Genomic DNA, 69,621 nt, shown 5'->3' on the forward strand with positions numbered 1-69,621 from the left:
TGAAATTAAACATTCGCTCTTTCCGTGTTCTAAAACTAACAGCTTCCTCCCCCACCTAAAGACGGGCATCAAAAATCAACGCGCTTGTCTACAAGGACACGGCAGCAGCCGCTGCGGAGCAGCCCTGTGCCAAGCAGCTTTCTTCGTTTCCAACTTCACAGAATCCCAGCATGGTCGGGGCTGGCAGGGCCCTCTGTGGGTCACCCAGCCCAACCCCCTGCCCAAGCAGGGTCACCCAGAGCAGGCTGCACAGCACCGCGTCCAGGCGGGTTTCTCGCGGTGACAGAGCAGAGGCCCTGAGCCACCAGCCCCGGAGAAGCCGCGCAGGCCTTCGGGCACAGCGGCCCCCTCCACCTGGTAAAGCGCAGAGCAGCCACATCCCGCTCTGCCACGCTTCGCACACCCGCACCCCCCGCAACTCCTCTCCCACCTCCCGCGGCGAGGGAAACGCCCGGGCTGAGCGGCTGCCTTTTCCCCAGCGGGCAAGCAAACCCAGCCTTCCCCCGCAACCCAGCGTGCTGAGCACCCTGCTGCGGCACGAGGAGCCTGCCCAGCGCTCAGGGCTGCCCATGGCTTCCCCGCTTCCCCGCACAACCCCCGCCTGGCACGGGGAGCAGAGGACGACACGGGCCCCTGCGGCGAGGTTCACCCACCCAGGGACCAGGCGCTTCACCACAAACCGGCCGGCGAGCCGCAGGAGGACAACGCCAGCCCGCAGCCCAGCGCACACGAACGCCGGCTTCGCGCCGTCGTCCCTGCGAGGCAGCGGGCGGGCAGGCTGACCCGGGGGGGCTCTGCGTCCCCGAGCTGCTCGCCCACCTCCCCTTCGCGGCAGCCTCCACAGAGAGCGGGAGCCAGCGGGCCCGCGACTGCCCTCTCAGCGCCTGGGACGCTCTCTGGCGCTGCACTGCCCGCCAGCAGAGAAACTGGGTTTGTTTTAAGGAAAAAAAGAGTCTTCCCGCTACGAAGGAGGAGCTTGGGTGCGCTGAGGCTGGGAAGGGAGCGCCGGCTGCCCACAGGCACGGCCCCAGGCGCTCCCCAGCGACGCGCGGCCCGGGCCGGAGGGGGCACCGGGGAGCGGCCGCCGACAGCCCCGGCCCCCCGCCACGCACCCAGCTCTTTATTCCCGAGCGCCGCACCCTCACACGCGCGGCCTGCGGGGACAGCGCTCCGCTCCCCAGCCCGCCGCTGGCTGCGCCGCGCCGCGCCGCCCGGCCGCGGGCACCGCGCCTCCCCAGCCCCCTGCCCGGCGCCGGAGCCGCCCCCTGCCCACGCTGCGGGGCCGCGGGCGCCATTTCCAGCCCCCCGGTCCGGGGCGAAGCAGAGCGGCCCCGTCCCGGCTCCCCTCAGCCCCGCCGCTCCCCTCAACCCCGCGGGCAGCGCGCGCCGCGCCTCACGTGGCGCCGGCACCGGCGCGGATTGGCGCCCGGGCAGAGCGCGGAGGTTACGGGCCGGCGCAGGCGCGCCCGCCCCCCTCGCCCCGTCCCTCAGGCGCGCGGCCCCGCCCGCCCCCCGGCTCCGCGCAGGCGCGCAGGGGAGCCGCGGCCGCCCGCCCTCCGTCCGTCCCTCCCCCGCCCGGCCGCGCCGCCGCCGCCGCGCCCCGCTCGCCCCGTCCGCGCCGCGGGACACGCTTGCCGCGCCCGGCACCGAGCAGGCTCCGGGGGGGGACGCGCCCCGGCTCCGCGCACCGAGACTCTTCCCTAGGTGAGCGGTGGGGACGGCGGTAGGCCCCGCGCCGGTGGGGGGGGGGGGATGGCGGCCGTTTAACGGTCGCGGCGCTGAGGGGAGCGGCGCGCGCCGGGGCCCGGCTCTGCCCTCCGCCACCTCGGCGCGGCCCGGCTCCCCGCCCGGTCTGCCGAGGGGGGGCCTTTTGTTCGCCGTCACCTCGGCGGCGCGTCGGCTGCCGGCCATCGCTCCTCCGCGGGAGGCCCCGGGGAAGCGCCGCCGCTCCCGGGCGCCAGGCCCCGAGCCCGGGGCCCTCGGAGGTGCCCGGGCGCCGGCGGTCCCCGCCCGCGGCTCGGCCAGCCCTGCCCGGGCTGCGAGATCCCCCCCAGCGGGGGCACGGCCGGCTGCGAGATCCCGCCCGGCGCTGCGGGCCGCGCCTCCCCGCTTCCCCCTTCCCCGGTCACCGCCCGAGCCGCCTGGCTCCCGCGCGCAGTGCGGCTCCGGGGGGTGCGGGCACCTTCCGCGCTGCGGGTCCGGGTGCCCGGAGCTGATCGGCTGCGACCGGCCCTCCTCTGCCTGGCCAGCTGGGCTGGGCGCCTTCTCCCGGCTGCTGCTCCCCTTCGCCTCGGAGGGCCGGAGCAGAGGTCACTGCGGTTCCGGCGAGGGTGCCCGGGAGCACCCCCACCACGAAGCTTCGAGATCCCGTGGTTGGCTGGGTAGCCCTGGAGCTTGGTCACCGCTGCGTGAGAGAACCAGCGCGGCAGGGATGATAGAATAGGAGACTGTTGTAAGGAAGACTTAGCCAGTCGTGTCGGCCTCGTCGCTGTGGCCTGCCGTGGGGGTTTGGCTGTTCCCGAGCCCTCTGGATGTTCTAGGCCTTTCGAGTTCCATCTGCAAGGCTCCTGCTTTGCTGCAGAAAGAAGTGTACCTGCGGCGTTTTTGATCTGTTGAGAAGTAGGGTAAGTTAATTTTGTTCCTTGCTCAGTTCTTGTGCAGGTAGGCTACTTATACACAAGCTGTATGTGTAGAGCCAGCACAGTGTTCTTTGATCTGTAGTGGGATGGAGGAGCGTGAGGGGAAAGATGCCCTCTCTTAGTAAATGTACATTTTTTGTATAAAGCACTCTCTGCTGTCTCAGATATCTCAGGGCTTTTTCCATTTCTCTTACACATGCGTCTAGTCAGGGAGCAGTGGCAGGGTAAAGATCAGTGACCCTGGTACAAGAGATGACTGCTGTGCAGCGTGGCCGGCTCCACGGGAGGTGCTGGGTGCTGGCAGCGAGCGCGGCGGATCGAATCCTACGCTGCCTTCCACTTGCCCTCTGAGCCGGAAGGTGGCCTTAGGGACAAACCGGTATTGCTGTAGTTTCTGGAGGTAATTTGTCATTAACCAGGCGTTCTGTGTTCATTGTGATTGTAAGTATGCCTACAGGGCCGTGACTGCCGGGAAAACCTTTTCTTTTCGTTCTGAAGGATTCTTTCTTGTTGTGGACTCTGGTAGCTTGGGTGTAAGAGACAGTAATCTTTGTTTACCATGTGAAATGTTCTTGTAATGTTCTGGTTGGCAGATGTGGGCTGGCTGTGTGGAATTACGATCTGTATTGTGTAATTTTTTCATTAGCAGAATGAAATCTTTTCTGCAGTAGCTAGCTTGAACGGAGAACAGAATGAGCTGACCATCCAGGCTACTCATCCGCCAGTGTCCTTATGATTAAAATGTTTTCCTTTATGGAACTGAGGTTTCAAATTATACATCTACTCTCACATTTAAATAATACTTTACAGTGCTGAAAATATGCAGAGGAAACACAGGATCTTAACGCACAGTGTTGAATGTGAGTCTTCTTTCTTCCTGTAGCAGTTGTGACACTGGATGTCATTTCTTTTGAGGGTATTTGACAAATGAGCACCTGCGTTGCAACTCAAGGAATGTGTGGAAAGATTAATATGTCAGGCTAATAGGTGTATCTGATGAGATACCAGGAGAAAGGCACGGAACCTGGCACTGGATGGTGACGGAGAGATGCAGCGGCTTCCCCGGAGCGGGTGGTGCCGTTGGCTGCAGTTAGTGTTGACATTGCTGTTCAGGTAGCTGTTAGCCCTTCTGCTTGGTGCAGCTTAACTGCCCGGAAGATGGTCCCCTAGAGTCATCATGTGCCTAAAATACAGGGTGCTATTAAGCTCCTCTCAAAGAAAACCCAAACCCAACAAAAAACCCAAACAACCCCACAGGACAGCTTGATTTGCAAGAACCGCATGCTGTGCCTTGGAGTTGAGCCAGTTCAGATTGTAGCAGATTAGGTAAAGGAGATGGTCAGGTAAAGGGATTCTGGTGGATTGTACAGGTTTCCTGGCCCTTAACGGCAGATGGAGGATGATCCGAGCGCTTACCTCGCGGAGCGTGAAAGAGAGAAGGTGGTTTCGGTACTGAACTGGGTTGCTTGGGACTTGCAATTGCTCTTTCAGGATCTTTTCAGTTTAGTCAGTGCTTATTTTACTCTACCGAGCAGTACCCGCCGGCCTTTGCAGGGCTCTGTCACAGATGCACTGGCTTGTGTCAGTTTTTCAGCTTTATTCGAGGTGTGGCTGGCTGCTCGCACGATGCGTTGCAGTGGTGGGACCTCAGAGTCATGCTTACGGATTGCGGCAGCAGGCACACTCTTGAAGGCATTACTTGCTTGTCTACAGTAGGAGACACAGTTTAAAAGTGATAATCTGGAGTTAGGAGAAACCTGTCCAAGATTGTGAACACTGCTCTCCCCTTCCTTTCTGTTTTCCCTCGGCTCCTGTGGTGTGGGAAATAGCACAATGTCCATCGTGGCTTTGCTTTGTGTGCTCATTGTGTGGGGAGCATCCTTCTGACTTGCAAGAGTGTTTTGCTAAATTTCATTTTCAGTTTAAGTGGTGTATTCAAATCTGATCAGCAACTTGGACACAAGTTGCAGACTTGTGGGTTTAAGAACAAACCGTGCTGTTGCGTATTTGTGTAAAACTATAGCTCGATGTCTGTGTGCCTTTAGTCGTGGACACATTGCTCAGAGGAGGAAATTTGCTTGTCAGTAAAACAGAGTATTTTACTTGCTTATAGTTTTTTAGTAGAACAAACAATGAGACCTGCGTGTCCCTCCCAAAGCTCAGACGTTTGTCTTGGTGGAAGTTACCTTCAAGTTTAGATGACACTTTCCTGAGCTCCTTTCAGAACTCAGCGCAGCTTTTTTTTTTTTTGTTTTAACTAGAATTGGTGAAGCATCCAGGCAGCGTCACTGTTGTTGGTCTGTCTTGAAACAGGATGGAGGTGGCTTTGAGCTACCTCCTTTGGCGCAGCCAAAGACTTTGTGCCAAAGTTTGCTCTCTGGATACCTGGATTGGAGCATGTACACCACCGTTCTGTAGCTCAGTCACCGCCTCGGGCACCTTAACACCTTGCCACAGATGACTAGTCATGCTTTTTTTTTTTTCTACAGGATAAGGGAAATAATGATGAGCAAGCTTCTGTATATTTTAGGAAAAAAGGCTGCTCTAATGTGAGAGCTGGTTATTGGGCAAGATGTGTGCTGGTGAACACTTTGGCTGCTGAACGCGTAGTGGCTCTCAGTGCTTCCTCCGGAACAAACTGCTGCTGCCCTCCTGCGCAAACTGATGGGTGGTAGCTTGTTGCTTGGCTTTTTACCTAGTTGAAGAAGTGACACACACAGTTTAATAAATAAAACTTTATGTATAAAGATGGTTACAGGCGGAATGAATTTGCACGCTGTTAATTCGGCGTGTACTTGAGGAATTACTGTAGCAGGGCCCAAGTGGTTCAGCACAATTGTCCTAACGTGAACTGTGTCTCATCCTTTTAGCCCTTCGCAGTTTCATCTCGTTGCAAAGGCTGACTTCTTGCTTTATTTGTCACGGCTGGTATTTGTTATCCCCGGGCTATGGAAAGCTGGTTTTTGCAGAGCTGAGGAAAGTCTGTAATAATCCTGTACCAGAATGTAACAGAATGTAGCTGGGATGTTGTGCAAAGATAGATGAGTGTTACTATTTATTTCAGCACTACCCTGCAGTTCCACTTGGTGTTGCTCTTCAGAGGAAAATACCCTTTCTGCTTTTGTTTATTTGCGTATCTTTGCACACAAATAACAAATCATTCCTTTCTGTGCTAACTCTCCCATTGTCTTTGTTTTCTTGAAAGCAGGGAACATGGCAATAACTCAAGATAGGAACTTGGTTGTTTGTGGTAACGGCGACAAGTTTATCCAGCGCCGCTGGCGGGCTGAAGTTAATTTGTTATGACCTTGAATCATGTGGCCTGAAGTTACAAGAAGTACTGCACTGGTGCATGTGTGTGTTCCCTCAGTTTTGGAGTCTGGTCCCTCGGGTGGGTGCTGCTGGGTCCCTTACCTCCAAGCCTTGTCTGGAGAAGAAAGGGATTCCACGTTCTGTTGTATCCTCCAGCTTGCGAGTCTATTGGGACATCCATCGGGTGGCTGCCGGTTCTCCTTGGTTCAGGAATGCGCTGCAAATCCAGCGTGCCTTCCTGGTACCACGGGAATCAGAAGTACTGAATAGGGAGGAAATTGAATCGGGTTGATTCATCGTTGTGTCAGCTTGATGTAGGCAGGTTTATCCGTGGACCAGCAACGGCTGCGTGGATGTTTGTCTTACTCCGTGTAGCTTACGGCTTTTGTCAGTGTGTGTGATGGAGGGGGTGCTTTAACAGTACAGTTGCACCGTAGAGAAGCTAGCAGATAAATCTGTTTGATTTCTGGTGTTTGCCGTCTCTGTTTCAGTATTTCGTTTCCGGGTAGTATGTACGCGAGTGCCTTGAGCAATAAGTTCTTATTAAGACACTTTCCCGATGGCTGCTCAGGGTGATCTAAGAATGTGGCTCATTTTATTGAAGTGAGAAGAGTGCTCAGGTTCTTCTTTCTTTGCTGTTATTCCTCGACTCTGGAGTATGTACTGATGAAAATGGGAAAACCAGCTTTTATAGAGTATGTGTATCTACGGGACTTCCATTAGTGCCTGGTAAGACATGGAGATAACACTCTTTGTGAGTTTGAACTGTTTAAATTGTTGATGCCAGTGCCTTGGGTTTTGGCTTAAATTTCGCTGATGCCTTGACCTCCAAACCCCTCGGGCCTGCTAAGACTCGGGTCCTTGACTTTAAAGAGGTGCTGGACTAATTGGGACACATGGAGATTTTAATCTTTTTAAAACCTGGTTTAATGGCACCCATGTTGATAGCAAGGTGTACCTGCATTTTTATTTTACTGCCTTTTAATGACTTGGAGACCTGAACAGATCATTAAGCCTCTGCTACCCCTACTGAGATCTCTGAAGAGATAATGAAAGGAAGCAATATTGAGACAGGTGAAGAACTGTACTGAGACATCCTGTAAAATACTGTGATTCTGTGGTGGAAATCAATAGTGCTGTCGCTGAAATACGGGCAGAGGTGGACGGTACTCATCTCTTTGAGCATGTAAACCAACTTCTGTTTCAAGTCGTTAGGGAAGTATTGGCTGTGTGTGATCGCTGCGTACTTGCCTTTTTCAGATTTTCTGGAAGGTTTTGGCCGCCCTTCCTGAAATAGCACAGTTCCAATGAAGAAGAGATCTAGTGTGATACAGATCCGATGTAATGTAGTGACTTGTCACAGATTACTATGGTTTGTACCCAGAGGCATTTTCAGTGTTCCTTGTGGTATGCCAGCAATTTGTTAACATATGTACTTTGCTTATTGCTGTATTCATAAGAAAGTGTGCTGGCTATAATCTGCTTTTTAAAAGGTTCTTAAAAAAATTTTTTTGTGGTGAAGCTCTGTCCTTGTGTATTCTCACAAGTGCGTGTGGTGAAGATGGTATCGCCAATGTAGTGTTCATCCTGCTTGTGGGGCAGGGGAGGAAAAAAAAGAGCAGTCTCACCTGTAGAAACCGAGGTCCTTGTTCTTTTAAGGTTGGTTTCTAAGTAAAATTTCCACATGCATGCCATTGCTGTGTGGGTATGAGTCATGTTAGGACGATCCCCAAGTTGCTCAGGTTTTGTTTCCTTGGGGGTTCAGACTTTGAACATGCGCAGGGCTCAAGCCTTTGGTGTCCCTTAGTATTCCTGATGTTTGGTTTTGGGTCTGGTTACCAAAATGCCTTCCCCTGGGGCTTCCCGTGAGACACAACTAATACTGTGTCTCAGAGTCTTGGGAGGTTATACTAAAAATTTTGGATGATCCTAAAATAAGTTTTCTGATTTCTTATCTCTAAGTTCAAAACTTGTATTTTGGGCTTTGCCTGCTGCCTTGCCCTACGCATTTGTGTTTTGAGAGAGAAAGTAGATTGAGCTTTCTTCAGAGGACAGGAGGGAATCTCGTGATTGCAGGTGCTGGTGTTCGTGAGTGAGTTCAGCTTCCTGACATGAGCTGGGAGAAGCAATGTCGGATGCTGGCAAGGCATCAGAAAGACTTCCAGAGTGCTGAAGATCGTTATGTGACATGGATGATCTGTGAGACAGTATGGCTGGGTAGGAGCATAGTGAGTAGAACTAAGAACCGTGTGAGGCAGGGAGAGTGTGGGGAATTACAGCTTGGCTGTCTTCTGCTTCGTCCCTGGGAAGGCTTGTAAAGCAAGTCCTCCTGGGAGTTGTGTTCAGGTCCGTGAAGGGCGAGAAGGTGTTTGGAACAGCCAACATGGATGTACCAAGGGCAAGTTGTAACTGCCCAACTTGCTTGCCTTCTGCGACGACACGAGTGGCTCGGTGGGTGAGGAGAGTGCCATGGAGGTGGCTTGCCTTGATTTCAGTAAGGCCTTGGTTTTCTGCAGTACCCTTGGAGCCCAACTGGACAGATAGCCTATGTGGTGGGTGGGAAACTGTCTGGACAGCCAGCATCAAAAGGCTGTGGGGAGTGATCCGGACTCCACCTGGTAGCTGGCTGCTTGCAGGATTTCTCCTGGAGCGATGTGGGGGCTGATGCTGGTGAGCGCCGTTTAACACCTTTCTCGCAACCTGGACAATGGGCTAAAGGGATCGGCAGCAAGTTGCTGGAGGGATGGGCTGGAGAGGTGGCTGACGGGAACATCTCAAAGCTCAGTAAAGGCAAATTGCCAAGCCTGCATGTGCATGGGAGAATGCAAAATTAAAGGCTGGGAAATGACTGGATGGGAAGCAGCTTTGCACAAATGGTCCTTGGTGTCCTGGCAAAGAAGCTGGACTTGAGTCAGCAGCAAAGCTTTGCAGTGATGAAGGGCAGTTGCGTTTAGGCTGTGTCAGCAGGAGCGTAGTGAGCAGCAGTGATTCTTCCCTTCCGCTTGGACGCTTGTTACACCCAGAGCATTGCTCCCAGTTTTATCTCCTCAGCACAGGAAAGAAGCCACCATGCTGGGATGGGTCTGGTGTAGGATCACCAGGGTTGCTAGAGGATTAGAGCACCCGAAGAGAGGAGACTTTGAGAGGGCTGGGGTTGTTCAGCTTGAAGGGCGGAGGACCGGAGTTGGGGGATGATGTGTTACTGCTGCCTTCAACTGCCTGGTGGAAGGGTGTGGATCCATGCTTCTCCAAGGTGCGCCATGTTAAAACGACAGCCAGCAGGCACAAATGGCAAATGCAAGTTCTGCTTACGTGTTAGCAAATCACCTGATTCAGAACTTGTTTTGATGAGCCACGTGTTAGAAATTGGTCGTGCTTTGCGCCCGGGGTTGGACCAAGTGGTCCGCAGAAGTTCTTTCCGACCTGAATTATTCTATGACAAATGTGAAATGCAGATAGCTTGGACAAGTAGTACCGAAGGCTTTGGTCGTCTCTGACACATAAAGGTCTCCCTTCCCAGTCTTCAGGGAACGCAAATTCAGCCCACATAATTACTTCAGAATATTGGTGCTACTGTCTTCGTGTTCCAGGTGTGACAGTAGCCTTTCGAAGCAGACGTGCTTGGAGATAAAAGGAACGTTCCTGGCTGACTTAAGAAAGTGCATTCTTATTTTGCAGCACTGTTGAACTCGGATTTTTAATTATTCATCAGTTTATTGCCAAAGGGTTAAATACATGGTGCTAGAGGTTTTTAACAGGGTTTTGTTTGTTTGTTTAAGTTTTTGTTTGTTTAAGTTTTTTAGGCACCTATTCTGTAAGGGACTTTGTTTCCACTGTTCCCTGGTTGTCAAAGTAACACATGAATTGACTGCAATCTTTTTATTTACTCAGAGGAGGTGGGAGAGGGCGTCCTGAATTAGTGGAGTAGTTCTGTGTGAATTAAGTTCCTGTTCACGTGATTGTTTCAATTACTCATCCTTTTATGGGGAAGCTGTGATATGTAGGGCTGTGTTCAAACTAACACGAATGTTTTTCATTGCAGCGTTTGACACTGTGTACCAAAGAAATGGTGATGGAGAAGCCAAGTCCCCTGCTGGTAGGGCGGGAGTTCGTGAGACAGTACTACACTCTGCTAAATAAAGCTCCTGACTTCTTGCACAGGTAACGCTTTCACACACACAGTGACGAGTGCTTTTGAACAAAAGTGTGTCCTGTTCATTATAAATCAAGCAAACATTAATATCTGAGTGTGGGAGGAAATGAACCTGGCGAACTTTTGGGCTATTGGAAACTCCTTAGGCTCTAGAACCAAGCCTGATCGTATGGGTGTATGGCATGTTACCAAGGTATTTCCTGTGTGGAAAAGTGAGCTGCTTCTCGGCTGATAAAATGGCAATGTGGACGGAGTCCAGAAATACTTTTCTAAAAAAATGGAAAAGAAAAGGAGAGGAAATGGCAGAGGAAGCTCTGGCTTTTGGTACCCAAGACAAGCACGCTGTATTTTAAGATGCCGTATTCTGTATTGCCTCTGAGAAGTTTTTATGCGGATTATGATTGGAGATTTAAGTATAAATATTATGGCCTGCACAAGGTAAGTGTTTTTCAGTAGGTTTTTTTCACCTGTGTGCAGTATTTATGTGCTAGTCTGAAGGTGTTTCTTCCTTCTTTCCCCCCCCTTGTTTTTTTCTTCCTGCTTTTTCTGGTTTTGATTGGTTACGTGCAGCTTGTCACTTCAGATTTTTGCATTTCCGCATTTGGAGCAGCATGGACTCGTAATAAATAAAGGTGAAAGTAGCTCTGCCAGTGTATGAAAAGAAAAAACAATCACTGCTTAGGTTGGTCTTGTCTCAGAACTTGACATAAGGTTGATGGTGGAAAATTGGACTGTTTGAGCACAAGTTAGAGCTCTCGGATGGATTACTTAAGAATTCAGTCTTTTGAATAATACCTCTTTTCATCTAGAGCTTTGATGTAGGGATAATGAATGGTGCCATTTTTACTTAAATCACCAGACCGCTGTGGAACCATGTTGTTATCTGTGTTTAAATCTTTTTTTGAGGTGTCTCAGCAGTGCATTCCAGGCTTTCGGAGGCGCTTCTTACAGCAGGTAGCATCTGGTCCATGTCCCTAACTGTCCAGTGCCTGCAAAGGTCAGACAGTTCAAATTCTTTTAAGAGACCTGGAAAGGATAACAAGTTTTCAAGGCAACAGTTACGTTGTGAGCAAATGATGCGATGGAAATCCTGACAGCAGAAGAGCGGGGTCATTTGTGAACGACAGAAAAGCCCAAGTTAGTAAGACAAGCTTCTTGTGAAGTGTGCTGTCGTTTTGCCTTGAAACCCAGACATTGTTTGCATAAACAGAGACAGAGAAGAGCTTGTAAGGGATGATTAGGCCGTGCTGCACCACTTAATGCCAAAGGCAGAGGGAGGATTGTATCGATTCTACAGTGAGATTGCCTTTTGTGACATTTCTTTTCAATGGCAGTTAAATTGTATATTGGGGTCAGTCACCCGTACCACAAACACGGTGTTGAAAATAGTCTTTGGTGTTGCTCAGAAGAGCGTTTGCCTGTAATGATAGTGACTGTAACCTTGGCAGAATTTGGAGGGGGGCGTGTGTGTTTTGATTTAAGAAGCAAGATACGGTTGGTGTGTTTTTCCTCCCTAACTGCTTTGGTCAAAGGAAAGCAGGCAGTATTCTAGGTTTGCCCTCCCTCCTGCTTTCCCTTAGTATGGCAACATTACTTCCATTGCATCAATATGAACACATTATGGAGCTGGTGCTCCTGCTACATTGGGGATGTAGACTGATGTTTCCAGATTCAGGTGACATGAAATCGGCAGAAGTGTATATGTGAGGAAAAATGGTGCCTGCAGAGACATTTAGCCCGTTGAAGACAGCTTTGGTGCTTTATAGGAGGTACTAGATATTACTCCCACCCCTCTAAATCTCAGGCTTTACTCAAACAACTCTGAAAAGCAGCTTTCCAGATGATGCTGCGTGCCTGCTACGTTTAGTGGGAACAGGGAGTTGTCCATAGAGTATACCTTCTTGAGGGAATTGTGTGTTCATCAAGGGCGCTAGTCCAGAAACGTTACAGAATTTTTCTTCCTTTATAAAGTGGAGAGGGGCTGTTGGTGACTGGTCGGTTAACTGTCTCCTGGAGTGGCCCTGCTGAGGTCGGGGGAGCTGGGTATGCACTCATGAAGCAAGCTGCCCTGGTGCAGGTGATATTCTGTGCTCACAAATATTCTCTGTTCACTTGAAGGTTGGCACAAGTCTCACGAACAGCAGCATCTGTGAAATTTCTCTTAAATCCCTCTGCATGTAAGTGTTCCAGAGGTTTTGGTCTGGTTTGGTTGAAGCATAGCTGACTCTTGAGCTGCTTGTGTGAAATGTCCTCTAGCCAGTTTTCGTCTCTGCCGCTGCTGTCCTTTGTTTGGGCTGCGGAGGCGGCTACTTTTTTCTGGTGTTCTTCTGAGAGGGCATCTTATCTTCCCTCTTTGTCTTGCTGTTAGTCTAAACAACAACTTGCTCACTGCCACAGAAGGATTTTGGTTTTTGTGGCTTTCTGGTGCTTGATGTGCTCCTTCTTACAGCGGTAGGGGAGTTTGGACAGCACGTGTCAAAGTTACTGGTTTATCCTAGTAAAAGCTTGAGAAGAGCACCAAGTATCTGGTCGCTAGTCATTATCTAAAGCTTATCCAGGGGTCACAGGTAAGCAGAGATCAGTTTGCCCTCTAAATCGGTGTTACTCAGTGTAGTTTTCGTGCCTGTTGCATTTTAGGTGCGTTTATGTGGCTTTACTGGCCCTTAACTGTATATCTGTCATTCCGTATAAGTGGGGACTTACCGTTTACTCCTTTGCTGATCTGCAGTTCCCAGTTGTTAGGTTTTCTGCCTACCAGAGAGTTTGAACAGTTCCTGAAAAGCAGGTTAGAACTCTTCATCCCCCTGTGAAAGTGCTCAGTAAGGCGTGCTGACTGTCAGAAGGCTTGCTTTGGAATTTAGAGTGTGAAACGTTTTCTGTCTGCTTGCGCACTGCTTCAGCTAAGCTTCTGGTTTTCCTTGCTGTTAGGAAATGCTGGGCCATGCTCAAAAACATGGTTATGCAGTTGGTACCAAAGAAAACAATGTAATGTTTCCTGGACTTCTTTCTGGATGTAGTCATGGGAGTTAAAATCCTGGGTTGGTGTGCTGAGGACAGTAGAACTGGAAGGAGTTTCTAGGTTTAGTGGGATAAACCAAGTAATGGCGAATGCAGAAGTTCTGGTGTTTAATTCTGTGTCTAAACACTGACCCTCTGCATTGGCTTGTTTCACTAGAGAGAAATGTTCTGCATCCTTGCTAATCTGTGTGACAGTGAGTTTATAGAAGGACTTAAGGACTCTTTAATGAAAATTTTATTTCATATAAACAGTACAGGGGTGGATAATCTTGTAGAAGTGAGGTGAGTGTTAGCATTCAGACCTCACAGCAATCTCTCCCAAGGCAAAGCATGCTTCTAAATTAAAAAAAAAGGCGTGATGTGATGTTATTGTCTGATCTATTGATTTAAATGTACAGAAAATATTAAGCATTTGTCAAATGCTTTTATAAGCTGTGAGTAAAAATCTAAAACAAAACCTAGACTGTTCTAGGCTCAACATTGAAAGTGGGATGAAGGTGCAAGAAGATCTCTGAAATACAAGAAAAATATTGGAAGCAAGTGTACCTATATTACATATAAAAAATAATGAGCTTTTGAAATCCAATCCAGAAGCTGGATCAAGGAAGGGTTTGGTTTTTTTGGAGTGTTTGAGAGGTTTGTCCTGTTTACAAGATCAAAACCACAACTGCTACTTGTTGGGTGGCATAAATATGGCATATTAGTTTTCTGTCAAAAGTTATACAGTGGAGGCTGCTGTAAGTGGTGATTCAATTATTGTACACAATGATGCAATTAAAGCAAATGAAATACTGTTCACAGCCTAACTGTATGAAACAGAGCGAGAACGCTGCTTTGGGGCTGCACCTGGTACTGAGTTTATCCCATGGTGTGGCAGCAGTAGGACGCAGTGTTGTTGGGCCTCCTTTCTGCTGCTGGTTTTTCACACTGGATTTCAGACATCATTTCTTCTGGAGGCTTTGTGTTCAGCTGTGAGCCTGAGCAGGGTCTGGGCTTTTCTAATACTTTGGAGGTTTGTAACGAGCTCTTTGGCCATTGCTTCCGAGAAAGCCGAAGTGTGCAATGACGGCCATGTACAGCAGAGAGATGGGACCGAAGGGAGGTGGGTTGGCTGGTCAGCCGAGTTGTCTGTGCAGCCTGAATCCAAGGCAGAAGCCCTCACGCTGCCCGAAGTTTTGGAGAGAACAGGGGTTCAGAGGAGAGGCAGGCGGGTTGTTCCTCCCCAGGTAACGCCTTGGCTGCGTAGCACGGCTTTAACACAGGCAGTTGGTTTTGACGTTGGGGAACCTTCAAGCCGAAGTGGCCACCATGCCTAAAGGAAGCAAGTGAAAGGTTGCGGTTGACTTAGAAGCATGCTACGTATCTTGGGCTAACTGGAATGCTGAATATCAAGCTTGGTTTTTTTCCTGTGTTCTTGGAACCTCTGAGGTGGAAAATATATCTTAAATTTCTGTTTGTGGTGACATTCCTGATGCATTGAGCTGTGCAACCTCTTGGCTAAAATACTTGTTGGATTTGGTTCTGTTTTCTCATGGCTATGACCTTTACGTCTCTTCACTTGCAGGTTTTACGGCAGGAATTCTTCCTATGTCCACGGAGGACTGGATGCCAGTGGGAAACCGCAAGAAGCAGTGTATGGTCAAGCTGTGCGTATCGAAATCGGTCCTGTGGTCCTCATTGATGTTCAGAAGTTACTGTATAAATCAGTCTTGTCCTTTACCAATTACTTTGACTTTCTTATCTGGTAGATAATGTGTTGTGATATTGCCTCCTGTCCAGAGGCAGACAGGAGTTTGTGGGCTTGAATTTTTTTATTGGATTGTTGCTGCTTTTATTGCAAGTTGCGTTTGATACATCAGCTTTGCACCCGGACTGCAGAAAATGTATTTAGGATGGGAAACAAAACCAAGAGGACCTGTTAGACTTGCCCTGTTGGCGTATCTTATTTCAGTTAGAAGTGGTTCCTTGGGAAGGGGACTTTGATCTTTGCAAGTTACATAGAATTCTGTATGTTACCAAATTCTCCTGTGAATGGAGTTTACTTAAGGTGGAAGATAACTTTCAGAGAAGTGAAGTAAGTCCAGGAAACACAAGTTTTCACTTTGGTTGTAGCTCTTCATTAGAATGATGTCTATCACGCAGGGGCATCTGTTCGTGTGGTAGCCACATCTTTGACCAGTGTGGCTTTTAGCTCAGGGCAGGTTTAGTTGCTTCTTCCACCAGCAGATCGTGATTTGGCAACACAGAACTCCTGGCAGTGCAGATGTTACCCACTCCTGTGATGTCTGCGTACTGCATGGATGTGTAGACCATTGGGGGTTTTTGTTTGGGGGCGTGGTGTGGGGTGTTTTTAAGCACAAGGTAAATCCTGTCCCTTTCACAGGCCCTTAAAAGAAGAAAGGCTTAAAATAGGTCATATGTTGTATTACAGCTGGAAAAATGGGATGGCAAGCTGTGCGCTATTTGACTACTCTGAGAAGTACTTGAATCCTGGTGGAAAACTTCAGAATAAAAGCTAGATGAGCTCAAGTAGACTGTTCTCAGTGAAAGACACTTCTTGGTTCCTGTATTTAGCTTCTGAGCTTCAGTGGGGTGCTTTTCTTTTGTGTTAGTTCAGACTCGGGTATTGAGAGGTGTAAAGCTCTGTACACAGCTCAGTGTAGCTAAGATGTAACCCTTTGTTTCCAGGAGATACACAAGAAGGTGATGTCATTACAGTTCAGCGAATGCCACACCAAGATTCGTCACGTGGACGCTCACGCTACTCTGAGCGATGGGGTGGTTGTGCAAGTCATGGGAGAGCTGTCCAACAACGGGCAGCCCATGAGGAAGTTCATGCAGACTTTTGTGCTCGCTCCAGAAGTAAGTATGTGTAAGACTGTGTTTAACTTCCAACAGCAGTGATGGAAACCTGACCTGTAGCTACAATTTGTCATGCTGGGGCAAAAGATACCATCGGGCTTTTAGAGCTTGGCCTGGAGGCTGTCATTAAATGTATCAGTGTGTGAGCGCAGAGAAACAAGTGTATTGGACCTGGCCTGAGCTGGTTTGTGTTCTTAGACTTCAAATACTGGAGCAGCAACACAAAGCAAATTGGAGCTTACGTCTGGGAGCTGCCATTGGCACAAATAAATAAAAAAAAAAAAAAACCCCAGTGCTGAGCTCTGCAGATCGAGTCTCTAGTGTAGCTCTGTACTTTCTTCAGGTCTGCTGGCCAATGTGAGTATGGGTTGATGCTGCACAAGTTACTGCTCAGATTCAGCTTTTAGCGAGAGCAGAGCTGTGTAAGGGTAAAGGGTGTCTTGTGTTCTTTCTGCTTTCCTCCTACTTCATCACAAACTGTTGTGTGGTTGATGATTAATATTTTAGAGCCTTGCTGAACTTCTTTGTTGTTTCCCTATGCAATGCTGTAAGCATACAGTCACCCTGTGAAAGTTCATTCTGGTTTTTTATTGTAAAGTTTTCGTAACAGGGAAAATTCAAATTCCGTGATGAAACTGAGGGACTTTATGTTTAGTTAGAACCTAGGACTGCCATGACTGAGCAAAATTTTTTTTTTTTTTTTCTGCTTGAAACTTCCTTTCTCAGTTGGGTGGCAGTTACCAGTCAATTGTTTGCTTAGGGAAGCGGTACCACTTGGAAAATGGCTTTAATGAAATAGTCCTATTGCAGAACGTTGGTGTGCACCGCAAAGCTTGTCTCGCTAGTCTGTCCTAGTTGTTGACTGCTACTGTGTTGTATATGCCAAAAAACACACGTTGCTCTTTTACAGGGTTCTGTTCCAAACAAGTTCTATGTCCATAATGATATCTTCAGATACGAAGATGAAGTATTCGGGGATTCGGAAGGAGAACTTGATGAAGGTGAGAAGAACTGGACGTGTAGAGTTTGTCGTGTTGTTGTTCCTCTAGCATGTATGCAGAGCTTTCGGAAATGTCTAGAGGAGACAGACAGACACAAACTGTATTGCATTCTCATGGAGCATCGTAGTTTGGGACGGGGCTGAGGCAGGGAGGATAGGTTGTGTTGCTGGAACTGTCTGCTGGTCGCAAACATGCTGCAAAATGACGGTGGTATGGTAGTACCTTATTCCTTGAAGGGCTGGACTGGCTCAGGGCAGGGGGGGCTGGGCAGAGAGTGGAAGTAATGGGCAATAGTACTTTTGCTGCCACCGGTTTCATCAGGTAGACTTGATTTCTCTGAGCAGTGGCATTTTTAGGTAAAGTGATTTCATGAAAAAATGTAACTGGCTTCTCAAATACGGCATGTAGTTCACTTTCATATCATCATCATATGTTCAGTAATTCATTTCTATGAATGGCGGCTGAACCTGACGTGGGTGGTTTTCTTCTGCTCTGATCACTGAGGCAAAGAAAAGCAGAGTACAGCCAGAATGTATGTACATGTGTTCGACGGATAATTCTGGAATTTTTCATCTCCGTTCTGTGGAACAAAACATCTTAGGCAATCGTACTACTTGTATTTGAGCTTAATCTTCTTAGTTTTAGGTACTGCGATTTATGAGCTAATAGTGCAATCTTTCTCTTCTACTGCCACCATATGAAAAGCATCTGCTGCTTTGAAGACCCTCGAACCCTCCTCCCAGAACTTTCTAGCAGCGATATGTCTCTGGTTTCTCCATTTCGTGAAAACAGGGAGAAGGCTTCTTGAGCAAGTGGAAGGGTCTTCTGGCTTTTCTTGCATCTAGTTTTGCCTTATTTTTTTGAGGAAGCTTTATTTTGATTACTAGTATTTTAAATGCTTTTGTTTTAAGCGTGGCTTGTGTATGCTTGCGAGATGTTTAAGGAAGTTTTTCTTTTTGTGTCAGAGTCTGAGGAAGAGGTGGAAGAGGAGCAGGAGGAAAGACAACCATCACCTGAACCTGTGCAGGAGAATGCGAGCAGTACTTACTATGAAAACCACCCAGTCACGTAAGAAGTCCGTTTCATTATATCAAGTTGCTTTTTTAATGAAAACAACAGAATTCCTTTGATTTTGGATTCTGGACGTGATTTAACAGGTAGTGCAGGAAACTACACTTAACTTGATATGGATCGTGCGATATTAATATTATATTATTTTGAAACATTGCTTCTTGAATGAAGAGAGGGACTGGGGGGGATGTTCTTATATTTGTTAGTTATTTTCACTTCTGGTTTCAGATATGAGGTGAAGAGGTAGCAACCATGTTTATGTGCACGCTTAATGGAGTCTTTGTTGTGTAAACTTACAACAGTGAGTTGACATGATGTAACTTATGTAAACAGGTGGGTTAACGAAGGGGTGGTTAATGTTACTCCTCAAGTTTGGGTAGCACCTAAACCTGAGAGGAAGGTCTGCTTTTTGAGAAGTGGCTGTACAGCTGTGTTGGAAGAATAGGTCTCTGTCCCGAGTGTCTTAAAATCTTAACAGGATTAAAAAAAAATGTTTCTTTATGTTTTTATAAGAAAAATGCATTTTATTTTAAGAAAAGAACAAACCAACCCACACAAACACCACCGAACTCCTGTGTTTTTTTGAAACGTAGGGGTGCCTTTTAAAGGGCCAGAACTGACTTCCTGGTTTCCTAGTTGAAAAAAAAGCATTAACAACATCACTAGACGGTGTCTGTTAAGCGCATCAGGGAAAACACTAAGCGATGGTCACATAATGCTTTTCGTGAGTAATCTTACAGAAGAGGGGAGGCTGCTGGAGTTCTGGCAGTGACTTGCTCAAGATAATGCAGGAAGGTTTTCTGGCCTAAAAGCATGAAGTTGGGTCCTGGTTTTGGGTTACTGTGCTAGTTGGAAAGAAGTTACAAAGGCAACATTCGTCAGATAGTCACGTAGGCGTATGCTAACCTGTGGCAGGAGCTGCATAGGCTGAAGTATTTGGAATTTAGTGAGCTTTTGGAGTGGCTGAAGAGAGATGTGAAGAACTTCAGAGCCCTTACATTTCGAACGCACAGAGTAGAGAAGAGGTTGCATGTGATTTTCAATAAACAAGACTCACAGCTCCTTTGGTAAGGAACTTGTATGGCGTTTTTGTACATGAGCTGCGGGTTTCATTCCAAAATGGCTTTGTTTATGTGTGTAGCTTAACCTTCCGTTCTCTGCAGAGAATTGTAAAACATGTCTTTGCTTCAGCAGGAGTAAAATCTGGCTTTGCACCTAAGGGGCATAGCTTAACTTCTCACAGTATTCTATATGCAGGTACCATATGGTAGCAACTGGAAACAGCATGATCTTTTCAAAACTAGCCATTAGCATAGCATAGCATAGCTTATAGAAAGTCATAAAATACAAAGCAGTCAATAAGCTGCGTAAAATGTGTTTGGTTATTGTAGCAATGGGATAGAGGAGGCGCTAGAAGAATCGTCTCATGAACCTGAGCCAGAACTGGAATCTGAAACGAAAACTGAGGAGCTGAAAGCTGAAGTAGAAGAAAAGACCCTTGAGGAGCTAGAAGAGAAGTCTCCATCTCCACCTCCTGTAGAACCTGTTTCACTACCACAAGAACCACCAAAGGTTAGTTAAAAGTCACATCTGTGCTTCTAGGTGCAGATGGTAAACCAGAAGATTTGGGTTTGAACTTAGCCTCTTTGAGTGACCAAACGGGTACCTCTTTACAGTGTCATGCTGTGTGACAGCTAGACTTGAACCTTGAACTGTAAAAATGTGGAGTTTCGCTAAAAAAGGAACGAGTGTTATTTTTAAGTGCTTCTGAAGTCACCTATCGTATATTTAATTCTTGGCTTGTAAAGTGTGTGTGTGTGGTGTTATGCGTGTGTAAACCTTTTTAAATGTGATGTTAATATGTGTTAAGAAAACACCTCAAGCTACCACCACCAAAAATCTCATACAATGGGAACCACTGCTCTTCCTTGAAAAAAACCGTGATGTATTGACACTTGCAACATTGCTGGCAGTATAGGTTCAAAATCAGTATGGGGGCATTGACTGTCTCCCTTAGAGGCAGGATGCCTAATCTGAAAACCCACCGTGCACACCGTGCGTCATCTGCTATGGTTACACTTAGGTAGTTTGAAAGAGATGGGAGGAACTGGTGAAAGCTGGAGAGAGGTCATTGTCTAGCTCCAGCGTGTCTCCCATGTTTTTTAAATCCTTTTTCTCTTTTCCATTTTTATTTCTAACTTCTGGCATCCGCTTTCTTTCTTTGTGCAGAAGACACTTAACACTACAGGATTTTTGGTCCTAGGTTTGGTTACATCATGGAAAGCAGTGATCTGGGGGTGCTGCGGGGACTGGGCTCACTCAGGTAGCAGTAGTGGGCACGGTACACACTTGCTCCACGCCGCTGGAGTGCACAGACGGCTAGAACTGCAAATCCTTCTGTATCTGCGTTGTAATGCTTGCACAACAATTATTGAGTAGTCAGATGTGAACCGCAAGTGTATTTTCAGCAGACGAGTTTCCCTGTAGGAATGTCAGTGGTGTGCCATGATGAGTAGCCTAGGTTTGTTGCATTTCCTGCAGGCTTTCTCTTGGGCTTCAGTGACCAGTAAAAACCTGCCTCCTAGTGGTACTGTATCTTCCTCTGGAATTCCGCCCCATGTTAAAGCACCCGTCTCACAGGTAACCCATCTGTGAACACCTTGGATTGTCTCATTACTTCTGCAAACTGCTTCCGTTTTTTAAATTAACAGATCGATTTGTTTGACTTAAATTGCACAAATTAATGGTGTCTTAAATGTTAATGCGCTCACCTTCTTGTCGCAAGCCAAGGCACGTACACGTAACAGGTGTAACTCTGGGTGATGGTGACGTTAAAATCTGTTCGCATGGAAACAGGAGATCACTACTGAATTTTTTTGACCTATCTTAATGGGATATGGATTGGTTTACAAGGGGAAAACAGAACAAAACAAAACAAAAAAAACAGCTCCCCACAAAATGGTAGTTTTCTAAAATGTGTTTGAAAGGAGAATTTCACTGGCGGAAGGGCCCCAGCAGTGAAAAGAGGCAGCACCATTTCTGAGAAGGTGCAAGATTGCCTCATAAGGCTAACGTCTACAGAAATATGCTGGATTCCGTTACCCATTTATAATTAACTTGTCACAGAACCCTGTACCAACTTATGACTGTGTGAGGAATGGAAGGATTCACATTTCCTTGCCAGGACAATGCTGTCTTCCCATTCCTAGGTTGACTGGGTGAGGAGGGGAAAGAGGAAAGAAAGTTTGACCGGGTGGTAGCTCATGTCCTGCATATGCCAAGCTGGTGTGAGAGGATCTGAGACTCTCAGTTCAGCTGCCTCCACGTATATAAAAATCCTCAAAACAGAAAATGTGCTTAACCTCTTCTGCTGACGCTGTGTACCAGAGCACCGTATGTCGTGGTAGCTCATATCCAGCCTTTTCAGAAGACTGCAATTTTCAGCAGAGCGGCTGGGTTATCGCAGCTGTGGGTTTTGCACTGGTTTCTTCCCTGTTTTTTGCTGACAGAGAGGTACCTGTCTCGGATTGCCCTTCAGCCAAACGCGTGTTAAAGAAGAAAACGGAAAAGAAAAAAGCGACAAAAAACCACCACCTTGTGTGGTGTTGCTTCTGGTCTGACAGGGCTGTCGCAGAAACCAAATAATGGCTATGGAATGACTTGGGGAGCCTGCCTGTCTTCCACAGGCCTTTGAGCATTTAGGAGATATGTGAGCCGTAAAAAATGTGGTTTTTCTAGTACAGAATAGATTTTCCTTATGCAAAACCAAAATTGGTTTTGAGTTATTTGCAGCAGAGAGGGTGGATTTTTTTGTAATATGACTGAAAAAAATAATTTAAAATTATCTGTATGAGAGAGCAGAATGTAGCTTACAGATGTCCCCTTAAACTCTTTTGGGTTGCCTCTGCAGCTTGCCGTGCTTTCTGCCATTTAGATTACTGCTGCTGTGACTTCATGTTGAAGTAATTGTGTGTAGAAGTTTGTGAACAATACCAAAGTGGCAATTTCAGCTCTCAGCTCTTCTGGAGACAGAATTAGTCAGTTCTTAGCTCTTTTTTTTGCATACTTTTCAGACATATTATACAGAAAGCTGGTAGAAAAGGCACCTGAACAATTTCTACAAGGGGTTACAGCTCAGTAGCAGCTTTTTCCTGTTGTCTTGGATCCATTAATGACAGGTAGTGTGCATGTAAAGGAGGACGGTAGATTGCACTAGTGGGTGGGTGGCTCCTTTGGGGTGCTGTTGTAGCCAGCATCGGTGGTGCTACAAAGCAGCTGTTAACTGCCCTGCTCATTCCTTTCTCTGCATCGCTCCAGTTTCCCCCCCATCTTTTACCAAGTTAAAAATACAGCCTCTGTAGGATTGACTCAGAACCCCTCAAAGGACTGCACGTACACTGTTTTGGATAGAAACCAGTGCAGTTCCTTTTTATTTGCAGCTGTGCAGTTAAACAGGTCAGCATTTCTTGCTCTTTTTCTTCTTATGGGTGATTAGAAACCAACCTGCCTACGCTGATGCATCGGGCCTTCTCTTTATAGGGTTATCAGATATTCTGACCTCCCATTTGCATTAGCACATCAGCTGTCGCAGGGGTGCCAGAGGGGCGGAGGCAGGCAGGGTGCTCCCGGACTCTTGTCTGCTGGCTTGGAAGCGGTGAGTTTGGGGAAAGATCTGTTTGTAGACGCTGTGTTCTCACACCGCCTGAAATCTGTTGGGACTCTGGACAGACTTTTCTACATCTGTAGCGCCTTTGTGGAAGGGGCTGATGAGCGCCTTGAGGAGGTTGTGTGCTCCACGTTCACCTCGGAGACAGCGGGGTAGCTGTCTGAGGTATGCGTCTAACAGCTACTGGGAGTCAGGCGAGATGGTGTGGACTTTTTTGTTTCATGTGAAGTGTGGTTTCTTGTTTGTTTGCGTGGCTAGTTGGTTCTTTGCATGCACGCGTTTTGATTTTGGCAGGCATCTCACTTGGAGAAGCTTTTAAGCCTTGTAAGGTTCAAAAAGTAGAATTGTACCAGCTTTTGGAGCCACCTCTTCTGTCCCATCCTCCTCTGTGTCAGGGGGGTGTTCAGTTCCGAAGTTGGTGAGTAAAGGCTGACTTGTGGCCAGTTTTCCTGTCACTGCCAGTAGCTTTGCTGTAGCAGAAAGAGGTCCCTTTCCCTCCCCACCTGAGCTCCTGAAGAGAAGAGACAATGTCACCTTTTCCTTAATTGTTCTCGGAGCTCCCTTAGGCTGAGGTTTGGGGCATGTTTGGCTCCTGGGCTGAGTGCTCCTCTAGGCGTTGTCTGTTGAAATCCTTACTCTCTGCCTTTCAGTCCACTTTGTGCGCTCTCTGTGAAATGAGAGCTGCAATTAGCTGCTGCTTGGGCTGTAAATGGCAGCCCGTAGTCGGCGTCTTGTGATGCTGCTAGTAACTGTGGAGTTTTGGGGGAGCAGAGTTTGCGCAAGCGCTTTCCTCTTCAGGCAGCGGCAGAGAGCACCAAGGCAGGCTTCCCCTGCGCAAAGGGATGGTGGTGATTAGAAAGCAGCTAATGAGATGAGCTGTTTGTTGTTTGGGTGGACAGAGAGTATTTGTGAGATAGAGGAGAAGTTCAGTGAAAGGCAAAGCAAGCGGGTAGAAGTTAACTGTTACCCGGGGTTTAAGAGAAGGACATGGGTGACTTAGCATGTCTTTGCTGTGGTTGACGGAAGGACTGAGGGTTTAAGCCTGACAGCTCGAAGTGTCTGAGAAATGGGGGTCTGAATGTATGGAGTTTCGCTTTTGAGGTTTAGTTTATAATGCAGTAAAGTTGTGTGAGTAAAAGGTGGCGGGGTGGCCCCAGTGGCCCGTGAGGAGGCATAATAAAAAGAGATTTAACAGGAAGGCTGATTTTCCTAGCTTATTCTTGGAACGGAAAAGACAAGCTAGTGCCTAGCTGGGTAGAGCACGAGTAATAGGAGCTTTCAGGGGTTATTTGGTGCATAATACCTGCATGTTTCATGTAAAATGCAGCCTTTTCACCCCTGCGAGGTACTCTCTGGCTGGAACCGTGAGTTGTCTTGAGTCCTCACAGGAAAATAAGAGAGATGTTTGACATAAACCATTTCTCTGCAGCAGTCTGGGCCTGCAGCCGTTGTCCTTGTGTTTAATCTTCCTCAGAAGCTAGTGTTCTTCTTTATGCTCCTAAGGACAATTTTGTTTTTTCCTAAGATAAGAACCCAGCGCAGCAGCAGCTGCTGGACTGTGTACAGAAAATGGAATTTTAAAAATGTTGGAAATCATTTCAGTAATCAACAGGCTGCATAGAAATATTTTTTATTGTTCTGTCTCTTTTTCTTAAATTATCTTTAAAAGCATTTTTTGCTTGCAAAGAAAGGAATAGGTGTTCTAGTTCCTGAGAATATGAAGGGTGTACTTTGAACATCATAGTCTTGACATCAGGAAAGTCGAAGAATATCCTCAGCAGGTAGTCTATGGAAATTGCCATTTCAGGTGGCTTTATTGTATCAGAAATACTTATTACACTTCTAAGGGCTTTTATTTTCTCCTCTTTCTTTTTGGTAGTTTCGTTATAGTCGTTGTGCACTCGAGGAAAAGAATCCCTCAGGGACTCAGACAGAAAATGTGATTTGCCCATCTCTTTGTGCTCATCTCGGACTACCTCCTCATCTGTGAAGTTTGAACTTGGCATCAGGAAGCTTTATTTCATCTATGCGGGGTTTTTAGTCAGGTTGAGGGATTCTTGAATAACAGAGCGTTGGGGTCTCAATGCCTGGTCAAACATGGAAAATTCACCTTAGCCATGTTTTGGGGAGACAGTCTGATTGAGAGATGTTTGCTTTGCACCGTTTAGCAGTGATAACTGAACACGGCAGTCCTGGATTGGTACAGAGGAATTCATAGAGGTGAAAAAAATGTATTCCCAAACACGTTGGCAGGGATGTACATCTGCTGGAGATTGTTTTGTGCATGCCACTTACTGTGTCTTGTGTTGTGGGGTTTTTTTGGTTTGGCAAGTTTTGGGTTTTGGTTTTGTTTTTTTTCACTTGGCCAGTGTTTAATAATGTGTGTTCTCCTCCTGTTTTAGCCAAGAGTTGAAACTAAGCCTGAAGCTCAGTCTCAACCTCCTCGTGTGCGTGAACAGCGTCCCAGGGAAAGACCGGGTTTTCCACCCCGAGGACCTCGACCAGGTAACGTGGGTCAGCTTGTGTGTCTGCTTGGGACTAGTTGGAGAGGTGTCTCCTTGACAAGTCTTGTCTGTACCTGTGTTGTATTTGGCTGATAATGACCTGTCTGTTTCTGCTGCCTTCAACTAGAAACGGGGGAATGTGATTTGGAGTGCAAGCTGGTGATGAGTTATTGCAAAGATCAGGCATTATTTCCAAGCTTCTGTTTTTTTGAAATGTTTTTTAACAGTCAGGCCACTCGCTTATACTCTGGAGTGCTTCTCATGTGGCTTGATGCAGTTCTGAAAAGCTGACATGGAAATCTGATGTTTTTTTCCGTGTCCCCTAGTTCTGCTGAACCTTGGAAGTGCGAGCTCTTAAATACCTGTTGGTGCTCTTTGTTTTGGAAGAAAACCTTCCCACCATGTCAGCCTCAGTCAGTTAATAATTTTACACGTATTTTTCCATCTCGTGTAATTGTCTAAAATACCGTTCTTAATTTGTCTGCCGCATGTTTCTCTTAGTTTATGAGCAGCCGACTCTCTGCATTTTCTTACTCACCCGGAGTATCCAGATCTGTAGGATGGTTTGGCTGGAAAATGTGCGCGTTACTTGACAGTTGCCAGAAGCGGTGTGGAGATGTGACAGCCTTCTGGAGTTGCACTCGTTAGTCGCTTGGCAAACCTCTGCGCAGCGCTGGGCAGAAGTTGTCTGGTCGAAGGCCTCGAGTTAGGCACAGGGTGCTGATCGGTTCCTCGCCTTCCCTCAGCCAGGAGCTCTAACCAGGGGGTGGTGCTGGCCGGTACCCTGGCGTGGCAGTGCAGGGCTGGCAGGAGCCGGCGGAGCGCTGCCTGCAGCAGCGGTGAAGTCTCAGTGACTGTAAGCATCTCCGCCAGCTCTGGGCTGAAAAGTGCTGGTGGCTTTGATCAATGCAAGTGTATCTTCACTCGGGGACAGCACTGAAACGGAAAGCATCGAAGGCACCGAGAAAGAACGAGGGTATCCGTCATAGGTTAACATTTCTTGGTTTTTGAACAGGTCATCTTCAGGAGGGAGCAAAAGCTGCGACTTGTGCCACAATCAAGTTGCAAATCTGCATATCTACTACTCTTGGATGTAATACAAGTCGTACAGAAAGTGTGTAACAGAGTCCGAGTGTTTTAACTCTGATCTTACACTGAGGGGTAGCAGAGGCAGGGGAGAAAAAGCGGAAGCCTCAGTTGACCAAATGGTAGAGCTTCAGCCCTGCAGTCTTGTTTGCAAAGGAAGTCAGCGACCCATTTTATCTGCTGAAGGAAATTTTTCAGACGAGCTAGCGAGCGTGCTGTAAATGGGCTTGTAGGGGAAGCTGAGGAGCGAAGGGGGTACGCACCTACGCTGTAAGACTTCAGGGTCAACAGGGGTAACGGTGTGCTGCTGTCACCCTGCAAGGCAGGTAATGATTTAGTAGGGAGGTACCGGGAAAGATTTTATCTTGCGTGCTGCTGAGCGTGCTAATACTTCAGTTGGGCTGGAGAGAACATGAGGAGCTCTCACTTGTATGTGGGACAAAATGGTGAAAGGTGAAAGCCAGAAGAAGTGACTGCCAAACATTGTTTTTAATATGAGTGCCCAAGTAAGCATCCTGTTGTCGTGCTAAGGAACTGATGAAGAGGTGGCTTAAATCCAAATCTTTTAAAAAGCATGTTTTGGTAGGTAGTGAGATCCTTTTCAGTATAATGATTTAAGATATGACAAGAACCTCTAAAACAAACTTGCCCGGTATGCCAGGTGTTTTAGTTAACCTGGATTTATTTAACCTAGCCAGGGAAACCAGACAAAAAGAAAACAAATACTTTGTGGTATTATTACAAAATTGTCAGGGCTATGTGAAGAAGAAGATGGTACCATCTCTGCCATGTCACCCGTGGTAAACGTAAGCTCGAGAGCTGAAGGTACAGAATTGTCTGAGTGAACGTGCTTGGTGCTGTTGGTCGATGTGTTCAGCCAAATCTACACGCGTCTTCTCACCTCAGTGGCTCTACCTTCTTCTTTGTGTTGGTGACAGGGAGAGGGGACATGGAACAGAATGAGTCGGATAATCGTCGGATAATTCGCTATCCAGACAGCCACCAGCTCTTTGTTGGGAATTTGCCGCATGATATCGATGAGAGTGAACTGAAAGAGTTCTTCATGAGTAAGTAGCAATTTCAGCTGCGGAGACTAAGAAGAAAAACTGTGTTGAAAAGCCGTGTGACGTTCTCTGAGGGCCACACGGGAACTTCTCCCTGGTGCAACACTACAGGTGTTGTCTGGAACAAGCGGAGGGGTGGCAGAGCTGGCACTGTGGTTTTTGATAACGTGGCTTTTCCCTGCTGTTTTCCCAGGCTTTGGAAACGTGGTAGAACTTCGCATAAATACGAAAGGAGTGGGAGGAAAACTGCCGAATTTTGGGTTCGTGGTGTTTGACGATTCTGAGCCAGTCCAGCGAATTTTAGTTGCAAAAGTAAGTATTGGCATTGGATAGCCTTCAAAGGATGGATCGAACGCCGTTAGCCCCAAGCAGTGTGGGCCATGCCAGTTTGCGTTGCTGTTGGTTCTAGCATTCATTCACAAACAACAGTTGGAAGAAAAGCCTGGTTTCGGCACACTCGTTCTGTCAGGAGTGTTCTGTAGCTCACGGAAGCTGTGCCAGCACGCCCCAAACCTCCTCGTACCAAATTCAGGGTTTTTACCTCTGCACATAGACACCACATGGAGCTCAGTGCTTACTTTTAGAGATCCTTTTAAGCTGAAAGTCGAGTGCGTAACCTTTTGAAGGGCATCACGTGGATCTCTGAATTCTGCGTCCTGGGGCTGAGAAAAAGGAGCGAGGTAATTTGTGGTTGTGACTTCAGGAATTTGAGAGGAGAAAGTAACAGTTTTCATCTCTAGATGTGGGAGTGAGATCTGGTAGAGCAATTCTTCGGGAACTTTAGCCCTGAAGTGAAAAGCCTAAAGCCAGCAGCAAAGAGGCTAAAGACAGCCCTGCCCTTACTTGAGAAAGACATTTTAATTCCTTGCATGCCAAATGAGTTTAAAGATGCTGTTCCGCTTACCGGAGACCTCTAGGGCTAAGGTGGTGAGCTGCAGGGAGCTGTTAACAGTTAATTTTTGTCTTTCACATGTAAGTGAAGGTAGGCTGAGACATGCAGCAAATGCAGTGTTTTCATATGCCTTGTGTAAACGGACTTTGTGAAACGGTGACTAACGTGTGCCTTGAAAACTTTTCCCTATAAGCCCATTATGTTCCGGGGTGAGGTGCGCTTGAACGTAGAAGAGAAAAAAACAAGAGCCGCTCGTGAGCGAGAGACCCGAGGCGGAGGCGATGATCGTAGGGATATTCGTCGCAATGATAGAGGCCCCGGGGGTCCCCGCGGAATAGTGGGTGGTGGCATGATGCGAGACCGTGACGGAAGAGGACCCCCTCCGAGAGGTGGCATGGCACAGAAACTTGGCTCTGGACGAGGAACCGGGCAGATGGAAGGCCGCTTCACCGGACAGCGTCGCTGAGATCTCTGCTGCGGGCAGACAGTCTTGGCAGTGGTACATTATCCATCGTGTTTGCATTCTTGTTAATTTTTTTTGGCTTTGGAATGTGACACAGCCCTTCTGATCATTTCTTTGATGTGAAAGCATCCTTTGGTTTCCAGTTTAAATTGAGGTGGATGTTCTTTCCCCAGTTTCACAACAGGAGTCACGCTGTTAATTTATAAATGTAGACTTGGAGAATTGAGGACTGGCAAAGAAAAAAAAAAAAAAAAGAAAAAAAAGACCGGTTAACTATCTGCAACAAAAGTGAACTAAAGGACGTGCCCAGTAGAATTCAGGTTCTTTCGGTCAGAAACGCTCTGCTGCACATTTTGTGTCAGTGTTACTGTTTCTGCCTGTTACTCTTGGAAACACAAATAGTGCAATTTGTGCAATTGGAGAAGCTTGCCGTGGTTTTTTTTTCCTTCTTAGAACACTCGGCTCCAGACAAACTCGTGTTTACGCACTCATCAAAATGCACTAATGGGTACTCTGAACTCATTTATATCGACATCTGCAGGAGGCATCGGAGGAAAAAAAACCCTTCATCCTCTTACTCAGACAGAATAGCTTGTGAAACGATGCGGGCATCTGGTCTGCTTGCTGTGACCAACCTGTGTACACACACAAACCTTAATGAGACTACAAGTTTATTCCAGAAGGAATCCATTTAGCTGAAAACTAAACAGAACCCAGAGTTTCAAAGTCGCAGACCTGGGCACGCAACCAGTTTGATAGCTCACGTCAGATTTTTCTATCTGCCCCTCTCCAGTACAGGGATGGCTGCTCAACACACTCCCCCTTCCCCTTTCCCCTTCGATAAGCGTTGTACAGTGAAACGTGTCTTGACTGTATTTGAGTTCTCTGGTAATGTAACAAGCATGATGGTGCCTTCTATGAACACATCATTCCAGTCTTGCTGGTGATTTTGTACAGTGTATGAATTGCTGTGCTGCAAAGCCAATCGGCCGTGAAGCGTTTAAAGGAAATCGTTGAACAATTGTATTAAAAAAAATTGCAGTATCTTTCAATCAGTAAACGTTGCTGAAATGATCACCCACCTTGCTCTTCGGTAAACAAGTTCGCCTGGCGTTTTGCAGAGGGGGGGAAGGGAGGCATCCAGGTAGTCTCCAGGTTGTCTCTCCTCTTTGATCGATGTCAGAGAAAACAGAGGTGAAATCTCTCTCGGGTGTGAGTTTCAGGAGTCGGTCAAGAACGGAGAGCGCTTTTGGCCAGCTCGTGATCGGCAGAGCTGAGCCTCCTTGGTGAGGGTGAGCTGATCAGACGAGGATACTGCAATTTTCAGAGGACAGATCCGCAGCTCTTGGGTATTTGCATTTTCCAGTTGCGCTTTTTAAAAAACTCATTTGGCACACGACTCTCGGCTGAAGTTGGCACGTGCGTGGCTCCGGACTGAAGGCCAGGAGGGAGACGCGCTCTTCGTCCGTCTGACCGGTGGGTTTCCCCCGCGGAGAGCCCCGTTGCGGGGGGGCGTTTGGGGCGCGTTCCCCCGAGCTGCGGCTGCAGCAGGCAGTGCCGGCCGGCTCGCAGGCGGCGGGCGCGGAAGAGGGGGGGCGTTGGCGCGTGCGGAACTGCGACCACTTAAAGCTGCTGCTCAGCACGGAAGACCTCGGCTAAAATAATTGCAGTTTGAAGCGGAAGCAGGTGGGGCATCATAGCGGTCTGTCTCTGGGTTGGGCGATCGCTCGCTGTCTGCGAGCAAGTTGGAAGATGTTGCACGTACTTTGCTGATACGTGAGGCGCTGTGAAGTGGCGTCTGCGGGTTTTCGCCCAGACTCGAGGTCTCCTGTGTTCGATGGTAAGTCTTGCACTATTTTCGTACGGTTTTTTTCTGGGGCACATTTCTGCCAGTTTCCATTTTCATATTTCAGTTTTTTGTTGAAGGTCTTGGCATTTTCAGCTGTTACCTGGAAATCCGTAGTACTTGAACTGCTCGCCGCGCAGCACCGCTGCGCAGGTCTGAAGCCTCCGGACGACGGCTGTCGCCAGCGAGCAGTTGGCCACCAGTGTGTTTGGTGTAGCCTTTTTTTTATTTGTTTTCCTTCCCCTTTGGTAGTGCTGTGGTGTTTTGCTGCCACCTAATTCATTTGTATGGCAAATGGCACTGGGAACGATCTCAACAGCAAAAACCGGAGTATTAAAAAGAGCTACTGAGCCATTCTGCTTTCTGGCTTGCTTCTTGTTGAAGTGGCGTGAACAACCATTGGAAGGTCATCCGGAGAAGTTTACATGGTGATCGCTCACCTCTGTACTGTGGACTCTTACGTGTTGGCGACCCTCTCGACAGTAAACGTACCTCGTGGAGCAAAGGAAGGGAGTCACTGACCATTTCTGTTAGTTGCTGGTTCGTGGGTGGTGGGAGTGTTTTGTCATTACGGTTCTGTTTCAACCAACTTGGCTGACCATCTTGGCTTTAGTAGGTATACGAGACAGTGGATTACCATCTTTATTGCTGTAACGTGTCCAGCATTATATGCTAGTAGATTCTAGTTTAATTGTTGCAGGTGGAAAGTATTTTTACTTTTAAGTTTCCATTCTGAATGTGTTTTGACTAAACATACCAATAAACTACTGATGTCTGCAGCATTTACCCATGTCCCTAGTTCTCTTGAGTGCGGGTCGCTGTAGAGCACCGTCTCGTCCCTTGCGTGCAGAGAACGCTGTTCTAGGAGGGCTGGCGCTGGTCGTCGGTGGGAGGCCGTAGCAGCGCAGCGTCCCGTGCGTTGGCTGAAGTGTTGGACCGGAGTCGAGGAGCTTGGCTTTGCCGTGGCTGTGTGAGCTCCTCTGCTGGGACACGGAGAAGGCGCAGGGGTGGGGAACCCTGCCGGTGCCACCGAGGAGCGGGAGAAGCGGCCCGGGAGGTCAGCGTCCCTTGGCTGGCGTTCCGGCTGGTGTCCTGGGGCGTCAGCTGGAAGGAGACGTCTCGGTCGTGGGGCCGCTGGCGCTGCAGCACGTGCTGTTCCCGCTGCAGGTGAGAACAGCGGGACGCATAGAGCCTCTGTCTGTCTGTCCGTCTGTCTCTGCGGGAACGGCAGCGCCGGGGGGAGCGCTGCCCCGGCCCAGGCGGGCGGCCCGCGGGGGGCCAAGGGCGGTGCCGCGCCGTCGCCGCCAGGGGGCGCCGGCCCCCGCAGTGTCGCTCCGTGACCGCCAGGGGCCGCCGCGGGGGGGGAGGGGGGGGGCGGGCCGCTCCCTGCAGTCCGGCGTGCGGCCCGCCGATTCCGAGATCAACCGCCAGGGGGCGCTGCGGTGGGAGAGGCGGGACGAGGCGAAGGGGCGGGGCGGGGCGGGGCGGGTGGTCCCGGGGCAGAGCGGGGCTTCCGGTCCGCCTCCCCGCCTGGCGACGTGCGCGCGCACAGGCCCGTCCGCCATCCGCTCTCCCCGGCCGCGGCGGGAGCCCCGCTGGAGTCCGGGCTGCGCGGCCCGGCCCCGCCGTCCCTTCCGGGGCGGTTCCCACCGCTCGGAGCCGGTCCGTCGGGCGGGGAAGCCGGGGGCTGCCCGGCAGCGCTGCGGGAAAGCGGGCAGCTCCCCCGGGACCGCCGGCGCCGGGCAGCGGGGAGAACCGGGGCGCCGAGGGGCTGGCTGCGGCCTGGGGGCTCCAGCGGGAGCTGCTCCCGCACGGGGGCTCCACGCCGGGGAAGGCTCGGCGGAGCCGCCCCGCAGCGCCGGGCCGGGAGCGTGGCCCCGCACGGGAGGCCGTGTCCGGGGAGCCTGCCCAGGCAGGCGGGCGGCCGTGCCGGGCCGCGGGGCGTCGGGCAGGGCCGGGGGAGCCGCGCGGGCTGTTGCTTGGGAGCGGAGTGTTTTGTGGCTTCTGCCTGCACTGCGCGTCCGGCCGCGGGCAGCAGGGCCCGGGCTGCAGCGGGGCCGGACCCCACCGCCCCGCGGGTCTGGGACCGGTCGTGGGTGGGTTTGGGGGGGGCTGAGCCCCGAGCTCTCCCGTTGCTGGTTTTTTTCCCCTCCGTCCCGCCTCGCCCGTGTGCGGTGCTCGGCAGCCTCGGCCGAAAACGCGGGGCAGCAGGAGGGGAGGTTGCCCTTCACGGGACAGGGATCCCCCGCGGGTTTTGTGATCCAGCCGGCTGCGCTGCCCTTTTGCGGGTGCAAAGGGGATGCCGACACCACCTCGCCGCACCCCTCGCAGCAGGGCTGCCCCAGGAGAGCTGGGGGATCCCCACCTCGCTTCTGCCCTTGTGAACAGGACCAGGAGAGACCCTCCATGCAGAGAGAGGTACGTGATGTGGAGTTAATCCCGGGGGGAAGGGGCTGGGCTCCCCGCTGGCAGAAGGCTGCCTTCCCGCTGCTCGGAGCGCCTTGCTGGGGACAGCCCTGCCTGCGCCTGCCCCCGAGTACAGATCTGGCTGATGGACAGCCCGGTTTGTTACAGCTCCAGGTAATTTCAGCTCCAGCCACGAGATGTTCCTGTTAATTGTCGCTCCTTCCCGGTACAGCTGCAGGTAAGCTCGGCTCTCCCTAACAGAGGCTCCAGGGAGCAGACCCTCCCCATTCAGCCGTGCTGGGAGCGCAGCCCTGGCTGACAGACATCACGGCTTGTTACAGCCCCAGCTAACAACAGACAGTCTTGCTGTACGGCAGCTCCAGCAGCTGGACACTCTGGATAAGAGACGTTCCCGCTGACAGACTCTCCAGCACGCTATGGTGCAGGGTATTTGAAGGCCCAAGTAACAAATTTCTGCCAATTGTTTCATTTTCAGGTAATTTAGGTTGCACAGGACACTCCAGCTGCTTGTAGCTCAGGCTCGTTGCAGTCTGAGGTAATGTCAGGTCCAGCTTGTTGAAGCTCAAGCTTCGGGACTCCTGCTGATGGCCACACCAGTTTCAGCTCCAGCTACGAGATGCTCCTGCTTCATACAGCTCTGCATGACGGATGCTCCAGCTGGGGAAGCGAGGCTGCTTCGTGTTAGCAGCTCTGGCTTAATAAATGTTCCTTCGTGTTACAAGCCAATTACAGCAATCTTGGGTTTTGGCAAGGTCGTAAATCAATCACTGTCATAACTTGCATATGGATATGAACTGTCATACCTGTACGTTGCCTCAATATTGAATAACAGTTCTGGTGCTTGTACACACCTTGAATAAAGCGTTGGATGGGCGAGAGGTGCCTTTTCCCCCAGAGACTATCTCAGACGTTTAATTCGGCCTGGTGCATGCCGGCCTCCCTAACTTTGGGGACCAACGCGGCCGGACCCCACCTCCGGTGGGGCCCACGCACCCTGCCCACCCCCTACCCTCCCCCCCGGACCCCAGCACCCTCCCCCACCCCCAGTCTCCCACCACCCCCCAGGTCCCCCCAACCCTCCATTTTGGGGGCTGAAAACAGCCGACTGAGCCTCTGTTTCCAAGTCCCCAAAATGCAGCACTTCGGCATTTTTCTGAGTCCCAGAAACACAGGACTGAGCCTGCATTTTCCCGCACTGAAAACGCATGACTTAGTATTTTTTCTGAGCTTCAGAAACCCAGGTCTCTGCTTCTGGACCCGCCCCCCCCCCGAGCTTGTTTTCAGGGCCCAGAAATGGCCCAGAAATGCAGCACTCAGTCTCCATGTTCGAAAGATGAAAACCGAAGACTTTCTTAGTCCCCAGACCCACAGGGCTGGGTGTCCCAGTTACTGAAAAACGCGTGGCTGGGTCCTTCCCGCAGCCCTTGACACCAGCCTGCTGCGCCAGCTCAGAATCCCAGCACGGCTGGGGTTGGCAGGGCCCTCTGTGGGTCACCCAGCCCAGCCCCCTGCCCAAGCAGGGTCACCCAGAGCAGGCTGCACAGCACCGCGTCCAGGCGGGGCTGGAATATCTCCAGAGAAGGAGACTCCACAGCCTCCCTGGGCAGCCTGGGCCAGGGCTCCGTCACCCTCAGAGGGAAGAAGTTCTTCCTCGGGTTCAGCTGGAGCTTCCTCTGCTTCAGTTTGTGCCCATTGCCCCTTGTCCTGTCGCTGGGCACCACTGAACAGAGTCTGGCCCCGTCCTCCTGACACCCAGCACCGCGTTCACCCTCGCTTCTCGGGGTGAGACCCAGCCCTGACATTCTGTGTTCTGACCCCGCTGTGGTGTGATGGGGGGGGGGGGGGCAGGCGTAGTTTCGGGGAGTGCTTGGGAACTTGGGGGGGGGGGGGGCGCCCACCCCCGTGAGGCGCCAGCAGACGCGGGGAACCGCTTTATTCAGCTTTATTCCGGCAGCAACGCGGAGCGCAGCCCGGCGGGGCAAGGCGGGGGGGCCGCGGCCCCTTCCAGGGCAGCACCTCCCCCCCCATCGCCGCCAGGCATCCCCGGCCCCCGGCGAGCAGCAGCCGCTGCCCGACCCCGGCGAGCAGCAGCCGCGGGCGGGCTGGGGCGGCCCCGGAGCTCCCCGGGGCAGCGCTCGGCCCGGGGCCGCTTCTGTGTCCCCCCCCACCCCGGCACGGGGAGGCTCCCCCAGCCCCGCCGCCCCTCACCTGCTCCGGCGCGGCTCCCCCCGCCGCCGCTGACCCCCGGAGCATGGCATGGCCCGGCCCGGCGACGTGCGGCCGCTGCTCCAAGGTCCGTCCCGCAGCACCGCACCGCACCGCACCGCACAGACACGTCCGCCCGCTGCCGCCGCCGCTCTTATTGCACTGCGCAGGCGCCCCCGCCCCGCCCCGCCCCGCCCCGATCCCGGCCCCGCCCCGGCCCGGCCCCGGCCCCGCCCCGGCCCGGCCCCGGCCCCGCCCCTCTCCCGACTCCGCCCCACCCCAGTCCCGGCCCCGCCCGCCCGCCACTGCTCCCCGGTCCGTCCCCGGGGTGGGTGTCCCGGCGGCTGCCCCGGGCCCCCTTCTCTGGGGCAGAGCGGGGGGGGATCGGGGGGGGGTGCAGCCGGCCTGGCGCTGGGCCCCGCGGGGAGAAGGTCTCCCGGGGCTGCGGCTCCCCGAGTTGGCCGCCGCCCCTCTGGGGACGCCGGGCTGCTCCCCCGGAGACCCCCCCCCGAGACGCGGCCACAGGAACCAGGGCGACCAGCACGCTGACACCAACAGAGCCAGAAACACAACCAGCCCAAACGAAAACAAAGGCTAGAGGAAAAAACACATCTCCTTGGGGCGGCAGGCACAGACCGGACAGAGGAGTTGGGTTCTGGCCCCCTTCCCCAGCCACACCAGTTACCCCCGCCCCGCAGCACCCCCTCCGTGCCCGGGGCAGCGGCAGGGCCTCCCGCGGCGGGCACCGGGGGGGGGGGGAAGGCAGGGCACCAGGGCACGAGGGAGGCAAGGCCCCAGCAGGCAGCGGCTGGGAGCGGGGCAACACCTCGCTGCCGGAGGATCAAAGTTTCCCGGTGGAAAAAAATGGAAGTAAACCCACCCGGAGCGGTCAGCATCTGGGTATAAATAACGCCGAGGATTTCTGGCACCTGATCCAACAGGACAGAAAGAGCTCTGCTGTTCAGCCCTCCCCCAGCGCCCAGACGCGACCGCGCAGCCGGTGAGCAGCGCCGGTTCCCCAGCCGCTGCTCCGGACACGGCACTGAGCGTCCCCCGCAGCCTCCCGCACACGGAGAGCACACCCACCCCGCCACCGCCTCCGCCGCACCTCCCTGATCCCCGCCCTTCGGGGACGCTTTTCCTTCCTCCAGCCTGCTCCTTTCCCCCATGCCCAGCCTGTCCCGCACGGCAGGAGTGGTCAGCCTGGCCTGCGCTGGGGGGACACATCTCCATCTCCACAGCCTGGAGAGAAACCAGGAGCAGGAGGGACCAGGCCACAGTTCTGGCCCTTCAGGAACAGTCTCAGGAGTGTGCGTAGTGGGGCAGCCGGGGGGTGCAGCCGCTGTGACGTCCACCCCTGCAGACAGGGCTTTTGGTGCTGTGTGTGACCGAGAGGTCTGGACGCGACTCCCCGGCTCAGCCCCAGACCCCAGCTGGACGCAGGGCCATGGCAGCCAGGACCTGCTGCATCCCTGCCACGGGCCCAGTTAGGGTAACGAGGGCTGTGCCATGGCGTGGGCTGAGCCTTGTCGCTGCTCACCACGGGGCAAGACGAAGATGAAACCCACCCTGTTGCTGACAGCTGCAGCTGTGGGGGCTCGGGCTGGTGGACGTGGTGCTTAAGGATGTTACGAGCTTGCTGACAAGAAGCTGCTGCTGGTGTGACAAAACTTAGGTAGGAAATTGGACATGGTGACCTGAAACCAGGGTGATTTTATTGTCTTGCCAGTGTGGTGTGTTGCACCCAGTCACAGGAAATCTCTGACCATCCTCCGAGGCAGGAGGCCCCTGAAACCTCTGACCCTGCTACTGCCTAGCTTGAAGCTTTCCCTGGCACCCGTTTACCACCAGCCACCCTCTAGCTCATCCGCAGCGTTGTGCGGCGGCCCGAAGCGGAGGAACAGCTCTAAATGGTTCCCGCAGCTTCCCGCTCCTCTCATGGATCTCGGTGGACGAGCTTCCGCTGAGGACAGTTCACAAAACGCGGGCCCGTAGGACACCCGTCGGGAAAGCAAAGACTGCTAGCGGGACGCTAGCGCAGCGTGGCAGCGGGAGGTCTCTGGTCCTCAGCTGCGGGATCAGACTGGGCTGCTCAGGAACGTGTGCGGTCGCCTTCTGAGAACCGCCAAGGACGGGGATGCCGCAGCCTCCTCGGGCCACCCGTCCCAGGCGCTGCCTGTCCTCCCGACGGACCGCTTTCCCCTTGCCCGCGGCCGGATGCAAGGCAGGAGCAGAAACTCGCTGTCGTGTGGCACGCGAGCAGCCCGCGGGCGCTCTGCCGACGGCTGTGCTGTGCCCCAGCCGGGCAGCGGTGCCGGGGCAGCTCTTGGGATCGTGCTTTCCAGGAGTGTCTTCCACTGCTCCTTCAGTTCCCCGGGGTCAGACCCGTGCAGAGGACCACAGACGTGGGAGAACGCTATTTGCTGGGTTGTTAGATGGAGCAAACAAGTCAGCATTCCCGGCAGCCAGAGCTCATGCCCTGCCCGGGGTTTGGTTCCCCACCCCTGGGCATCGCTCTGGTGTTCTGATTCAGTTGTCTGAACGCTAGCAGGAGAGAATGAGGTAAGATGACACACACGGACTTCTCTCTCTGTTTTTCCCCAAGTAGAGTGGTCAGCAAGTGTCTGGCTTTCCTCCCGATGGTTCACCCACATTGCTTTACAGCAGAGCAGCCATGAGAAGAACTGCAGTCCTCTTCCGGTGTATGGGGCAGAGAGGTGGGCGAGAGGAGGAGGAAGGAAGGCCCTTCTTTCCTGCAGGCCAGTGATTAATTCGGAGTAAGTGAAAAGTAACTCCGGTACCAACTCCACCTCCTACTTCTTGTCACAGGTTCTGAGAGACTTGTCAGGTAAATATCTGCTATTTTTACGAGCATCAAAATTGTGTTCAGTATCCTCCTTCTACCCCGTTAATCCCTGCATGGTTCTTCCCCCCTCCCAGGGTGCTGAGGAGCTGCAAAGCATCGTCTGGCAGGGCACGATGTGACTCGTCAGCCAGCTCTGTGCGAGCTCCTCCAAGCCTTGGAAATACGGTGCCTGCCGCACAACGGGAGAACCAGACAGACAGAGGGACGGCTCCTTGGCTCGGGACACAGCTCCCGGGCAGACGGACGGGCAGACTCAGTGTCTCCTCTGGCGTCCTCCAGCCCAAACGGCCTTCCACCGCCAGACCACAGCCGACCGTGCCTTCCTGACAGAATCACAGAATCACAGAATAGTAGGGGTTGGAAGGGACCTCTGTGGGTCATCTAGTCCAACCCTCCTGCTGAAGCAGGGTCACCCACAGCAGGCTACACAGGACCTTGTCCAGGCGGGTCTTGAATATCTCCAGAGAAGGAGACTCCACAACCTCCCTGGGCAGCCTGTTCCAGGGCTCCGTCACCCTCAGAGGGAAGAAGTTCTTCCTCATGTTCAGACGGAACTTCCTGTGCCTCAGTTTGTGCCCATTGCCCCTTGTCCTGTCACTGGGCACCACTGAAAAGAGCTTGGCCCCATCCTCCTGACACCCACCCTTCAGATATTTATAAGCATTTATTAGGTCCCCTCTCAGCCTTCTCTTCTCCAGGCTGAACAAGCCCAGCTCCTTCAGCCTCTCCTCGTAGGGGAGAAGTTCCCGGCAATCCCACAGGCGGGCATCGCGCCTGGGACATGGCCCGGCTTCTGCTCAGGGCGCGGGTGGAAGAGCGGGCCAGGAGCACCAGCCCTTCGTGCACAAGCCAGAGTTTGGGGCACTCTTCTCTCCTTTTCCCCCATACCGTGCGCATTCACCCTGCCTTGGTTGGGCTTCCCTGTTATTAAAGCAAGCTCTGTTGCCACTGCACCGCTGCGATGTGAAGTTCTGTCGATTAAGGTCAGGTTGTCACTTCTTATTAGACAGCAACAACCTCCCCCCCTCCAAATTCTTCCCAGCCTTTGCAACGCCGGCAGGGAGAGACCTCGAAGAAAACCGGCGTGAAGACGGCTGTGCCTTTACGCGAAGAAACGCTCTCTGCATCGGGACCGCCGTTCCAACGCAGGCGGGAAAGGCCGTGCTGCTGGCTGCACCTCCTCTGTGGCCAAGCTGAGTGTTTAGATACCCAGAGCTGTCAAACAGTAATGAAACTCTCACTGCATGTGCTAGCAGCCTTTCAGTGCCACATGCGTATTAAATCAGCCTACTTGTCATGATTCTTCTAATGAAGAATTAGCATTAGTGTGAAAGCTTGTTAATGCGATATAAAAATTACCCTGTGAACACATAGGTTACAAGCTCAGTTTCGGTATGCTGCTGTACTGAGCAATGCAGGAGGGAACCACAGTGACTTTCAGTTGCCCTTATGCTACTGTTAAACACAGTCCCTGCAGTGTCTTGGTTGGCCTGCACACCTGGGAGAACTCTGGAGGGAAAGACAGAGAATATTTAAAGTAATGAAATCCTGGCTTGTAATTATTACCTCTGAGCATGTACTTCTTGCTGGTATCTTTTGTTGAGGCAGTTACTCTGGATAGTATTTTTGACTTCAGGCAGTAACTCACAGCATCAGCTTCCCCGTGAGCACCTATCAGTGCGTTCAGAAAAGGAGTACATCAGCGTTGCTAAGCACGCCACGGAGGGCGAGCAGCCACGGTGCTTACGCAGCAACGTTATGGCACGACTGCCAAACCGCGCTCGTGACGAGCCAAGCAGACACGGAAACCTGTGCCTTCAGCTTTCAGCCACCTTCGGATCCGACTCCAAACTAAGGCTGACTCCTCTCGTCTTTAAATCTGTGCCCATACCCAGCAGCAACAGCAGCGCTCGATCACTCAGCCAGCCAGCCAGAGGGACAGACCTTTCGGAACGGGCTGGCGGCTCGGTGCCCAGTGCCCCACAGACCCGTGGCACCCGCCAGCGACCGGGCGGCTGCAGGGCCAGCTCGCAGCGCGGGCAGGGCTGGCGGATGCACCTTGCTGCTGGTGCCTCCCCTCCGCCAGCCCTCCTGCCAGGGGTCCCGGTCAGGCAGGGCCCCAGTGGATCCCGGCAGGAGTGGGTGCTTGCAGAGCGAAGATCAGCCGCGGTCCCCGCTGAGGCGGTCTGGACCTACAGCTGCTCACCGCCACTTTAAAACATCCAGCCTGGGACACCCTACGCGGGCTGCCCGAAGCTCGGACACAGCCACAGAAAGATGTCACGCCTGTTTCCGTAGCCGATCCTGGTGCTACCCCTATCGGCTCAAACCCTTTTAGCCACAAGCCCTCCCGCTGATCACCACCCGGGCGATTTTTGTCTAGCCAGGCAACTCGCTCTGCTTCCCTCTCTCTATGGGAAGTGTTCGGACTTGACTCAGCGGTCTAGAAACTTTTTTCCTATAACCTTGGCGTTCGGCGTTAGATCCACACGGCCCCGGACTGTGTTGGCTAACCCCTGCTGTATGAAACTGCGATTTCTTTTTACCCCCCGCACCCAGCTGTGCTTGCTTTTGGACAGCCATTCACCCGGCCCTGCAGATCTCTGACCCGTGGGGAGATCAGTCAGGCTACAGCCAGGATGAAACCATTCTCCATTACTACCAATTGATCTCTTTTAGTTCTTTGACATTTCGTACGCCAGCTACACGCAGAGTCTTCATTTAGGCTAAAGAAGGCTCAAGCAGGTTTATTTCAGTTTTGACAGCACCAGCCTTCTGCAGTGATCATTCCCCCTATGTCAGGGCCAACCCAAAATAGCTTTCCTTCACTCTAAAACAGAAAATAGGAGCTGAGACAAACCTTGAAAAAGAGAAGTGGAATACCATTTTCTCATATTTAGAACAGGAGGAGGATTTAAAAAAAATCCAAAGCCTGTAAACACCAAATACCCCCTGGCCCCCAGGGGGGTAGGTTGGTACCACCCCTGCTGGCGCGTGTGACAATACAAATATTTTCTTGCAAAAGCGCATGATAAGAACGATTATGTCACCGTACTTCAATCAGAAAGGCCCAAGGGTGGGTGAAGTGGTTTGGGAGATGATTAACTTTGCTGTGTTGATTGAGGCTGGTTTGGTTATTCATTTTTGCCTCAGTTTCCACAAAAATAAAAAAGCCTTTCCCATAGCCAGGCAGAAGTTTAAAGCCGGGGAACTGGGGACATCCAGTCTTCTACGCTTGTACCCAGCCGTCCGTGCTCACCTGTCCAGTCTTCTTTGTGTGTGTGTGTGGGAAATGCTGGCTAAAGGTGCTGCCTGTATCTGTAAAAGAAACCACCCTTTTTTTTTTAGTGGCTGTTTTACTCATTTTCAGCACCTCTGTTACTCACACTGCATGGCAGAATAGGTGAAAGTCTGCAAGTGCATGAACATCTCGCAAAGGAAGCTGCACAAGTACAGTTACATGAAACCGTGCCTGAGCAGGAAGAACTTCTGCTGTGAGAGATGGAGACTCATCTTATGAAACAGGCCTTATGTGATAAAATTTGATATTTCAACAGATTCAAGATAGAGCAAGAGTATAGAACCAGAGGATTATTTTCTTATTGCTAGAAGATAGTCAATTAAATGCTAAAAAAAATAAACTATAAGCTCATATTCTCAAAATTAATGCAGCAGTACTTTTACTCCATGGGTTCCATGACCTATTAAGACTCATGTGCTTTCCCAAGTCTAAAAGCTGAGTAGTGCAAATTAACATTTTGAAATGCCTGGGAGGAAAGCTGTAATTACACTGCACCTTCTCAGAGCAAAAAACCGCAGTGATGCTGTTCACATAGGCAAATTCAAATTTGGGTTTGGGGAGTTCGAGCTGACAAGGATCATCAGTGTGATGCATCTTAGGACCTTCCAGCATCGAATCGTGAGGCCACTTCTTCAGTAGCGTTGGCAGTTCCCACCAGACGCTGCAATCTGCCTCCCTTAGCTTTGTCGGCAGGAGGAGTCTCCCTTCGAAATCTTTCCCTTTGGAAGATTCTCTACAATGCTGATGAGAAATGGGTTATAGATGAGAGGACACTCACCATAGCTCTGTGCTTTAGGAGCAAACCTCGACTGAAGTGAAGCGTGCAATTTGATTGAGACCGGTTTGTGAGATTTTCATTGAGATGATTGTTTCTGCAGACCATCTTGCAACATTTTGAATTTAGAGGTGAGCTGGTAAGGCAGTAACACTACTCTGTCATCACTGTGTTAGTTAGATTTTGAGGATTTCAAAACCCTTAGAATTAAGTCCTTAAAATTTCTAACACTACTTATGAAGATGGGCCCCACCGCACCAGTTTAAGGAAGCCTTTAATCAGACTGCAAACTGAAGCAATTGCTCTAGAGCATGGCTTGCCCTAGCTGAGTACTGCTGAATTCAGAATCAGTACGCCTCCCTCCCCCCCAAACCGAATAAGTCTGCTCCACCTTCACTGAGAAAAGACAGGATGCCTGGTCTTCAGCCCTGCAGCAAACGTTGCTCTCCCTGTCCTCGCAAAGACAGCCGGGATCAGGGCACAGCTCTAACACAACAGTGTCAGCGTAAATACAGACCAGGCACGGACCGAGCCGCTGGCTCGACGACTGCATTTGTGCTGGGCACCACCACGGCTCGTGGGGCAGACTGCTCGAAACATGCTCTCTGTCCAAAAGATGCCTGTAATGACAAAACCTTCCCTGGATAAAGCTCTTCCCTTCCGCAGGACTCCAGTGCTGTCGCTGGCTGTCATGGTTACAGCTGACTCGCTGCCTGCCGGCTCTCAAGGGGTGCCAACCTGCAGCATTCAAGAAACAGCAAGGGAGCTTCCATGGTCAGTCACTCCAAAACAGCTTTTGATGGGGGTCCCACGGCAATTCTTCGCTGTGTCCTACACCTCACTCCTTTTCGTGTTCACATCAGATGTTAACTGTGCAGGACGGTGCAGGTTTCTAGTCTTGGGTCACTGACTGGTGTAATCAGTGACAGAGTGACTCGGTCCTTGAGGAACACCAGGTATGCATGGACGCTGCAGGCCCACTTCAGAGACTGATGAAGTACCCTTTGGGATCTTCCAAGTCCTCTTCCCCCTTCAAGAGTTTGGCATCACTGCATTTAATCCATCTGCTGTACTGTCACACCAGGATTTATTGGGAAATTCTACACATATATGTATCGATACCTATACACAGCTTTTGTGTTACCTAAGGATATTCTCCAACAGAACTCTCCATCATAACCTCAGATTTTCTTACGGAAGTTGGCTCTGCTAAAATAATGAAGCTAAATTCAGCTAACCTAGGACAAACCCTTCTGCACATACTTGTTTTAATTTCTGCAGTTTATATGAGAATCTTTTCAAGGTAATATAAAATATCCCTGGACTTGAATTCCTTAGAAAAGCCACTGCAGTTGGATATCTTAATGAACTTGGGAACAAAGCCTTAATTTAAACTTTAAAGCATCAGCTGCAATTAAAGCATCACTTTGTTTTGATAGGATCTGTTTAAACCACTGGCAGCCGAGCCAAATCATAACAGGGGCCACCAACCTTCCATTTCTAACAAGCAATTAACTGTAGCAAGCTTTCTAAAAAAATGTAGTCCTTTACTAAATTAGGAAAAAAGAAAACTTTCCACAGGTGAGTCCGACCAGTTTTATTACTTCTGAGCACCATTTTCCACTGTCAAGTTGTGAATTCCATTGAAATAATCACAACCATCTTCTACCCAACCCCTGTCCCCCCAAACCAAGACCTCAGCAGCTTATTTTTAAAGAAGAATCATATATCAATACCTCCACACATCAGCACTGAGGTAAAAAACCCAAGCAGCAGGTGAGCACAGGCTAAGAATAGCAGAGCCTAATTTTCAGAAAAACAGCTGGTTTTCCACCACCAGACAGAATTTCTCCACAAGCGTTACTGTCCTGTGGTTCAGCTTGCTTTTTCTCTCAGGCAGTCTCACACTTCCAAGGTCTACATGGCCCCACTGCTGACAACTGCAGGAAAACTGTAAATGAACACAATACTACCACATTTCTCCTGTTTATTGTCATTTACTTCACAAAGATCTTAAATGTTTAAGGAAGTGTAAAATTGCAACACACTAGCTGCTTTCTTATCAAGCATCGGAATAAACAGATGCTTTTTTAACACGTTTCTTCAAGGAGCCTCCGATAGTTATCTCGCCACGTGCTGTGGTCTGGGTGAACTGTGCTTAAAAATGCTCAGAGGCCAATTCTGCCAGATACAGAGACTGTGGCTGCCTCAAGGCAAAGCCATGTTTGAACGTACCAACAGCCCTTCGGCAGCTGTACAGCCGCAGGAAAATGCGATGAAACTTTGCAGCAGTGGAAACAGTGAAACTTCCCCCAGTCCCAATCTCCTAGCTGTGTTCTCTCAGCTAACCACCTGAACCCCGGATTATTTTCCAGCAAGTCCACTAAAATTTGAGTATGACTTTCTCTGTTTGATACCACCTTCATGCTGCTAAGTGCCAGTCACGGATCTCACCAGTCCTGGAAGAAGCTGTCAGAAGATTTAAAGGCAAGTTTCAGGACTGTCCCAATATCTATTTTCATGGCAAAAAGAGATGGCGATCCTTACAAAGAGATTTTGACCGCAATTCTGAAAGTGAAGGTGGAAGTGACGACAAACCGGCAAGCATATGGCAGTGTATCACTCTGGCCAGCATAAATCAAGGAATATGGAGATTAAGTAAAAACAGGCTGCGATTCTGCCGCTGCAGCCCAGAGCAGCTTCTCAGCAGTGAGCTGATGACACGGGTGGGTTTTTGCTTCTCACACGTGGGACAGGTTACAAGGCCAGTTTTCTCCTGGCTGCGGTTTCTGCATGGTCACTGCCGCTTCAGCTTGAGTATTCCTGCTCACGGAAATTCTCCAGAAATAATAATCCTTTCTGGGAGCTTCTTTGTTGTCTGTTTGTTTTTATTGCAGAGTGTCTGTTTCTGATCTTATGCCTCGCTGTTATTTCAGTTGCCGCTAAGCTGATCGTTATCTTGGGCAGTTAAGGACACAGGCTGTAAAGGAGCTGTTTTCAACAGTCTGTTCTAGAAATCCCCTAAATCTAACAGGCTATTACAGAAGGAAATACCCATTACTGTGGTGGCAAAAGTCATGATGGTCTTTTTTTTGTTGTTTGTTTGGGTTTTTTTGTTTGTTTTTTGTTTTTTGTTTTTTATTATCATAGCTGTAATAAAAAATTGTGAAGGTTTGAACACCTTCACACTTTCTTCCTAGGTTGGCATTATTTTGTATCTCTGCAGGAGGGTTTGGAGACAGTCATCTCCTATCCTGCTGGTGGTTTTATGACCTTCTACAAAATCCTAAGGCCAGGAGCTGACAAGAAGAGTACTTGCTTTTTCATCTTTCAGTTGTCAAATCCGGTCAGGATTTCAGGAAGGCATTCAGCACATCTATTTAAATCTGTACCCTGTGTGCAACCTTGCCACCAAGATGTGGGAATACAGTTACGAGAAAAATAAGTCCATGATGCCCTGTCTGAATTTCCCTGCCCGAGCTTCAGTGCGTGATCAGGACCCTTGGCAGGCGGCTGTGGCGGCCAGGCAGAGGAAGAACAGCTTTGCAGGCTGGCGGCAAGCAGTGTCACCTCATGAGAAGGGACCTGCTGGACATGGAACACACAGGGCAATGCATCCAACTGGGAGAAACAGCCATCTGGCAAGCTCCACAACACTCCTAGACCCAGGCTGCAGTTTCTTCCCTAAGAGAGCTGCTGCCAAGAACATGTGCCCATCCTTGATCATAGCAAGCCAGTTACAGAGCTCCTGCATGTCACGCTTCGGATAAGTAAAGGGGTCAGCACTGTTGTGACTCCTAAACTGTTAGAAAGCAACCACTCAGAAATTACTTGGAAACCAGGGCAGAAGCAGCTTATCTGGCCATTATCTCCACAAAAGACTGCTTAATGAACTTCTGTCATCTCAAGCAAAACTTAATTTTAAAATGAGAGCTACTGTAACTGTTAAACTTCTTTCCTTAACAAGAGGAACCAAACCCACGGCAGTCCAGCTCACCTCTGCCTTTGCCTCTTCCTTAACCCCGACTTGGAAGAACAGCTGGTTGCCCCAAGAAACTTTGCCAGGAAGCCAGGGAGTGATATTCCTCCTCTCCAGCTAGCGCACAGTGACCCGCGGAAGGCATTGCACTGCTCTGCCCAAGTTTGTACCCAGTAACGTGCTTCGCTAGCACTGTGCTGCCGAGCTGCCAGTCTGCAGCAAGCCACCCTGGGCTTTTCTGTCCCCTCACTCAGCAGCTATACCGGGGCAGAGCCCTGGCACAGCCTGCCCGGCCTCCTGCGGGCAGCCAGGCATCTCCCCGGCTCCCCTTGGGCAGCGCAGTTTTTTGGGGTGCCCGCAGTTCAGCAGCAGAGCCGGGTTACTCGGTCCAGCATCGCACGCAGCGTGCCGCAACGCACACCCCGGGCGTGCCCCCAGGTACCGCTGTCAGCTCCCGTAGGCACCTCTTGGACGGAGCAGGAGAGCTCACCAAGGCACTGCCAGCCACAGTCTCTGCCGGCTGCAGACGCACAGGAGCACCGGGCAGGCTTGCCTGCAGGCACGCAGCCTGGAAGCCCCTCACAGCCTTCAAGAAAATATTCTCAGCAGGAGCACAGAAGGACTTGTTGGTGCAGGTACCCGTTGTGAAATACTTAACTGCTTTGGTGCCAGAGAATTGCATTAGAGGGAAGACATGTTCATGGCCATACCTGAAGGAGGAGGGCTTAATCCACACCCTCCTGTTTCGGCATGTGCCTTGCTCAGTGAGGTGGCCTTTGGATTAAATAATGGAATAATTGCAGGTGCTTTTTAAAAAAAAAAAAGCCATCTCCACTAAATTCCCTATAGACCAGCTTTGTAAAACCATTACCTTCCCTCGTGCCAAGGGCTGCTGTATTTAACTCAGCACAAGATTTAATAAAACAAAACAAACCACTTGAAAAATCCATGACAGGTTTCTCTTCACGGGTCTGGCTTTCACCTTGACAAAAATCCTTCCATGCAGGGAACAGATTAAAAAAACAACTGACCAGGAATTGGCTGAAATCTCCAGACAGCAGGTGGGGAAGATAGGTTAACACTCTCTGCCTGCATTTTCCTGCTGCAGTTTAAGGGTTGTACTTCAACAGCAATATCCTCCCTCTGACTGGAGTTGGGTGTGATTTGCATTTCTTGCTATAGGCACTCCCTGTTGGGGCAACAGCTTTGGCTATCGGTATTGTCAATTAACTTCAACTTGCAGAACCGAAGACAAGATAATCACGCTCAGAAAAGAGCCAGGGAGGGGAGATTTGCACTAAGCTGCACAGAAAATGAGGTCATTTAAAAAAGACTCTACAGCAAGTTTCAGACTACTTTGAATATCTTCCACTCCTTGGTTCTTTATCTCTGACCCCTCCCACATATTCATCAACAGCTTCAGCAGTGTTTTTCCAGCAACATGGGTAGCTATACTTGCCTGTTTTCTACAGTAAACTCCACTTCCAACCAGCTGCAAAGCAATGCCAAGGAAGCAGCTACCTTAATTATCAGGGCAACAGGATACAGCTCCCACTTTCATTCCTGATTTCAATTAGGAAGTGTTACAGAATTTCACAACTGCGTCAACATCACCAGAGTGCACCCAGAGAACTACTTAGAGCAAAAGCCAATTTCTGTAGGGAGCTTACAGGTGCAAAATCACACTAGCTAGCAAACTTCTGGGAGAAAGGAGTTTTCCTTAAAAATTAGATTTTATACTCTCCAAGTAAATAAAACCCAAACCTTCCCCCCACCACTTCAGCACTTAACTGCTCACTGACTGCATGACCTTTCACAGCCAATCGCCCCAACTTGCATCCTGCTTAGCGAATACACCAGATTGCAGGAAACTTTTGTCTGCAAGGTAAAATGAGTCCCAATTCCCCCTTTCCCACACCATGAATACTTGGCAAAAACAAAGCTTGATGTCATTATTGGGTGGGTGTCAGCAACTTGCTGAAGCGAGCCGTTTGATAAGATGTAGAGCTTCCTGCAAAGTTGCTACTGTTCAGAATGGTGCATTCCTTTCTCACAAGACAGGGATCTGGTGAATTTATCACTGAGAAAAGCAGGGAATTATTCTGCCTAGTAAATACTTCTGCCCCTTGTAGGCCAACATCTGGACTGAGTTATCACTTAAGCCAAACCACAGGTTCTGCCTAGAAAAACATCACAGATCTAACAGACTGATGTGTTTTACAATCCTCAACTATTGTGAATTTGTGCAAAACATTTTTTCTAAGTAACATAGACAACCTCTACATAGATAATATCAGTCATCTTTCACAAATTTTCTTTCAATAAGTCATCTGTTGTTTATACTTCCTGCTAAGGAAAATATAGCCTACCAATAAACAGAACCACCCATCAGCAGATACCTCATTTCTCTGATTCTCACCAAGTTTCTCAACCAGATGACTCACAGAGCTCATCTATACAGCTCTAAAATGAAATAACCCAAGGAACTAACTGAAAAAAACTTTTATTGCACAAAACAAACCTGTAAATTAAAAAGCTTTCAACATATAAACAGTAATGGGATAGCAAAGTGCTCTAAAGTGATTATAGACTCCTGTTGGATATACCAGCCAACAAAATGTGATGACAATTCACAGAGCAATGAAATCCTCACTTGCAGCTGCACTTTAGCTCAAAGTATGTTTATAAGTACAGTGATACCTTACACTTCGTAGCAAGCAGGGATCTGGCTCTCAGGTGTTTTATTGAAGCCCTTTTGTTGTTGCTCACTGCCAGTGACGGGTGACAGGCTGAAGCTTAGCATGCCTACACAAAGCAGCAACCAAAGCAGGCAAGCCAGAATCTCTGGCTAACCGTCAGCAGGCAGGGCTATGCCCTCGGCAACACGGGTCACAGTGCCATGCTGCTGAAATACAGCACACACCACAGGTCTAACGCAGGCAACCACAGCAAGCCACAAGTTAAGAGACCACCCCACGGCAATAAGACAACCCTGAAACACATTTAAAGCAGCATGACAACAATACACAGACTAAAAAAACAAACCAAAGAAACAACATAGCACCCAAAAGGAAGCCAGCCCCTGAGCCCCAGCTTAAATAAGGCTGCCAGGCCAATGGGCAGCATGTGTGTGGTGGAGGCAGCAGGTGTAGCTGGTCAGGGCAGCTGGGGCCAGCTGGGGCCCCCAGCGCTCTGGCAGCTTCCGTGTCACTTCTCCAGTGCAAATTCTTCTTACACGTATGTATGGGAATGGAAATACGGAGGTGTGAGCTTGAACCAAGCCACCTGAGCTGTACGAAGACCTCCTGCATCTGCAGTGGCCGTGATCCAATCCGCATGTTGCAGACTGCTGATGTGCCATTCTCCATGTCACCTGTGGAAAGGCAGCCCCAAAATGCAGCGGACGCGCTGCCCTAGACGTGTAATTTAGCCATACTTCAGGAAAGAAACAGGGCTACTAAATTCATTGTAGTCCAAAAGAATGGAACAAGATTTGCCTCTGTGGCAATTAGTGATATTCTTTAATGCCTGCCGAGTTTCCACTGTGGGGAATTAACCCTTGATTTTTCAGAAAAAAAAATATTAAAATGTCTTTATGTATCTTTAGATCTTCATTAAGCTACTACATTTGGTGAGAGATTTTTGCAGACCCCCTCAGAGGATTGGGACACTCAATTTCTCTTGGTTTAATTAAGTAGTCAAATCCCCAGCCGCCTTTGAAAACTGTGTCTTAAAAGCTTTGTTCATGCGTAAGTGACTCTCAGCTACAAAAATGGTAACATCTTCTCAATTTATGAAAAGCAGAGACTCTATTCAAAACTCACAGGCAACCCCCTGGGGTGGGAGAAGAAGGACAACCTTGTGCAAGTACGGAAAGAGAAAAGGTCTATGTACAGACCAGCAAAAGCTGCAAGTGCCAGCGCACAGCGACTATGGATTTCTGTTTAAAGTCTGCAAGTATAACGCATTTCCGTAAACTCCGATCTCGTTCACAGACGTCCTCTTCTGGCACACAGATGCCGTAACAAAAACACAGCAAAACCATTTACGGAGCTTCTCTTTCATCTCCTTGCTCTAGCCATGCAGAGGGTGGTTTTGCTCTTTCATCAGAGAAAGAAAGGTTTGCCTAATATCCCAAAGCAAGAACAGGCTAATAACATTGACAATAAAAATAAATAGAACAGACACACAAAGTTCTGTTCCAAGATTTACAGGTGCCTTGAAAGGAACATGTGTCCTTTCCTTTGCTGTCCTAAAACCAGAGTGAAGGTGATGGGGCATGAGATTCCTCTGCAGATGGGACAAAGCGCCAGAAAGTTTGTCTAGCCGAAAGGCGAGTGAATGCAGGTTGGAACCATTTGACTTTTCATGCTATGAGATCTGTGCCCTCAGAAGCAGCTGGCATAGCACGGAAGAGTGCCCTTTTAACTCCCAGGCTTATCTGCCTGTAACACACCTCCAGCTTAACACATTCTGACTGATTAGTAAGGAACATGCATGTCCCCTCGCGCATGGGAAAGCCTTCCAGGGAGCTCCCGAACCTGCCTGCGGGGCCGCCCCGAGGCGGAGCGGGGTGTTGTGCTCCGGGGCATCGTGCCGGCTGCGGACACCTCTCTTTTTGGATCAGCAGCTCATAGCGTGCTGACAAGCAGCAGCTGCAACCAAGGTCGCTCTTGCTGTGGAAAGTCGTCTCTTTTAAACACAGGCTGGGCACACTCAGGTAATTCTAGTCCTTGGTGAAAATTAGTACTTACAGACTTCCTCAAGGCCTTGCTGAGATGCAGCCCCCCTGCAGAAGCTAACAGCAACCCGAAGTGCCCTGTACCAGCGCCGATGGATGGATCAGCATGCCAGTTCTGTACTCGCTGGTCTCACTGGCTGCCAGAAATCCCCCTTCAGCTCTGTTTTCGCGTGGGGGAAGTTTTCTGTGACTCATACAATTGTCTTTCATTTCCTTTTTTTAAAAAGAAAATTCTTATTGTCAGTATTTAGGCAGTTTGATAGTGCCCTGCTTCGCTCAGGCGGGCTGACAGCTTCACAACAAAGCATTTTATTCATTGGAAGATGCAGCTAAATGGAACGATAACTTTCTGCGGGAGGCTCTCAGTGATGGGGGGAAGAAGAATTTGCTCTTCACTGAAAGAGAATGTTTTGGTCTTGTATTTGGGAACAGTTCTGCACTTTGTTTCATCACAAATGAGAGGGTGTTAGCAAAGTAGAACCTGGACAGGACATTTCAGTGTTAGTGAAACACGGTGTTTTAGTAGTCCCCAAAGTGCTTTTTGCCTCCTGCCCTAAGCCAGCCCCTAAAGAGGCCGGTTGTGTACTAACTGGTCTGCTGACTTGACTGCTTCTCCTTGCACAGCGTGAAGATCCTTTGCTCATCACCTCTGAGCTCTCTTCCAAGCGACAGACAAAAGCAAGGGCGTGCATGCAGTCACCTGGCTGCGTGCTTAATATCTCTAAACGAAGAGACCAGTCTCTGGATCTGTTCGTGTCCCCTCCTCTTCCCCAAAACCGGTATTTACGTGGAAACAAGCAAACAACAGACCGCAGGGAGCACAAGTGCAATACAGCCTCCTGCACCGATTTACTGTGCCTTGCTCGGCTCTGTGGAGTCTGCCTAGGTCTCTTCTGGTGGCATGTCGTGCCCCTTTGTGGCTTATTTCTCCTGGACAGTGTTTCTTTCTTCCAACGCCAAATCGCTGCCCCCGAGCTTTGTAAAACAGCTGTTTTCTGAGGAATGTGAATTTTCCAGCACTGGCAGATATTTTAGCCTTCCTAAAGGCTCAGAAGATGCTAGCAATGTAGCACATGGGAAGAAATTTTTTTGCGGTGGATCCTGTTCTGCCGGCGCAGAGTCACTTCTCAAGGACAATAGCTGTTGGCAGAGCATTAATATGACAGAATTTGGCGTGCTGCCCAGGAAAGCAAACTCTTTTGTGGTTTATGCAATGGTTTGCTGGCCCGTCAGTTTGAGCTCGCCATTGATGGCGAACTGAAAACTGCCTTTCAACATCGGTAGAAAAAAAAAAGATTACTCAGCAAAATGGATAACAGACTTTGCTGAACTCCCACAGCAACAAAAGCAGGTTGGGTTACATGCACGTGTGCGTGTGCGTGTGTTTGGGTCTGTGTGTGTCTTACAACAACTACGCTCTGTGTTGGAGGAGCCCTGCACATTAGGTTTACGCTCTACAAAATGGAGGTTGGAGTGAGGTCCCCTTTACATTGGCTTCTGAGAAAACTTGGAGATGATGCTGACTGCGTGGAACAAAGAGTCTTTCAACTTCAGAGATCTTGACTACAGGGCCATCTTTGTACTTGGGAATTCTGCCTGTTTGTTGTTCCAGGGATCATGAGATTATCTAAATTGGCTTTAAGAAGCTGACTTGCTTTTGCACAAGAGATCTCCTGGCATTTAACAAACAAACGGACAGTTGCAACTGAGGTCCACGAAGTTTCAATTATTTCTTAAGTTGCCTGAGTTAGGAAGAACAGTGCTCATTGATTCTCATCCTGTCCTTCATTCACGGGAAGTACTCATGAATGCGTGGAGAAGGGCTGTGTCTGACAGGCTGAATGTCTGTCATGCTTTTAATTCACAGAAGGCAATCTGCTGGTCAAGCGTCAGCTGAGGCTTTGGAGGCTGCCGCCGCACAGCATCCCCCTGCAGAGTACCCTGACAGCCAAACAGAGACTGGAAGTGGTGCTGCCTGGTGTAGCCAATCTCATCACCGGAGAAGCTGCTTCCAAGTAAGCAGCAGAGCACATGACACCAAAGGATTATGATCGTGCCCCGTCTACTTCTAGAAACCACCTGAAATGACACACGCAGAGTGCGCACGTGAAATGAGAAGTGTGTGTGCTTGGGGCTTGCTGTCAGGAGGCCGGTTCCTCGCTCCAGCACAAGCTGCTGTAGGCTGCTGCCCTCTCTTCGGGGAAAGGCGCGATGGTCTGCATGCTGCAGAACCCGAGCTTTAGGCTGCTGAATCAGCAGAAAGCTGCTTGTCTTTCACCTCTCTCTAGCTGCCTGGAGTTTCACAGAAAAATGTTTTTAAGACAGCACTGAAGCATTTCCTCTTCGGCCGGAGCTTCCTGTTTTGCCTACGTGGTCCGTCTCCACGCTTCGCACTGCCCCCTCCTTTCCCTCCCCTGTCTGGAATGGCTCTTGCTTTTTGCACCTCTAGTGTCAATGCGTGAAGAGCATTGCAACTCCCCCCTCTGTCACCCCAAAAATAACCCTCTCAAACACTGAATTCTCTTCATGGCTGAATATCACGGTGGATTCAAAGGATGAAAATACAAATTTTCTGTAGCTTCCACTAGATTTTATAATTTCATTGCCAAGCCATTTTTTCCCAGATATTTGATTCAATAAGGGAAATGTATCATTATAAAGAGGACTCGTCGGGACTAGCAGGTGTTTGTGTCTCTTGGGTGCAGAGACTTTGAGTTCAGAAAGCATGAAACATCCCTCGCCCTTGCTTAAGGCATTGCTCTTAATTGGGTGACTTTGCTTCTAGAATAACACAGTTCACACACCACTGGATGGCACAGAACATGCTAGCCTGTGCGACCAGCAGAGTGCCTCCAGCTCTGCCATCTGCGGTTGTGCAGATCGCTTTGTTTAGCCAGGTCCTGCCCAGAAAGCATATCAAGACCTTAGAAGGTAAGAGTATGTTACAGTCACAAAGTGAGTCTGCTGCTCTGATTGACTGTAGGGCTCAAGAGTGGTGGCTGCCTGTGGGATGGAACCCCTTAACTCTGGCTGCAGCTGCCTGTGCTTTAGCCCAGGCACCCTGCCAAAGACTTTGCTACCTGTGTAAAATAGCACGTGGGACATCTGACAAGCTGCTATGAAGGGATGAAAGACAGTGATTTTGTGCTAAGAGCAAAGAGCTTCAGAAACAAGAGAAGTTGGGACAACCAGTTATAGGTGTGCTGCACTAGGGGAGCTCAGCACTGTTCAGTTCAGGTCTGGTTTACATTATTAAAAAAATGCGTTTCACCAGAGTTGAGTCTGTGAGGAAGAGATTATGGAAATGGCACTATTTGGTTTTAGCATCCAAATGGGATGTGTAAGGCTTTCTGCTCCTTTTCAGCTGGCATGCCAATGAAGCAGCCAGTGTCACCGTAGACCCCAGCATAACTGCGTGAGTGCCGCGTTAACTGCCTGTCTTGCTCCAGAGCAAGGGTCAGTCGGGACCCTGGATCTGCCCTGTGAACAATACAAAGGGGCGAAGGGGAAAGCCAGCAGCTTTCTTGCTCTTTACTGTGTTCTAGGTTCAACAAGGGCAAGTGCAGGGTCCTGCACCTGGGGAGGAACAACCTCATGCACCAGTACAGGCTTGGGGTGGACCTGCTGGAGAGCAGCTCTGCGGAGAGGGACCTGGGTGTCCTGGTGGACAACAGGTTAACTATGAGCCAGCAGTGTGCCCTGGCTGCCAAGAAGGCCAATGGGATCCTGGGGTGCATCAAGAAGAGTGTGGCCAGCAGGACGAGGGAGGTTCTCCTTCCCCTCTACACTGCCCTGGGGAGGCCTCATCTGGAGTACTGTGTCCAGTTCTGGGCTCCCCAGTTCAAGAAGGATGAAGAGCTACTGGAGAGAGTCCAGCGGAGGGCTACAAGGATGGTGAGGGGACTGGAGCATCTCTCCTACGAGGAGAGGTTGAGGGAACTGGGCTTGTTCAGCCTGAAGAAGAGAAGGCTGCGAGGGGACCTTATAAATGCCTACAAATATCTGAAGGGTGGGTGTCAGGAGGATGGGGCCAAGCTCTTTTCAGCAGTGCCCAGTGACAGGACAAGGGGCAATGGGCACAAACTGAGGCACAGGAAGTTCCGTCTGAACATGAGGAGGAACTTCTTCCCTCTGAGGGTGGTGGAGCACTGGAACAGGCTGCCCAGGGAGGTTGTGGAGTCTCCTTCTCTGGAGATATTCAAGACCCGCCTGGACAAGGTCCTGTGCAGCCTGCTGTAGGTGACCCTGCTTCGGCGGGGGGGTTGGACTAGATGACCCACAGAGGTCCCTTCCAACCCCTACTATTCTGTGATTCTGTGATTCTGTGATTCTGTGTGTTTGTGGTGAGTCTGCTGATGGGAGGTAATGTCTATTCGTGACTTTATTCTCTGCTCCTGTAAGGTATTTGTGTAACTCCTTGTTGTCTATAGATGTAAGCTTGTCCAATGTCTTCCGACTGCGCACCGCAGCACTGATGCCTACTGCAGCTGGTCCTGAACCAGTATGTTTGCCGGCCTGGATTTTGGCTATATTTGCAACTGAAAATTGCTCCATTGAAATTTAAATTGTGTGAGCAAGAGTACTGTAGAACCATAATCCTAAATGTCCTGTCTTCATTTTAGGGGCAAATCCAGTTAGGGCTACTGGTTTCATCACTGCTGGTAGCTGGTGCCTGCTATCCCTTCAGCTGAACCTGCAGGAGGCATCGGTGCTTACTCCTGAACAGCAGAGATTTTGCTGAACTGAGCTGTACCGAGTGCTTGGGAGCTGCTGGACTTGGCACTGCAGGAGCTGAAGGTTGTTTGTGTATAGTGCTCTGTTTTTCATGAAGAGATGAGGAAGGTGGCCTTCAGCAGAGATAATAAACTAATGAACAGAAAACCTTAAAGAACATTCATACTAACACAGATTTTGGCTCGGGCTTTGCTGTGGCCCTGAATTAGACAGTTACTCTGTTGGGGGGAGCATTGCCCCAAGAGACTAGTGAGGTGACCCCCAAGACATGGGGTGACTTGTGCCTCAGAGCAGGGTGGCTGTTAAGGCTGATAAGCGGTTACGGCATGCTGTTCCCTCCACCGCTGCAGCTACTGCTTGTGCCGTAACTTATCTCTGGCAGGGGGACAGCTAGACTGCACTTAACACAAGGTAGAGATTTCCCTGAAGGATTTATGTAAGCAGGGAGTGAATGACTTGTACTTCAAAGTAACAGTGCTGCAGGGACAAGGCTAAAGGAGCTCAGAGAGGCAATCAAGGAGTTAGTCACACCTTTGATGTATGCTTATCTTATCAAGATATGCAGATATGAGGCCTCAATAGAGGCTGGCCAAGTGGCAGGTTGTTGGCTGTGTAAAGACTGAGTCGATGGGCCTTGATTTCTTACGGCCAGCAAGTCCTGGAGGACTTTAATCCCAGAGCATTACAAAAACAAAGTGACGTTGCAAACTCTCAACTGTAACTCTCCCCCAGAAAGCAGCAGATGTAAGTAGATGGGGCGAAGGCCCGGGCTGTGATACACACAGCCTGTTGCACCCCTGGGGATATTCCCAGTCCTCCCAGCTTCTGAGGTTCGAGGTCACCATCTCCAAATTCAGGTGGCTGCTCTTTGTACACGAGATCCTGATCCACTTGCTTCAGTTATTACAGCAGAGCCAGCTCTGTGGCTGCCTACCAGCCAAAAGCCAGGATTATACTATGCTGGAACAGAGCAAACCGCTCTTTAATCCTCAGCACAGGAAGGCTTGTCTTTAGGCTTCGTGAGGCGCTCACCCTTGAATCTGTTGGCTTGTTTCAGCCCCCCTGAGGCTGAATGGGAGGGATAACCACTGGAAGGCTTGAAGGCTTTACTCTTTTTTTAATGTTATCTGCTTAGCAACCGAACCAAGGAGGTTCTGTCTACCTTTGTGGCTCTGCGACGTTGCCACCCTGAATCTGTTACAGGCTGTACCCGTGCCACCCCTGGGGATGGCTGTTCTTCTGGGAGACAAAACGAGCCTTGGAGCAGCATCACTTGCAGACGTGTTACAGTGCTCTTCTTTAAGTATCCTAAGATTGTGGTGGTTTCTTTCCACGATGTCAGGGAGAGCATACTTCCTCTGAGAAAACAGGTCTCCTGTTCTTCGGCCTGTTAAATCCTCGGCAGTGCTTCTGACACGGAAGTGCCACTGGGCATGCTGTGCACCAGCGGCTGGTGTCTGCTTGGGTGCACCCGGCGTGTGCAGAGAAGGTCTGTTGCCAGGCTGAGCCTCTGTGTACCTACAGCGGGTCGCAGAGGTCCAGCAGCCTGTCCAGCACTAACGCTCTGGCCAGAGCCTGGATATCCTGTGTGAAGGGTAGTGGGAAGTGACAGGCACCACCGGCTCTTGCCCTCCTCTGCCCCAGGGTCTCTTTTCAGCCGCAATTTTCTGTCTGTCTTCTCAGTTTGCTTGCCATAGGCTCTGGGTGAGCAGACTCTTCAGTAGCTCAGGGGACACTGCTTTCTACCAGAAAGGAAATTACAGTTTTTCAGAGACAGTTGTCTCATTATGTTTGTTATAGGTCTGTTGCTTCTTCATCTACAGATGATCAGTTTCTAATGTCAAACTTGTACTGCAATGTCAACAGCAACTTTGGGACTCACCGTCCGCCAAGAAACGGAGATATCTTACTATCACTTGCCATCAGACCTCCTACTTGAGTGAAAAAGGATGACTGAGAAGAGCACTCCTGAAAAGAGAACGTCCTGGTTATCCGTGTTCTTTCAGATCAGCTTAGTTTTTCAAGTGCCCTCCAGAGATAGCCCAAGTGACTCTTGAAACAATTGTGTGACATTGTGTGACTGACTCTTGAGCACACAGTGCTTTTTCCAGCTGCCTTGACCTTTGACAGCTGAACTGGACCGGCAGCTAACACTTCTCCTGGGCATTGTGTTCTTGGCTAATCACTAAGCCCAAGCACCCAAGGTTATGCGGGGAGTCGAGAGTGGAGGGAAAGGCTTGGTACCTGCTGCAGTGCAAGGTACAGAATACCTGCCTCAGGGCCTCTAATTTTAAGGCTTCTAATTGTAAAGGAAAAGGCCCTCTCTTCCAGTTGTTGAAGTGGTGAGCCCCATACAGGCTGAATTAGTGGCGTGGCACCCCAGTGGTTAACAGTTTTGTTTTTCCATCTGCATAGGAAAATGACTGTTCCTCTAAAGCCATTGCTCTGTGCAATAGGCTGCTGTCCTTCCTAACTCCCTGCATCCGGCAGTAACTTCCTCCCTTCAGATAAAGTGAAGTTTATAGAATTCTTGGTAACTGGAGGAACAAGCAAGAGGGGCGGTAATGAGATCTGCTAGCCTCACAAAACTGAAGCTGAGCACGCCTTCCCTCACCAGTGCCCGCAAGAACAAATAGAGGCTCCTTCTAAAGGGGAAACTGATGTCTGGGCCAAACAGCTGTAAGTTCCTGCACACAAAGTTGTCATGCAAAAAAGCTTAAAGAAGCACACTAAATGCAATGCAGTATAATATATATTAATATAATATATAATAACTGCTGTCTCGGACTTGGTTTGTACACTGATGGAATGAAGAACTTTCGGGCTCATGTTCTGCTTGTTACATTTTGATTTTGTGATACATTTTATAGTCCTTAAAATTCATTCTTTGAACAACATATATAAGCACAAAGTCTATGTACATGAACCGTGCACTTAGCTGCTAGTCCTACTGTTTGGTCAGAAGTCAAAGGTCAGGGTTCTGGATCATGGTACAAGTCCAGCTTTAAATTATGCTCTGAAAGACTTCCCTGTGTGTTTGTGGCTATTTGGAGGCATTTCGGCACTAGGTGAAGAACATTGGCTTTTAATTACAGAAGGGAAAAACTGAAAAGGACAACAGTTTCAAAATGCTACATAACATAAGATTATTTGGAGAATGGATTTTAGGGTTGCTTTGTTCTGGTTAGTGGTATGGGCTGTCTGAATGCTCAGGACTCTGGATCTGCCCTTGGTGACCCGGATAGCTGGAACACGTCGCCAGTCCTCTGCGCTTAGGTCTCCACTTCCCATGCAGAAAGAAATTATTGTCTCTAGTGATGTTCCCTGTCCTTACCTTTTCCCTAGTACTTCTGTTTTGCTGCAATTGCAGGGCCCAAGCCTCATGGTGGGCAATGGGAAGAGGTGTGTTGCTTAGAGCACTTCGGATCACAGCTGTGGTTTATCTGGATTAACTCCTCCTCGCTGCAGTCCCATTCTCTGCAAACACTAGTGGGAACTAATGGTTGAATTCAGAGTCCTCAAAGGAGAACACACTGTGGTTCATAGGAAAGGTGCCCAAGATGGGGAAGAGATTCTGAAACCACCCTCTTGACAGAACAGTGAAGCTAACAAGCACCTGTTTGAATGGACTCCATATGATACTGATGGCTTTAGCAACAAGACTTTAGGCCTCGGTGAGCCAGGAATTCCAGTTTGGTTCTGTAGTCCTAGGACTACTGGGTTCTCTTTGCAGATCTATGACAAATCTTATGTCACTTAACACCAATCTGATTCTGCCACCTCTTCTCGGTGAAGACTATCAGCTCCTTGAGACAGGTGTTTCTTCTGCTGTGATAGAGCCTTAATGTCCTTCTAAAGCAGTAAGTTGTCTTAAAAAAGGTAATGTAATTTTTTCAATGGAAATCAAACACTTAGTGGCATTCTGGTACTACTTTTCCATGTCTAACAGAAAATGAGTGGCTTTGATGATAGAGCACTCTCGTTTTCCGACACAGGTATCCAGAGTTGTACATGACATTTGGTGCTGTACAGTGGATGATCAGTACCTGCTGCACCAGGTGCTCTACAAGGCAAAAAAGTAATGAGGTAGTAAATGGCTCTGAGGTTCCTGTGGCTGTGCTCCGACACTATCAAACGTCCATCGTTCTCTAGTGTCTGACAAGCTGAGAACACTTTAGTGGGGACTGTGAAAGGGTCTCTCTCTTCACTGCTCCTAACAATAACCAAAGTGTGGGACCTTAGTGTCCTTGAGACACCTATCAGGTGTGAGTTCACCTTTCAAGCCATGCTTCATAAAGATCTGACCTCTACTAGCAGTTGAGGTAGGGACTTAGGTTAGGTCAGTGCCAATTCAAAGTGGAAGGAAGCCAACAGGCAGCTTGTACTTGTTCTTTTTGTCCCTGGGTAAGCTGGATTCGTAAGTTCTTGAAGAGGGAGGGGGAGGAGGTAAGAAATGAAAACAGCTCTAACCAGCTGGAACTAGATCTCTCCTAGCTGGACAGTCACAATTTGTCAAACAGAAACAATGCCTAACTGTTTCCCTTGCAAGTAAACATGATGGGAACAAAGCCTCAGCTGTATGTGTGTCTGCTTGTGAACCTCCTTGCACTTGCTTTACTGGCTGTCCACGTGCTGGTCAGTGTGTGGCTTGTATCTTTAACCAAGGACAAAAGGAGAGGGATGGGCTGGCAGCGACAGGCGAACATAACCCTTCCAGGCACTGGGAGACCTGCAGTTTGTCTGTGCCAGCCCTGTGATATGCCTCCACTGTGTCTGAAAGGTTTCTGTATGTAGTTCCACATGTTAGTAAAAGCAGAGTTGGCAAGTAAGTTCAGACAAATCAGGACCAGCTACAATTACCTCATCGAGCTCCACAACCAAACCAGCTATCCTAGTGAGGCTTACGAGCATAGCCACTCTGGTTACTAACACGGTCATTGGGACTGTGTGGTGAGAGAGAGTGTGCTTCGCAGCTCGGTGCTACCCGTGCCCCTTGATTCTCACACGCACTGCAGCGCTGTTCAGCTGCCCGCTATCGCACCTCGCGTGCTGCGGAGCTACTTTGCTGCCTACGTAGCCTGAAATTCCCCTTCGATTTTGCAAAAGGGAACGTCTCAACCATTTATGTTTGGTCAGTAAGGCACAGAGCCGAGGCTGCTGGTGGCGAATCCACTCCTCTGCTTCATTGCTTTTGGCCCACAAAACAGCTACTCTGTTCTGATTGTGAAAGCTGGAAACAGGGAAGTTGGTACTTTTTTCCCAAGGCTGTTTTCAACTGTGGAGTCTCAAAGCAGTAACAATCTGTAACTCATTTGTCACTGCTCCTAGTGATGGGAGCGAAGAATGATGGGAATGTGTCCCATGGTGCCAGAGTGAATTGGAAACAAAACAGTGAAGTTTTGGTGAAATGAAATAAATTAGTCTAATTACCCTGTCTACTTAATTAAATTAAAATTGTTTTCTTTGTGTCAGTTTGTCTAGGTTAAATGACATGAGGGGGGAAGAGCTGATGAGTGTCTAGGAACATCTGGAAAACTATGACATTCGGGAGGAAGAAGAGGTGGTCAGGGAGCGGTGAGGCGTGGGGCAGGGAACAGGAATGCTGGAATGAGAAAATGAAATATTGGGAGTGATGGAGATTGGACGCTCAGTTTAGTTTCCCTGCAGACTGTGAATGATTTCCCACCCAGGGAAAGACAAGATGACTTGATGCTTCAATCTGGATACTGCACTGAGAATAACACATAGAGGAGTTGCCCTCCCCATAGGTGCAGGGACATGACTATGTGATTAAGTCCCTGCAAATTGAGCATTAAAATGCTCACTCATTTTCTGTCTTCTTTCCAAGATCCTTGAGGAAGCTGAAGCACTATGTTCTCTTGTTATGCCTCAGCTACACTATTGTCTTAAAGCCTTTCAGTGCTGAGGTCCCTGCTACGACAATGGTCTCCTCCTCAGCTGCCACCGTTCAGTTTGTTCTGACCGTGGAAGACAGTGCCAAATGGCAGCATAACTGATCCTTGGCTCACAGTACTTGGCAAACCAACCCAGGAACTGATTAGCCTTTAACTTCACTTATCTGCTTAACAGCCCAGCTCTCTGAAGTAAGAGATTGGCACTGGCGCCAGCAGGCTCGGGAAGGTGACACAGTATTGGCTCGTACCGAGCCTATATCCAAAGGGTTTCCTTTAGGGGTATAAGGAAAGCACTTCATGCAGGCTGAAGAATGAATGGCTTATTTTCTGATGTGCATGGGACTAAGCTTGCCAATATCCAAAGGCAAATGAGGTTTTTGAAGCCCTGTATGATGAAACGAAAGCCTGGGAGCAGTTAAATAACCAAGGGTATGCTTTAACAGGTTATAAAAAATTCCCAGCACAAATGAGGCTAACGTATCTTGCATGCACTAATCAGGCACCCAAGCTGAATGTCTTAGACTTTAGGAGATGCAGCCACAGTGCTCATGCAGCGAACGAGCAGTCTTTGATCCATCTCACACAGTACTGTACACTTCACTAATTTACCCCTAGGTCAGCCCTATCCTTTAAGCCACTTGCATCCCTTTTCCAGCCCTTGTGTTTCAATTCTGGAGTTGTGCAGGCTGGGGATTTTGCTCGGTTCATCGTTGTAGAAAAAGCAAAAAGCTTTTGAAAACTTCCAAATTAAAGAGCCAATTGTGTCAGAACTGAGAAACAGGGCATTGCCAGGCTCCTGTCATTGAGGGGAGCAAGAGCAGGACAGGGGAGGAGGGGGACATGGAGGGGGAGCACAATGGCAGTTCGTGGCGAGTCCTCGTGTGGAGCAAGACTGTCTCCTGGCAACGTGTGGCCATCGGTGGACGGAGTGAAAGGAGCCTGAATGAGGCACCAGGGTCCGTTTCAAGTGTTTTGGAGAAATTTGCTGTTCACTTATTGCAGACCTGCCTAGTTTATTAATAATGCTTCCTTCTGATGTAATCCTCGCTGCTACAGAAGCGTTGACAAGAAGCGTATGTAGGGCACAGTTCTGCCTGCAAAAGAGCTGGGCAGCACTTTTGCTTGGCCCTCTTCTGGACCTGTTCCTTCGCCATGACATTTTGTTGCCAAGCATTTGGTTGCCATGCCAACTTTTCAGCATTAAATCATAATCTAAGCACAGCAGGAGGCCAAAAGCCTTTTCAGGTCTCTGCCCGTTGATCATATAACTGGTTGTGTGACCAGGATTGGCTGGACGCTTCAATAGCTTGTCAGCAACAGCCCAGATGAAAACTTACCAGCAGGAAAATGACAGTTCCCTTTGGAAATGGGTACAGAAGTTAATGGGAGTCATGCCTGGAAGATTTCTGGCTTCCCAGCTCTGCCACCTGTCTGAAACCGAGCCCTCTCCGTCACTCAGCTTGCAGTGCTCTACTGACGCGAGCTGCTGTAGAGTGCCAGGGGAGCACTGATGCTCAAAGCTGCTCCGGTGCTGGAGAGCCAGGAAAGGCTTCCATTTTCCAGGTTCACCGCGTTCATTAATGCGTGCTTAGCGTTAAGCTCCTGCATAGATGCCCTCACAGTAAGACTGCTTCTGGACTATTAACAACATGCTTCAGATTGTCAGGATCAAGGTCTTAAAACAAGAAATACTCCGCTGGTAACGATGAGTATGAGGTCATTAAAATGTTGAAAGATGCTGAGTGCACAGTTCATGTGTATTTTCCTTCCATAATGGGTTGACGAGGGCGCACGTAGTTATTAATGCTGAAATGGCTCAAAATGAAGAATCTGCTCCGGGAGTGGAAGAACCGAAAGGATGGTTAGAAAGCCTGTGAGCTCTGTTTTAGCCAGATAGAATTTCATGCTATTCCTATCGTACGAAGGTAGCTGAACATATATCTCAGTATAAGTCTGAGCTCGTAAGAGCAGGCTGCTTAATAAACAGGGGGTAAATCCGTGAGTAGAATCAGAGCAATTCTGATGAAAAGGCACTTGGTTTAAAGTTGGGCTGTGTTTTGCAGAGAAGAGATGGGACCTGAGTTCTCCCTTCCAACCAATTTCTTAAACTGTTTTGCAACAGAAAGCTTGTTGTTTGTTCCTTTAAAGAAACTGAACAACTGCAGCTTGGAAATTACCAGGTCATCAAAATGAAGGTCAAAAAATAGAAAAGGATTTTTAGACAAATTTTGTCAGGCGAAACAATTCGACTGGCCCTGTCTAAGCCTTAGGATTTCCATCTGGGGCGTCAGGCATCACTGGCAAGTATTGCCTAAAAAGTCTGTATTTTTTAAATACTTCAAATCTCCCCCTTCATTTTGGTGGGTTTTTTCCTGGCATTCCAAAAATGAATGGAAGATGTCTCTTTGCCTCCCTCTGGTATCACAACATTGGTGTGAAGAGCACCCCAACAGTAGAACTGCATTAGATTTTTCACTTTGCTGTAGAGATTCCTGTTAGTCCAATATGACTTGGGCTGTTCTTCACTCGCAGTGTGGGGTGAAAGCAGAGCAGCTCTGCCTGCTATTTTGCTGTTTACTGTAATGTTCAATAATATCAACGTGATCTCCCTGTCAATCTGCCCTAGATTTTAGCTGATTTTCCACTTAAATTACTTTGCTAAAACCTAAAGACAGTGTTGGGTAATGCCCATGCAAGAAAGAGCAACAGCTGTGCTGGCATTCAAGAGACTTTCTTCTCGGTTGCAAGGGAGATGAGCTCTTGGGTAGCTGAGGGAGCCTGCTAACGCTGTTGAACCAAACAGAAAAAGTTGATGCTGCATCCAAGTCTTGTGAATGACTGAGGGAAAACTATATCCTACAGGTCAGTGGTCCTGAGTAAGTTTTTGTGTTCTTTCTGAGTTTTTCTCATTTGACATTCAGAGTGCACATGTACGTGTTGCAGTCCAGTTGAAGGCATTCTTTCCAGCTTACAGACTACGTGCCATACACCTGACCTTCCACTACACCTTATGCTGTCATTTCAACCTGCTCAAAGAATGCACACAAAGCACTTGGGCGGCTCCTCTTGTGCTACAGTAAAGCCAAGTGACTTTCACTGGCATGGTCTGGCATGGTGGAAAGTAATGGAGAATCTGGCCCTTGTGCTGCAGAGAATAATGACCCTTTCTTTTGCCTTCTTGTCTGAAATGTCATCTTAGATAATGAGAAAAAGAAAAAGACTGATGAATAAGTAGGACAGAAGGGTTAAGTGAGTGCACGTCAGATGTTACCACTCTGATTCAGATAAATTTTCATGTCTCTGCACTGGCACAAATTACTATACAGGGAATGAGGCACATGACTAGGGGATGAACCCGTTAAATACAGATACTCATGGAAGCCTAATACTACAGGTCAAATGCAAACTGATAACTTTCGGACCTGGCCTGTTGCCTTGGGTCAATGAATTCACACCACACCTACAACAAATACTGTACTTAACTTGCTCTCACTCTCCAGTTCTGTCCAAGAACATGCTAGCAACTGCTGCATTGAAACACTGAACTGTACTGCAGGCATCAAGTGAAAGGGAGTCTAACACTGCATCTTTCCTAAATGGCATCTTTTATTTAAAGTATTGTCAAATGAAAGGGCTCCATTTGTCCCTAAAAAGGAAATAATTAAGAGTCATGCAAAATGTAAGATCCTCTAAAGGACATAATTCCCACACTAGTAGATGAAACTGGGAGAGTCTTTCTAAAAACAAATATTGTGGCAGTTTACGGGAGCTATGGTTGTGAACCAAGACCCGTTGTACTTGCTGCCATACCAACACAGAATAAAGACAGTGCTTTGACTGTCCAAATTCTGTTTGTTTTTGAAGCTAAAAATACCTATTCAAAGGTTCCAAAGATGCTCCCACTTAAAAACACATGTTCTTAAAGAAAGTACTAATTATGTGGTGAATGTTAACTGTAAAGGCACATGTTGGAAAGCTCTGATTTCATGCTCTCTAGATAAGTATAGTTCAGTAACTTGGATGTGGTTTGCTCCTTTCAAAAACAGAAACAGTCTGGTGAAGCGTAAGTAGTAAAAGGATTTGGTAGTTTGATCATAATTGCAAGTGAAAGCTTGCATGCTAGTTGTACATATATTTTTATCTCCCTGAGCTTTCATCTATGATGTACAAAGGGTCTCAAGTAAAATACTCATTTCTGTTTGACTCTGTATTCCACCTGTACTTTTATACTGTTAATCTTGACATATTTCGATGAATATTGAATTATTAGCATATTGGATGTACTTTAATGAAGTACATAGAGCTTTTCATTACATGAATTATGGGAGGCTTTGACTTCAAATGCTTGCAGTCATAATTGCCAGCCCTTGCATATCATTGTGTAGTTGTCCAGTGCTTCCACTCCTCTTTTCTTATAGACTAACCTTCTGTGTTCAAACACTGATAGGAAAATCACAGTTACTGTGTTAAAAAGAACAAGGCAAAAGGTTCAGAAATGTGGCCAATGCTTACCTTCACAGATCAGAAATCAGAAGAGTACTAGAGGGAAAAAAAACCCTGAATTTTTATTAACGTTGTCTGACTGATGTCTTCAGTGACTGCATTCTGAAAGGTTGATATTGGCATCACATGAATGCGAGCCCTTGGAAGAGACTGCTTGGAGTTTTGCCACAGCTGTTGGTAAAGCAGAGTCAGGCCTTGGTGATGGCAGACTCTCCAGGATAAGGTTTCCTACTCGACTTTGTTAATTGCTCTTCAGCTGTTGTGCAACATAATATGGTACTGAAAACACAGTGAGAAATCAGAGGAAATACCTGTAAAACAAGGCATGGAGTAACCACTGTCTGGATTGGTGCATGTACATTGGAGATCACATATCACAGTTTGTCTGCACCCTCCTTCATTTTCGTGGCACCTAGGAGATGATTTATGCAGCCCCTAAAGCCAGAGAACAGTCTGGGTTACTCAACCCTGATTTGCTTCAGGGGACCCTTTATAGGCGACGTTCGAGGCGAGTGTGCAGTAACCAGCTCTGGTTCTGTAGGGCTCCCAGCCTAAAGCAGCTCCAGGGAAACGCTCAGTTACTCAGTCTCATGACTGGTCAGAGGCACGGCTGGCAGCGTGAGGGTCTCCTCACCTGCAGACCAGTGTCCCATCTCCTAGTCAGTGCTATTTCTTTGAGTCAGGGTTCCCATGAGCTTAAACAGCAATGCTGCAAAGAAGATGTAGAGACTGTGGAGAGGGAGGTGGGGGGGGTTCTTACTGTATAAAAAAAGAAATGTCACCAAGCAAAAATTCCATCAGAGGAAAAAAGGAAGTAAGAAGATTGCCTTTATGCAGCAGCTCTGTTGCTCTGTTTTGCAGAGATGTTGGCATGATTATAGAACTGTAAGGAGGATCAAAGAGGAAGCCTTGCAGATGACAGCAGCTCTTGCCAAATCCTACTTCTTTATAGCCTTTGCTTCAGGGAACTCTGACAGCAGTGCTAAAGGTCTCCACTCATCAGGTGGTAGGTTAAAGGAAAACTTGTCTTGCAGGCTTCACACTGTAAATGCAAGTGCTTTCTTTGCCTGTGGAGTGTGGTGTCTGCCTTAAACGCTATACACTTTTTATACACCTGATTATATGGACAACTTAGATAAATTTTCCTGGAGCATTAGGGCTTCCGGACATAGGACCTTCAGGAGAAACAGGATGACAAGCAAGAGGCTACAGGAGACACAACTCTCCTGTGGGACTGGGCTACTTGAATGGCTGGTCATTGGTAATCTATCACTAAAGCTAGCTTCAAGACAAACTCTCAGGTCTTGTGGGGACAGAGCCAGGCACAAATGCACAAGCTTTAGCTAGAAGAAGTTACTGTAATCCTCAGTTTGTAAACTGAAGCACGAACAGAAATGCGATGTCAGTAAGGAATCCTGGCAAACCTAGATGTCAGTTAGTATCTTGGTGGGCAGAAGAGATGACTGCAACTGGTTCGGCATCCTGAAATGGGTGGGAAGGCCTAGGATCAAACAGGCCCTAGGAGCTAGCAGCAGTGCCACACCTTGCATCACTAAGAGGTGGTCCATTACCCGCTGGAGGTAGGGAGGGTTTTTTTGCTGCAGCATCATCTGTTATGAAACAGTTCAGGTACGTGAAGATGGGATGACTTCTGTTTTGTCAAGCAACACGGCTGAAAAAATGACGTGACCCATGTCTCTAGCTGGGTACAAAGCGCTCGCTGTACATTAAGCTGCAGAAGGCTTTTTTGGAAAGCAGCTGTTGGAAATGTGCATCCGTTTTGTTCGTACATGCTTCCCACTGTCTTTGTACCAGCTGTCCGTAAGGCTGTTAGCAGGCACCAGACACAGCCTGACCACAGAATGCTAACGAGGGGCAACTTCCAGAGCAGGAACAGAAACACTGAAACCCACCAACGGATTCTCAGTGAAACTCACTTAGCAAAGAGGAAGCTATCCTTGGGCAAGGCTCTCTACCCTGGCTCTGTCAGCCAAGCCAGCAAACAGGTCTGCTTTTCAGCCCCTGCAAAATGTGGCACTTGACCTGATTGATTGATTCAGGCGGGAGTGGGTGACGGCAAGCAGGCCTGGTAGTGTTGCTGGTCTCGGTTCTAGCTCAGCCACGTGGTGTGGAGTACGTTGCATCTTTAATATGTAAACTAGTATCAGTGGACAGACAATATTTCAATGGTAAGGCACACAAGGCTTTATTCCTGTCTGACACAGAAGCAGTAAATTGCAAAACAAAGCAAGTTGCCTAGGATTGTATGGGATATGTAAACTGTCAGACCCTCAGAAGGTAGCTGGTGCTTGCGGGATAGGTAAACTGGTGATGAAACAGGTAAATCCTCAGGGAAGGAAAGAGGGAGCCCTGGTACAGGGACTCTTGGAGAATTCGAAACAAACTAAAGCTAATATGCTTGCTCTTGAGCTAGGGGAAAGGAGGAGAAAGGGAGAGATTGGACCAGCCAGGTAAAGGGCAACTATGGGGCTGGTCAAGAACCGCATTCTGAAAACATACTTGCACCCTTGTTTCCGCTTGTCGAAGAAAGGAGAAATTGAAACTGCTCATCACTCCCAGTGTTTCCTCTAGACTACAAGATTAGTCTCAAAGGGATCTCACAAGCTCATCCTGTTTCTTCTTCTACCCCAGAGCAGGATTAACTGCATCTATTTGTCCAGCCTGTCATGAAAACCTTCCTGTGCTGGAAACATCACCATCTCCCCAGGCAACTCATTCAATACTTCATTATCCTTGCAGCTACAAAATTTTTCCATGATGCTTAACCTAAATTTCATTTCATATAATTCAGGTACCCCTTTATCTGCCCTGATCAAAGGGAACATGGCTGCATAGACTGCCCCCTTCCCATTTCCTATTTTTGTAAATAATGGGCTATGTACTGGCTCTGTCTTCTCTTTTCTTGGCTAAGACACTCCTTCCACTTAATATTTACTCACAGACCATGTGGTTTCCAGACTTCTGATGTTTCTCACTGACATCCTCTGGAGTTGATCCTGTTTGTCCACAACTCGTTTTGAGGCGCAGTATCCTACTTGGACACGGCACTCCTGTGGATGTGGAATAGAAGGGAAGGGTTACTTCACACCTCTTGCATCCTCTGTTCTTGTTTACCATAGCCCTGCTTGTGCCTGCCCCATGTCCAAATTGCACGACACAGCCACCTTGGGCCCAGCCTGTGATCTGCTGTAACCCCTGGAGCCCTTCCCACAGAATGGTGGAGTGACTGGCTGCCTCTCTTCCCTTCTCCAGTGCAGTCAGCACTTTCCTCTTGATGCAGAGCAAGTTTTTCTTTTTTTTTTTCTGTTTTCAAAACATAAGTTTTTCAAGTCACACTGAAATCTAGTTCCACTCTTCTGCGGTACGCGCAGGCCTCCTGGCTCAGTGTCAGGTTTTAGAGGCATGATCTCTATTTTTTTTTTTCATTAAAAGTATCACCCAGATTTTCTGTGGAAATATTTAACAGCACTGGGGTAGGAAAATACCCCTCTGGAAACTTGCAAAATGCATTTTTCCATCTGGGCAGTGGATTATTAACAACTAGAGTTTTCTGGCAGTTTTTGCACTTACATTAAAA

At 49.2% G+C, this 69,621-nt stretch overlaps 2 protein-coding genes across 3 annotated transcripts; both read left to right on the forward strand.

Moving 5' to 3' along the window:
• The first annotated feature begins 1,593 nt into the window (after positions 1–1,593).
• G3BP2 (G3BP stress granule assembly factor 2) lies at positions 1,594–28,841 on the forward strand. 2 transcript variants are annotated; one of them, XM_075422068.1, is made up of 12 exons: positions 1,594–1,704; positions 9,994–10,112; positions 14,687–14,768; positions 15,811–15,984; positions 16,895–16,985; positions 17,951–18,053; positions 19,448–19,628; positions 20,598–20,696; positions 25,125–25,227; positions 27,251–27,379; positions 27,570–27,688; positions 28,462–28,841. In XM_075422068.1, exons 2-12 carry the CDS (start codon positions 10,018–10,020, stop codon positions 28,732–28,734), a joined length of 1,449 nt encoding a protein of 482 aa, XP_075278183.1. In that variant the 5' UTR covers positions 1,594–1,704; positions 9,994–10,017; the 3' UTR covers positions 28,735–28,841. The 2 variants fall into 2 exon arrangements, with proteins under 2 accessions (XP_075278183.1, XP_075278184.1); XM_075422069.1 differs by lacking the exon at positions 20,598–20,696.
• Positions 28,842–31,366: 2,525 nt separating this feature from the next.
• Positions 31,367–33,900, forward strand: LOC142361516 (uncharacterized). Its single transcript, XM_075422116.1, has 4 exons — positions 31,367–31,459; positions 31,553–32,995; positions 33,152–33,221; positions 33,480–33,900. Exons 1-3 carry the CDS (start codon positions 31,367–31,369, stop codon positions 33,191–33,193), a joined length of 1,578 nt encoding a protein of 525 aa, XP_075278231.1. The 3' UTR covers positions 33,194–33,221; positions 33,480–33,900.
• Positions 33,901–69,621: the final 35,721 nt, after the last annotated feature.

Source organism: Opisthocomus hoazin, chromosome 5, assembly GCF_030867145.1.
Source record: "Opisthocomus hoazin isolate bOpiHoa1 chromosome 5, bOpiHoa1.hap1, whole genome shotgun sequence".
NCBI lineage: Eukaryota > Metazoa > Chordata > Aves > Opisthocomiformes > Opisthocomidae > Opisthocomus > Opisthocomus hoazin.

What these genes read in the sequence shown, in the direction of transcription:
- G3BP2 (XM_075422068.1), top strand. Translation starts at nt 10,018, where the DNA reads ATGGTGATGGAGAAGCCAAGTCCCCTGCTGGTAGGGCGGGAGTTCGTG. An exon ending in CTTTTGTGCTCGCTCCAGAA is followed by an intron (nt 15,985 to 16,894) that starts GTAAGTATGTGT and finishes GCTCTTTTACAG; the next exon opens with GGTTCTGTTCCAAACAAGTT. An exon ending in AGCGAATTTTAGTTGCAAAA is followed by an intron (nt 27,689 to 28,461) that starts GTAAGTATTGGC and finishes TTTCCCTATAAG; the next exon opens with CCCATTATGTTCCGGGGTGA.
- LOC142361516 (XM_075422116.1), top strand. Translation starts at nt 31,367, where the DNA reads ATGTCCCTAGTTCTCTTGAGTGCGGGTCGCTGTAGAGCACCGTCTCGT. An exon ending in TAGGAGGGCTGGCGCTGGTC is followed by an intron (nt 31,460 to 31,552) that starts GTCGGTGGGAGG and finishes TGGCTGTGTGAG; the next exon opens with CTCCTCTGCTGGGACACGGA. An exon ending in GACCCTCCATGCAGAGAGAG is followed by an intron (nt 32,996 to 33,151) that starts GTACGTGATGTG and finishes GGTTTGTTACAG; the next exon opens with CTCCAGGTAATTTCAGCTCC.